The sequence below is a fragment of the Arachis hypogaea genome, chromosome 11, assembly GCF_003086295.3.
Source record: "Arachis hypogaea cultivar Tifrunner chromosome 11, arahy.Tifrunner.gnm2.J5K5, whole genome shotgun sequence".
NCBI lineage: Eukaryota > Viridiplantae > Streptophyta > Magnoliopsida > Fabales > Fabaceae > Arachis > Arachis hypogaea.
Window position 1 is genome coordinate 50,339,430 of NC_092046.1, and position 72,089 is coordinate 50,411,518.

Consider the following 72,089-nt stretch of genomic DNA (forward strand, 5'->3'; position numbering starts at 1 on the left):
AATTCGAAACTCATGTACTTCTTGTTCTTTTGAATTAAAACAGTTTTCATTTAAGAGAGGTGATGGATTCATAGGACATTTATAACTTTAAGACAAAGTTACTAAATACTAATGATCATGTAATAAGACACAAACATGGATAATCACTTAGCATAAAGAAAACAAAAAACAGAGAATGTAAGAACAAGGATTGAGTCCACCTTAGTGATGGTAGCGTTTCCTTCTTGAGGAACCAATGATGTCCTTGAGCTCTTCTATGTCTCTTCCTTGTCTTTGTTGCTCCTCCCTCATTGCTTTTTGATCTTCTCTAATTTCGTGAAGGATGATGGAGTGCTCTTGATGTTCCACCCTTAGTTGTCCCATGTTGGAACTTAATTCTCCTAGGGAGGTGTTGATTTACTCCCAAAAATTTTGTGGAGGAAAGTGCATCCCTTTAGGTATCTCAGGGGTTTCTTGATGATGAGCTTCTTCATGTGCCTGTTGAGATCCATGAATGTGCTCTCTTGTTTGCTCCATCCTTTTCTTAGTGATGGGCTTGTGAGATGAATCTTTCCATCTCCCATGGCTCAGAGGTGGAAGCAATTGTCTTCCCTTTTCTCTTTCTTGAGGTTTCTCTAGCCTTAGGTGCCATTGATGGTTATGAAAAAACAAAAAAGCTATGCTTTTACCACACCAAACTTAGAATGTTGCTCACCCTCGAGCAAAAGAAGAAAGAATAGAAGAAGAAAGAAATGTTGAATTTTGAAGGTGGGTGGGTGTATGGATGTGAGTGGTAAATGGAAAACAGAAGGGATGACCATGAATGGAGAGAGGGATGGTGAGGTAGGTGGGGATCCTGTGAGGTCCACAGATCCTGAGGTGTCAAGGATTTACATCCCTGCACCAATTAGGCATGTAAAATGCCTTTGCATGCAATTCTGGCGTTTAAACGCTGAATTGATGCTTATTCTGGGCGTTCAGCGCCCAGATGCAGCATATTTCTGGCGTTGAACGCCAGCCAGATGCTTGTTTCTGGCGTTCAGCGCCAGCTCTTCTTCATTGCACATTTCTGGCGTCTGGACGCCAGGATGCTGCTTGTTTCTGGCATTCAACGCCAGAAACATGCTCTGTTCTGGCATTGAACGCCAGACAGATGCTCCTTACTAGCGTTTAAACGCCAGTGAGATCCTCCTCCAGGGTGTGATTTTTCTTCTGCTGTTTTTGATTCCGTTTTTAATTTTTATATTTATTTTGTGAATCCACATGATCATGAACCTAATAAAACATGAAATAACAATAGAAATAAATTAAAATTAGATAAATAAAAATTGGGTTGCCTCCCAACAAGCGCTTCTTTAATGTCAATAGCTTGACAGTGGGCTCTCATGGAGCCTCACAGATGTTCTGAGCATTGTTGAGACTCCCCAACACCAAACTTAGAGTTTGGATATGGGAGTTCAACACCAAACTTAGAGTTTGACTATGGGGGCTCTGGTTGACTCTGTTTTGAGAGAAGCTTACTGTGCCTCTTTCCCATGTTTACAGAAGGATGTCCTTGAGTTTTAAACTCAAGGGAGTCCTCATTCAATTGAAGGACTAATTCACCTCTGTCAACATTAATCACAGCTCTTGCTGTGGCTAGGAAGGGTCTTCCAAGGATGATAGATTCATCCTCATCCTTCCCAGTATCTAGAACTATGAAATCAGCAGGGATGTAAAGGCCTTCAACCTTTACTAACATGTCCTCTACTTGTCCATAAGCCTGTTTTCTTGAATTGTCTGCCATCTCTAATGAGATTTTAGCAGCTTGCACCCCATAGATTCCCATTTTTTCTATTACAGAGAGGGGCATGAGGTTTATCCCTGACCCAAGGTCACATAGAGCCTTCTCAAAGGTCATGGTGCCTATGGTACAAGGTATTAAGAACTTTCCAGGATCTTGTTTTTTCTGAGGCAATGTCAGTTGATCCAGATCACTCAGTTCATTAGTGAACAAGGGAGGTTCATCTTCCCAAGTCTCAACACCAAATAATTTGACATTCAGCTTCATGATTGCACCAAGGTACTTGGTAACTTGCTCTTCAGTAACATCCTCATTCTCTTCAGAAGAAGAATACTCATCAGAGCTCATGAATGGCATAAGGAGGTTTAATGGAATCTCTATGGTCTCTAGATGAGCCTTAGATTCCTTTGGTTCCTCAGAGGGAAACTCCTTACTGATCACTGGACGTCCCAGGAGGTCTTCCTCCTTAGGATTCACGTCCTCCCCTTCCTTTTTGGATTCGGCCATGATGGTTATATCAATGGCCTTGCACTCTCCTTTTGGATTTTCTTCTGTATTGCTTGGGAGAGGACTAGGAGGGGTTTCAGTGATCCTTTTACTCAGCTGGCCCACTTGTGCTTCCAAATTTCTAATGGAGGACCTTGTTTCATTCATGAAACTCACAGTGGCCTTAGATAGATCAGAAACTAAGTTTGCTAAATTAGAAGTATTTTGTTCAGAGTTCTTTGTCTGTTGCTAAGTGGATGATGGAAAAGGCTTGCTATTGCTAAACCTGTTTCTTCCACCATTATTAAAGCCTTGTTGAGGCTTTTGATCCTTCCATGAGAGATTTGGGTGATTTCTCCATGAGGGGTTATAGGTGTTTCCATATGGTTCACCCATGTAGTTCACCTCTGCCATTGTAGGGTTCTCAGGATCATAAGCTTCTTCTTCAAAAGCTACCTCTTGAGTACTGTTGGATGCAGCTTGCATTCCATTCAGACTCTGAGAAATCATATTGACTTGCTGAGTCAATATTTTGTTCTGAGCTAATATGGCATTCAGAGTATCAATTTCAAGAACTCCCTTCTTCTGAGGCGTCCCATTACTCACAGGATTCCTCTTAGAAGTGTACATGAACTAGTTATTAGTAACCATGTCAATAAGTTCTTGAGCTTCTGCAGGCGTTTTCTTTAGGTGAATGGATCCACCTGCAGAAGTATCCAATGACTTTTTAGCTAATTCAGATAGACCATCATAGAATATATCCAGGATGGTCCATTCTGAAAGCATGTCAGAAGGACACTTTTTGGTCAGTTCCTTGTATCTCTCCCAAGCTTCATAGAGGGATTCACCTTCTTTCTGTCTGAAGGTTTGAACATCCACTCTAAGCTTGCTCAGCTTTTGAGGAGGAAAGAACTTGGCTAAGAAAGCCTTGACCAGCTTATCCCAAGAGTTCAGGCTATCCTTAGGTTGAAAGTCCAACGATATTCTAGCTCTGTCTCTCACAGCAAAAGGGAAAAGCATGAGACTGTAGACTTCAAGATCTACTCCATTAGTCTTAACAGTATCACAGATCTGCAAAAATTCAGTTAAGAACTGAAAAGGATCTTTAGATGGAAGTCCATGGAACTTGCAGTTCTGTTGCATCAGAGAAACTAATTGAGGTTTCAACTCAAAATTGTTTGCTCCAATTGTGGGGATGGAGATGCTTCTTCCACGTAAATTGGAATTAGGTGCAGTAAAGTCACCAAGCATTCTCCTTGCATTATTATTATTTTCGGCTGCCATCTCCTCTTCCTGTTCGAAAATTTCTGAAAGGTGCTTGCTGGATTGTTGTAATTTAGTTTCTCTTAGTTTCCAATTCAGAGTCCTTTCAGATTCTGGATCTGCTTCAACAAGAATGTTCTTGTCCTTGCTCCTGCTCATATGAAAAAGAGGGAACAGAAAAATAATAATAATAGGGATCCTTTTTGCCCAAGTATAGAGGTTCCCTTATGTGAGTAGAAGAAAAGAAGAAGAGAAAATCTGAACTCAGAGAGAGAGAGGGGGTTCAGAATTTTTGGTGAGTGAGGAAGAGATGTTAGTAAATAAATAAATAAATAGAAGAAGATGAGAGGGGGAAGTGGATTTTCGAAAATAATTTTTGAAAAAGAGTTAGTAATTTTCGAAAATTAGAAGAAGAAATAAATTAAAATTGAATTTTGAAACAATTAGTTAATTAAAAAGAATTTTTGAAAAAGAGGGAGATATTTTCGAAAATTAGAGAGAGAGTTAGTTAGGTAGTTTTGTAAAAGATAAGAAACAAACAAAAAGTTAGTTAGTTAGTTGAAACAAATTTGAAAATCAAATTTGAAAAGATAAGAAGATAAGAAGTTAGAAAAGATATTTTAAAATCAAATTTTTGAAAAAGATATAATTTTGAAAAAGATAAGATAATAAGATATTTTTGAAAAGATATGATTGAAATTAGTTTTGAAAAAGATTTGATTTTTAAGATCACAATTAATGACTTGATTCACAAGAAATCACAAGATATGATTCTAGAACTTAAAGTTTGAATCTTTCTTAGCAAGCAAGTAACAAACTTGAAATTTTTGAATCAAAACATTAATTGATGATGTTATTTTCGAAAATAAATAAGAAAAATGAAAAAGATTTGATTTTTGAAAAAGATTTTGAAAAAGATAAGATTTTTAAATTGAAAATTTGATTTGACTCATGAAAACAACTAAAATTTAAAATTTTTTTGAAAAAGTCAAATCTAATTTCGAAATTTTAAGAGAGAAAAAGGGGAAGATATTTTTTTGATTTTTAAATTTTTAAGATGAGAGAGAAAAACATGAAAAAGACTCAATGCATGAGAATTTTAGATCAAAACAATGAATGCATGCAAAAATGCTATGAATGTCAAGATGAATACCAAGAACACCTTGAATGTCAAGATGAACACCAAGAATATATTTTTGAAAATTTTTATATGCAAAGAAAATATGCAAGACACCAAACTTAGAAATCTTTCATGTTCAGACACTATGGATGCAAGAATGCATATGAAAAACCAGAAAAGACACAAAACAAGAAAACATCAAGATCAAACAAGAAGACTTACCAAGAACAACTTGAAGATCATGAAGAACACCATGAATGCATGAATTTTTCGAAAAATGCAAGATGAACATGCAATTGACACCAAACTTAAAATTTGACTCAAGACTCAAACAAGAAACACAAAATAATTTAATTTTTTTATTTTTATGATTTTATGATTTTTTTTGGATTTTTCAAAAATTATTTGAGAAATAAAAATAAGGATTCCAAAATTTTTAATATGAATTCCAGGAATCTTTGTATTCTTAGTCTAAAGCTCCAATCTGAGGGTTAGGCATGGCTTAATAGCCAGCCAAGCTTTAGCATGTAACATCAGAATATACTGCTCATTACTTATCAAATTAACTTGCCTCTATGCTGATGGTTGGAAGCCCCTGTCCAAAAGGATTAGACATGGCTTTACAGCCAGTCAGGCTTCAACATGCTTCATGAAACACTAGAATTCATTCTTAAAAATTCTGAAGAACATAATAAAATTTTTTTGAAAAGAATTTTTTTTTTTGAAAAATTTTTGAAAACTTTTTTGAAAACAAAATAGGAAGAAAATTACCCAATCTGAGCAACAGGATGAACCGTTAGTTGTCCAAACTCGAACAATCCCCGGCAACGGCGCCAAAAACTTGGTGCACGAAATTGTGATCTCAGGCAACGGCGCCAAAAATTTGGTACGCACGTCTTAATAAATCGTTTTTCATTCACAACTTCGATACAACTAACCAGCAAGTGCACTGGGTCGTCCAAGTAATAAAACCTTACGTGAGTAAGGGTCGATCCCACGGAGATTGTTGGTATGAAGCAAGCTATGATCACCTTGTAAATCTCAGTTAGGCGGATATCAAATGGTTATGGAGTTTTCAAAATTAATACTAATTAAGCAGAAAATAAAGATAGAAATACTTATGTATATCACTGGTGAGAATTTCAGATAAGCGTATAGAGATGCTTTCGTTCCTCTGAATCTCTGCTTTCCCGCTGTCTTCATCCAATCAATCCTACTCCTTTCCATGGCTGGCTTTATGTAAGGACATCACCATTGTCAATGGCTACTTTTAATCCTCTCTGGAAAATGGTCCGATGCGCTATCACTGCATGGCTAATCGTCTAGAGGCATCACCGTGGTCAATGGCTGCATCTTATCCTCTTGTGAAAATGGTCCAAATGCTCTGTCACAGCACGGCTAATCATCTGAGGTTCTCGATCATACTGGAATAGGATTCACCCTCCTTTTGCGTCTGTCACTACGCCCAGCACTCGCGAGTTTGAAGTTCGTCACAGTCATTCAATCCCAGAATCCTACTCGGAATACCACAGACAAGGTTTAGACTTTTCGGATTCTCATGAATGCCGCCATCAATCTAGCTTATACCACGAAGATTCTGATTAAGAGATCCAAGAGATACTCATTCAATCTAAGGTAGAACGGAGGTGGTTGTCAGGCACACATTCATAGGGAATGATGATTATTGTCACGTTCATCACATTCATGTTGAAGTGCGAATGAATATCTTAGAAGCGGAATAAGTTGAATTGAATAGAAAAACAGTAGTACTTTGCATTAATTCATGAGGAACAGCAGAGCTCCACACCTTAATCTATGGAGTGTAGAAACTCTACCGTTAAAAATACATAAGTGAAAGGTTCAGGCATGGCCGAATGGCCAGCCCCTCTGATTTAAGAACCAGACATCCCAAGATGATCAAAAGATCTAAAGATGTCAAATACAATAGTAAAAAGTCCTATTTATACTAAACTAGTTACTAGGGGTTACAGAAGTAAGTAATTGATGCATAAATCTACTTCCGGGGCCCACTTGGTGTGTGCTTGGGCTGAGCTTGAATGTTACACGTGCAGAGGCTCTTTCTGGAGTAGAACGCCAGGTTGTAACGTATTTCTGGCGTTCAACTCTGGTTTGTGACGTGTTTCTGGCGTTTAACTCTAGACAGCAGCATAGGACTGGCGTTCAACGCCCTTTTACGTCATCTAAAAGCGGTCAAAGTATGGACTATTATACATTGCTGGAAAGCCCTGGATGTCTACTTTCCAACGCAATTGGAAGCGCGCCATTTTGAGTTCTGTAGCTCCAGAAAAATCACTTTGAGTGCAGGGAGGTCAGAATCCAACAGCATCAGCAGTCCTTCTTCTACCTCTGAATCTGATTTTTGCTCAAGTCCCTCAATTTCAGCCAGAAAATACCTGAAATCACAGAAAAACACACAAACTCATAGTAAAGTCCAGAATGTGAATTTAACATAAAAACTAATGAAAACATCCCTAAAAGTAACTAGATTCTACTAAAAACATAATAAAAACAATGCCAAAAAGTGTATAAATTATCCGCTCATCAGAAAACAATTATGAAACAATAAAGAACTTACCAATTGCATTGAAGAAGAAATGTAGATCTATAAAAGAAGGTTCATAAACTAAAACTAACAATACAAAGGAATAACAAGAGAAGAAGAATTCTACAACTAAAAGAGAACAATTAAAGAAAGGAAAGGAAAATTAGAAGAGAGAAGAAGAACTAGATCTAGATCTAAAATCTAATCCTAATTCTAGAGAGAAGTGAGAGTTTTTCTCTCTAGAAACTAACTCTAACTACTCCTCCAAAAAACTAAACTAAACTAAACTAATGTGTGTAAGTATGTTAATTCCCCTTCAATCCTTGGCTTAAATAGCATCAGAAATGAGTTGGATTGGGCCCACAAGGCTTTAGAATTCACTGGCCACGTATTGCTTTAAGTGGATCATATGGCAGCAATGACGCGTGCGCGTACAGTGCGCGTACACATCACCATACGTATAGCAACTATAGCAAATCTTATATCGTTTTGAAGCCCCGGATGTTAGCTTTCCAACACAACTAGAACTGCATCATTTGGACCTCTGTAGCTCAAGTTATGGCTGATTAAGTGCGAATAGGTCGGCTTGACAGCTTTTGCGATTCCTTCATTTCTTCATGAGTTCTCCATTTATACATGTTTTTTTTCTTCATTCCCTTGATCCAATCTTTGCCTCCTAATTCTGAAATCACTTAACAAACATATCAAGGCATCTAATGGAATCAAGGTGAATTGAATTTAGCTATTTTAAGACATAAAAGCATGTTTTCACTCTTAAGTACAATTAAAGGAGAAGTTATAAAACCATGCTATTTCATTGAATAAATGTGAGGAAAGATTATCAAAATGCTCTAAATTCATCACAAGATAAACCCTACAAATGGGGTTTATCAACCTCCCCACACTTAAACCAAGCATGTCCTCATGCTTAAACCAAGAGAAAGCAAAGGGTATCAACATTTATTCAATGTGAACTAATCTAAATGCAACCTAAACCATATACATCTATCTATATGAATGCAACTAAATGTAAAATGATTCTACCTACTTGGTTAAAAATAAATCAATCTCCAAGACACACATGCACGAGTAGGGCTAAGGTCCCATGACGACTCATGAATCCTACCGATTTAAATATCAAAATGAAGTTCAAGTAGACTTGCAAGAAGAATGCTCATGAAAGCCAAGAATCAAGGAATTGAGCATTGAACCCTCACCAGAAGTGTTTGCACTTTAGTCGCTCAAGTGTGTAGGGTCGATTCTCTCAAATCTAACCTAATCATGCTTTCTAAGATTTGTTTTTCTTCTAACAATCAACATATATTTCATGCATGCATACAAGTATCATGAGGTCTTTTCTTTAGATTGTAATGGGGCTAGGGTCAAGGTAAGGATGCATATTTGGTCAAGTGAGCTTGAAATTTGAATCTTTGATAAGCTTAAACTTCCCACCTAACCTATGACATCCTATACAATTTCAAAGCTAACCTAACTACCCATTTTTCTCACTTTTTCACATACTCATGTATTCTTTTTCATTTCACAACACTTATGCATTGGCCCTTATTGAACTTTGCTTTGGGGCATTTTGTCCGCTTTTATTTCTTTCTTTTTCTTGTTTCTTTCTTCTTCTTTTTTCTTTTCTTCTCCATATTGTTTTTTTTTCTTTTCCTTTTTCTTTTTCTCATTTTTTTTCTATATACAAGATCATCAATGCATAAGGTTTTACATTCATTACACTTGAGCATGTACCCAATTCCCAATATTTGCAACAAAAATACAAAACTACCCTTTTATTCACCCAATGTTCCAAGATTTCTCACACTTAAATGACACACACACACACTAGCCTAAGCTAATCAAAGATCCAAATTAAGGACTTTTATTGTTTTCTGCTTTAAGGCTTGTAATGTGCTAAAATTATGAACAAAGTGGGTTAAGCATAGGCTCAAATTGGCAAACAATGGAAGATAAAAGGTAAGGCCATTTGGGTAAGTGAGCTAAATGAAATGATGGCCTCAATCATATAAATGCATGAATACACAAAATGATGGACATAAAGAATCAAACAAATCAAAGATCACAATCATAGAAAGAGAACAATTGCACACAAGAAGGAAAAATAAGTAGTTATAAGATGTAACCACACCATTAGGCTCAAATCTCACAAGCTTGTGTTCTTAGCTCAAAAACCATGTTCCAAAATAAATTCTTTCAAGCAAGTTCAATAAAAAGTTTTCAAATTGGTAGGTTGCCCTAAAAATAATTTCTTGGAAAAGAAATCATCACCCTAACCAAGTAGTCCTAATAGGAAAGAAGTGGTAAAAATATATACAAATTCTAACTAACATGCAACCTATCATGTAATGCAATAACTATCTAACGAAGAAAATAAAAAAATTGGTGTTGAAAAGGAAATTCATACCCATGGAGATCGGTCGAACGACCTCCCCACACTTGAAGATTGCACCGTCCTTGGTGCATGCAAAGAGGAGCTTGGTGGATGGGTTGCTACAATTGATGAGCTTCTTCGAAAGGTTGTGCGGATGACTTGTTCGTTGCCCCATCGTGAAGCTTTTCCTTTTCCTCCTTTCTTGGTGGCCAACCTAAAGGGAGAGAAAAAGAAAGAAAATTAAGCCGATAACAATCAAAGCAAAGAGAACATAGGCGGGGGCTAATGCCAAATAAGGGTGAGGTTCTCACTACATGGTAGCTACAATATATGAGTGAGAAAATAATATAGGCAAAGGGCATAAGAACTAACACTTGATGCAAGAGTAAAATCAAAGCATGAAGAACATATTGAGCATCAAGTTCAAATAAGAAAGAGTGGGTCATGAAAAACAATATTAGGTCATATCAATGCACAAAGACATAAGAGTAATACAAGATTAAGCATTGATTTAAAAGTTTCATCACCCAACAATATCAAACAAGTCAAGAGGCACCAAAATAAAGCAAAAAATTCTCAACGATTGAATAGGAAAATTCAACACCATTATTAACATAAGAAACCTAAAAAAAAAAGAAAATTACAACAAGCTATGAAATCAAAATTAAAATGTAATGAATGAAAGTAAGCAAATGCAATAAAAGAAAATGGAAGAAAAGAAAAAAAAATTAGTATTTATTTAGTTATTTATTTATTTATTTATTATTTTTTCAAGAGAGGAAGAAGAAAGGTAGAAAGAAAGAAGAAGAAAAGAAGAAACAAGAAGAAAGGAGAAAGGAGAAAGGAGAAAAACAAGGTGCAAATCCACGCGTACGCGCGCCTGGCACGCACACGTCGATGGCTTTTTTTTTTCTCTCGAGAGTGATGCGTACGCGTCATGTACGCGTACGCGCAAGTGGTTTTGTGCCAAACGTACAATGCGTGCGCAGCGTTCGCACAACTCTCGGGCTTTTGGCTTGGGGGTGGAATTTCTCAATCCACGCGTATGCGTACATGGCGCGTGCGCGTGGGTAGGCGAAAATGCTTGATGCACGCGTATGCGCACAGTGTGCGTATGCACGGATGGTGCTCTGTTTTTTTTTTTCAAAATTTTTCTATGTTTTTGCACCAATCCAAGCATTCCAAACCTCCAAACAACTACCAAAACACCGTAAAATCTTATTTAACATACTAAACTACGAAACAAACTCAACAAATCAATCAAAACATGAAATTAAATTATTTTAACCAATATGTGCAAAAAGAAAAAAGAGAAAGATTTTACCATGGTGGGGTGTCTCCCACCTAGCACTTTTGTTTATTATCCTTAAGTTGGATGTAACACCCTAACTACCAAAGCTCACGCTTCCGGCTGCGCAACTCTGATAGCTCGGGCATTACGACGACACTTATACTATTTAATACTAAAATATGAGCCTGTTTAAAACTTTAAACCGTGATACCGCTCCCAAAAATACTTTCGTTCGATAACGTACATCTATAAATACCATACAACTTACAATAACTCATAAAGAGTACATACATATATACACTTATATACATAGATAATATTATAAGCATTATCCAATACAATTCCTATCCCTCTTACAGAATATATCAAGATAAAGGCGAGGGTACAATAAACCATAACTAAAACAATACAGAGCATCACAACAACAATTAAATAAGCTCTTCGTAACTTCTGCGCCCATATCCTGAAAGGGGAAAAATGTAGGGGGTGAGAACATCATCCTCGAAAGGGTTCTCAGTAGAGGGTTTTTGGGAATTACTGTAATAGGATACGTGAAGATAAACCGTGCCAGTGATTAATAACCTTCTTATGCCTCTTTTCAAAAACACAATTTTCAATAAACGTAAAGTCAAAAATCTTTACTGAAAGAGGAACCATTCAATTCTCAAAACTCAAAAGCCCTTTCAAAAAGGTTTATTTATACTGAACCAAAATAGCCTTTCATATCCTTCCAAACCGAAAACACGAACAAAACCAACCATCGGTCTACCTCATTTCAACCACGGCCCTAGGCCCAAACAATCCAACCATCAACCAATCACCACAATTCAACAGAGTCCCAGTAGCAAACACAAATAGGAAGTTCAAGCACAAACAAACAGTTATTACAAGTAGAACAGTTAGCAATTAATCACATAGGCAAACCAAGTATAATATGCACACCCAACCAATGTCACACAAATGCATATGATGCATGCCTGTCCCTAGTGGCTGATGATATCATCTGTCGGTTATAGAGCCAACCCGACAAGTCCTGGTAGCTAACCATTGGACTGTCCCTCTGTCGTGCATCCCCAACTCGAGTTATACTCATCATAAACTTGATCATAATCATGATCCATATCCATCACCCTCACTGGTGAATATTTATCCATCACCATCACTGGTGAATATTGATGCCAAGGCATCATAGGCTAGTTTCACTGGCATTTTTCTGTTAGTTTTAGTTATTTTATGCATTTTCTTGAGCTTAAAGTAACCAAAAATGGTTAAATGAAGAACAAAGTAATGAACCATCCAAACAATATGATTTTGATGCAAATTCCATGAGTTTTAGTTATATTACTTAAATGCTATGAATGAAAGATTTCTCATGAAATTTTGCAAGACTTTGATGCAATTGTTTGGATGATTTCAGGGAAGAAGAGGCTAAGCAAGGAAGCAACAAATCAATAAAGGAAGCTTGAATATCACATGTGGAGTTTAAGTTCCAGTTTAAGCCTAAACTGGAGCTTAAACGCCAAAATCATGAAGGATAAGAAATGCTGGAATTGAAGTTTAACCTCCAGTTTGACCTCAAACTGGAGGTTAAACGCCAGAATGAAAAGCCTCACTTAAGGAGCATTCCACGTTTAACCTCCAGTTTGACCTCAAACTGGAGGTTAAACGCCAGAATGAGTATGCCACCCAGGGAGGAGTTCCACGTTTAACCTCCAGTTTGACCTCAAACTGGAGGTTAAACGCCAGAACCAGGAAGAGTACCAGGGGCCATTCCACGTTTAAGCTCCAGTTTGACTCAAACTGGAGCTTAAACGTGTTCGATAGTTTTTTCACTCCAGGGTTGCTCTCTCCATCTCCACGTTTAACCTCCAGTTTGACCCCAAACTGGAGGTTAAACGTGTTCGACACCTCCAGGGCCACCATTCCAAGCTTCCACGTTTAACCTCCAGTTTGACCTCAAACTGGAGGTTAAACGTGTTCGACCTCCAGTATGCCTCCACCCTTTTCCACGTTTAACCTCCAGTTTGACCTCAAACTGGAGGTTAAACGTGTTCGACCTCCAGGGCTGCCCTTCCTATCTCCACGTTTAAGCTTCAGTTTAACCTTAAACTGAAGCTTAAACGTGTTCGACTACATGACTCTCCAGGGCTACCTTCTTCCATTTCCACGTTTAAGCTTCAGTTTAACCTTAACTGAAGCTTAAACGTGCTTCTACAAATGGCATCACTGGAAGTGTCTGGCGTTTAAGTTGCAGTTTAAGCTTAAACTCAACTTAAACGCCACTCTTGAAAAAAGGTTTCTGGGCCAAAAATATTGTGATTTAAGTTAGTCTTTGAGCACAATTATTAACTTAAACTTACTTTGGTATGAAACCCAATTGAATATCATGGTTTATGGGATTGGGCCTGAGGGATTGATGAGTTTGAAATCTCATTTATTGAGTCATGTGCCATTATTTGATTATCACTAAGTTGGCTCAATAAATGTTACAGGATTTGGATCAACAATCTCATCAAGATTATGGATCATAAACCCAAGACAAAAGGAAAGCAAGGAGAGGCCTCAAAGCCCAAGAAGCACAACTGAAGCTCAATATAGAAAGTGTATAAATAGGATAGAAGTTAAGTTAGAAAGAGGACTTTTACTTTCACTTTTAGCTAGTTTCTTTTTTTTTGAAATTGAATTCAGAGCTATGATTCACTAAACCCCCTTTCATTGGGTTAGGGAGCTCTATTGTAATTCAATGAATCAATAATAGTTTATCTTCTTCTTCAATCTTTTCTCTTGAATTTTGTTAGAAAGCTTCTCGATCTAATTCCATTGAGTAGTTGTCTTGGGAAAGAGACTACTCATACTTGGAATCCTTCGGAGCCTTGGGAAAGGAATGGAGGATTCATGTTAGAGAAGCTTTCTCACAGTGGATTGGATTGGGGTTTGGATGGATATTGTGACATGTAATCCTACCAAATTGTGGTTCATGAAATTGTGTGGTATAATCAGTGATCAAGCATCATCTCTTCTTATGAACATTTAAACCAAGGGATTGGGAATTTGTTTGTTTTTAGAGAGCATTGGTGAGCCAAGGAATTGAGATCCAATCATATAAGATTGCCAAGCAAAATTCAATGAATGCATTGGTTGAGGAAGAGATTTACATGTTTTGATTCGGAGATTTCAATATCTCTTAAACCCAATGAATTCCCCATTTCTGATTTCCACTTTCTCTTTACATTCTGCAATTCAATTCTTGCAATCATCCCCATTCCCTTTTAATTTCAGCAATTTACATTCTGCTCTTTAATTCATGCAATTTAAGATTCAGCCATTTAATTTTCTTGTCATTTACTTTTCCCGCCAATTTTACATTCCGCAATTCTCATCTCAAATCTTGATTCCGCTCAACTAGAACACACTTCTAATCCGAATTGCTCACTCAACCAATCCTTGTGGGATTCGACCTCACTCTATTGTGAGTTTTTACTTGACGACGATAACCGGTGCACTTGCCGGAAGGAATTTTGCCGATCGTGCAATTTCCTAAATCGTAGCATAACACGTTTATGCGCATCAAGTTTATGGCGCCGTTGCCGGGGATTGGTTTTCGATTGACAATTCTCAAATTGGAAGCTAACTAGATTGAGCAATTTTCTCTTGCTTTGTTAATTCTGTTCTAAATACTTGTTGAATTTTAATTTCTGCACTTGGTTACATGCTTTCCTTCTTTATGCCTTTAAATTCATGCAACTAACTCACTGACTCACTAACTGTTTGAATTAATTCCTCAATTGAGCTGACCATACTCTTCCATTAACCAAGAGTATTTTACCTGTTTGTGTTTGAGCTGTGTTCTTGTATGACAGGTAGGAGAGGAGAGACATCAACTCCTCCATATACCGAACCGGAAAGGACCCTTCATAGACTTAGAAGGGAAGCAAGAGGGAAGAGAGTAGTGGGAGAAGAGGAATCTGAAGGAGAATCTGAGGACAATTTTGAGGAAGCTCTAGATCTCAACATGGATAGAGAAGTTCACAACCATGAGAGAGCTGATGGAAACAATGCCATTCCTGAGAGGAGGGTTCTTAGTTCATACATAAACCCAACCTCTGGGAATTGTGGTAGTAGCATCCAGAAACCACCCATTCAGGCCAACAATTTTGAGCTCAAGCCACAGCTAATATCATTGGTGGAAAATCATTGTTCCTTTGGAGGAAGTGCTAATGAAGACCCAAACCAACATCTCACAAAATTCCTGAGAATTTGTGACACTGTGAAGTCCAATGGAGTCCAGGAAGATGCCTATAAACTGCTCTTGTTCCCATTTTCACTTAGGGACAAGGCAGCTAAGTGGCTGGAATCATTCCCAAGGGGGAGTCTAACCACATGGGATGAGGTGGAAGGCAAGTTTCTGGCACGTTTTTACCCTCCACAAAAGGTCAATAGGCTTCGATCTGAGGTCCAGACTTTTAGACAACAAGATGGTGAAACTCTCTACGAGGCATGGGAGAGATTCAAGGACTTGACAAGGAAATGCCCACCAAACATGTTCCATGATTGGGTGCAATTGCACATCTTCTATGATGGGCTCTCTTATGAATCAAGGAAGGCTGTAGACCATTCATCAGGAGGTTCATTGAACAAGAAAAAGACCGTGGAAGAAGCCATTGAAGTGATCGAGACAGTGGCTGAGAATGAGTACTACTATGCATCAGAAAGGCACAACACTAAGGGAGTCATGGAGCTGAACCATGTTGATACAATTCTAGCCCAAAACAAGGTGTTTGCCAAGCAACTAGCAGAGCTTACCAGGCAATTAGAAACAAAGCAAGTGGCTGCAATACACACACAAGATCAAGAGGAAGTAGGCATTGAAGGAGGTGATTGGGATGAGGTTAACTATGTGGGAAACCAACAAAGGCAATCATATGATCCACACTCCAACACTTACAACCCAGGCTGGAGAAACCACCCAAACTTTGGGTGGGGAAACCAACAAACCCAACCACAAAACCACAAACCTTACAACCACAACCAACAAAACAATTCCACATACCAAAACTCCAACCAAAGATCATACCAAGCCACACAAAACACTTACCCCCAATCATCATATCATGGCCAAAATAATCAACATACCCAACCTAATCCGAACCAACAATTTCAAGATCAATTAAACCGGATGGAAGGAATGCTTGCAACCATGAGCCAAGACATAATTGAATTGAAGGCTTTTAAGGAAGAAGTAAATTCTAACTTGCAAAACCAAGGAGCTGCCATCCAGAAGCTAGAAAATCAAATTTTGTATTTGACTAAGCAAGCCCCTGGGACAAGCAGTTCTCATACTGTTAAGGCTATTGCAAGGGAGGAATGTAAGGCCATAACCCTCAGAAGTGGAAAGAATCTAAAGGAGATTTCAAGGGAAACCACAGAGGATGAAGTAAAGGAAAATGTGAAAGACAAAGAACAAGGACAATCTGTTACACCGTTTGCAACAAAAGAAAAAGAAAAAGAGGTCTTGAAGCCTTACACACCTAAAGCACCTTATCCTCAACGTTTGATGAAAAGTGAAAAGGATGGCCAATTCTCCAGGTTCTTGGAGATTTTCAAGAAGCTTCAAATCAACATTCCCTTTGCTGAAGCAATAGAGCAAATGCCACTCTATGCAAAATTCTTAAAAGAATTGATGACCAAGAAGAGAAGCTGGAGAAATGAGGAAACTGTGTTGTTAACTGAAGAATGCAGTGCCATCATTCAGCACAAATTGCCTCAGAAATTGAAGGACCCAGGCAGTTTCCAAATCCCCTGTATTATAGGAGAAGTCATGGTGGAGAAGGCCTTGTGTGATTTAGGGGCCAGCATCAATTTGATGTCGCTAACAATGATGAAAAGAATGAAGATTGAAGAGGCCAAACCAACAAGAATGGCCCTCCAATTGGCAGATCGAACTTTTAAATTCCCTCATGGGATAGTTGAGGATTTGTTGGTGAAGGTGGGAGAATTTATATTTCCTGCTGATTTTGTGGTGTTAGATATGGAGGAAGAAGCCAAAGCTTCAATAATTCTGGGAAGACCCTTCCTAGCTACTGCTGGAGCCATCATAGATGTACAAAAGGGTGAACTCACTCTTAGACTCCATGATGAGAAATTGGTGTTTAATGTATTCAAGGCAATGAGCTATCCATCAGAATCACTAAGGGAATGCATGAGGGTTGATGTAGTGGACATTGCAGTACAAGAAACTTTTGAGGAAACAATAAAGGAAGTGGCAGAGGAGGAGTTCACCAAGGATATTGAAGTTAGTGATATCAAGGATGATGACACAACTATGCTAAGCAGGCCAGAGAAAGTGAAAGAAGAAAAGGAAGCACCAAAACCTGAGCTCAAAGCATTGCCCCCTAATCTCAAGTATGCATACTTGGGTAGTGATGAGAGTCACCCTGTTATCATTAGCTCGGCCTTGAGCCAAGAACAAGAAGAAGAATTGATCAAGGTGCTGCAAACTCATCAAGATGCCATTGGATGGACCCTAGCTGATTTGAAGGGGATAAGTTCATCCATATGCATGCATAAAATCTTGTTAGAAGAAGATGCTAGACCCTCCATTCAAGCTCAAAGAAGATTGAATCCCGTCATGAAAGAAGTGGTACAAAAGGAAGTGAGGAAGTTATGGCAGGCAGGGGTAATCTACCCCATTTCTGATAGCCCATGGGTTAGTCCCATCCATGTAGTTCCCAAGAAAGGTGGCATAACGGTGGTGCCAAATGAGAAGAACGAACTCATACCCACAAGAACCGTTACTGGGTGGAGGATGTGCATAGACTACAGGAAGCTCAATGAAGCCACCAGAAAAGATCATTTCCCACTCCCATTCATGGATCAGATGCTTGAAAGGCTTGCCGGACATGCTTACTATTGTTTCTTGGATGGATATTCAGGCTACAACCAAATAGTAGTTGATCCTAGTGATCAAGAGAAAACATCATTTGTTTGTCCATATGGAGTTTTTGCTTATAGACGCATGCCCTTTGGATTGTGCAATGCACCTGCCACTTTCCAAAGATGCATGCTGTCCATCTTTTCGGACATGATTGAAAAATTTATTGAGGTCTTCATGGACGATTTTTCTGTGTTTGGGGATTCTTTTCCCAGCTACCTACACCACCTTGCCTTGGTGCTTAAGAGGTGCCAAGAGACTAATCTAGTATTAAACTGGGAAAAGTGTCATTTCATGGTCACAGAAGGAATAGTCCTTGGCCACAAAATCTCTAATAGAGGCATGGAGGTGGACAGAGCTAAGGTGGAAATCATTGAAAAACTACCTCCACCAAGTAATGTCAAGGCAGTTAGGAGCTTTTTGGGCCACGCTGGTTTTTACAGAAGGTTTATTAGAGACTTTTCTAAAATAGCCAAACCTTTGAGTAACTTGCTTGTCTCTGATACACCCTTTGTATTTGATGGAAATTGCATGCTAGCCTTTGAACTTTTGAAGCAAAAACTTTCCTCTGCACCTATCATTGCCCCACCTGATTGGAACTTACCGTTTGAACTGATGTGTGATGCATCAGACCTTGCTATTGGGGCAGTGTTAGGACAAAGGAAAGACAATTTGGTACATGTGATTTATTATGCCAGTAAAGTCTTGAATGCTAACCAAAGGAATTATACAACCACTGAAAAAGAACTCTTGGCAATAGTCTTTGCATTTGAAAAATTTAGATCTTATCTCATTGGATCTAAAGTCATTGTTTTCACTGATCATTCAGCGTTAAAATATTTACTTGCCAAACAAGAATCTAAACCGAGACTTATTAGATGGGTTCTTTTGTTGCAGGAATTTGACATTGAAATCAAAGACAAGAAGGGTGTAGAGAACAAGGTGGCAGATCATTTATCAAGGATACCATGTGAAGAAGGAAGCACACAAAGCACACATGTAAATGAGTGCTTTCCTGATGAACAACTCATGCTAATTCACAAAGCACCCTGGTTTGCAGACATAGCAAACTTCAAGGCCACTGGGAGTTTACCTTTGGAATTTAACAAACATCAAAAGAAGAAATTGGTAAATGATGCCAAATACTTCATCTGGGACGAACCATACTTGTTCAAAAAATGTTCCGATGGCATACTCAGAAGATGCATATCCGAGGAAGAAGGAAGGGAAGTTTTATGGGACTGCCATGGCTCCACTTATGGAGGGCACTTTGCAGGGGAAAGAACAGCAGCTAAGGTGTTGCAGTGTGGTTTTTATTGGCCTACTATTTTCAAAGATGCAAAAGAATTAGTGAAGCACTGCCCTGAATGCCAGAAAGCTGGGAACCTGCCAAGAAGAAATGAAATGCCACAACAATTCATTCTGGAACTTGAATTGTTTGATGTATGGGGGATAGATTTCATGGGACCATTTCCCTCCTCATACTCGAATAATTACATTCTTGTGGCAGTAGATTATGTCTCCAAATGGGTTGAAGCAATAGCAACTCCAACCAATGATAATAAGGTAGTCATGAACTTCCTCAGAAAACACATTTTTTGCCGTTTTGGGGTTCCAAGAGCAATCATCAGTGATGGAGGAAGCCACTTTTGCAACAAACCATTAGAGGCATTGCTCCTAAAATATGGAGTCAAACACAGGGTAGCCACACCATACCATCCACAGACAAGTGGGCAAGCCGAAATATCTAACAGAGAACTCAAAAGAATCCTGGAAAAAACTGTGGGAACTTCAAGAAAGGACTGGTCGATTAAGCTAGATGATGCTCTTTGGGCATATAGGACAGCTTTCAAAACACCAATTGGAATGTCTCCTTACCAACTAGTATATGGAAAAGCTTGCCATCTGCCACTGGAGTTGGAGCACAAGGCATACTGGGCCTTGAAACTTCTGAACTTGGACAACAAAGCCGCTGGAGAAAGAAGGATGTTGCAAATTCAAGAATTGGAAGAATTCAGAGCGGAAGCTTATGAGAATGCCAAAATTTACAAAGAAAGAGCAAAGAAGAAGCATGACAGCAACATAGCCCCAAGGAAATTTAAAGAAGGGCAAAAAGTATTGCTCTACAATTCTAGGCTAAAGCTATTTCCAGGGAAGTTAAAATCAAGGTGGTCTGGACCATTCCTTGTCACCAAGGTCTCCAACTATGGACAAGTAGAAATCATGGAAGAAAAGTCGCAACGAACCTTCATTGTTAACGGTCAAAGACTCAAACATTACTTGGGAGATGTGGAGGAGAAGGACAAAGTTAAATATCACCTCAACTGAGGAAGCTGACCGTCAAGCTAATGACGTTAAACAAGCGCTTGTTGGGAGGCAACCCAACCTGAGGTAATACCTTTTTGCTGTTTCTTTTATTTGTTTCAATAAAAGGGGTAAAGTAGTTTCTGTGCATTGCAAAGAATTAAGTTTGGTGTTTCACAACAAACAATGAATTCATGGATCCATAAGTCAAAGGGGAATGTGTGACTCTAAGTTTGGTGTTCCACCATAAAGATCAACTGAACACAACAACCTTTGAATTATGTGAAAGGAACAACTATTCTAAGCAGTCACAGAAATGCTTAAAACCCTTAGTAGCAACATCATTCCAAGATAACTCAAGGATTCAAAGAACACAGAGAAGTAAGTGGGAGACTAAGTTTGGTGTTCACACACCAACTTAAGAATCCGATACTTACCCACACATAGTTGAGCTAACCACTTAAGTGCTTGAGGAGCAAGCAACTTCATTACTCTTTGCAGGAAAGGAAACAAGAACCTTAAAGCATGAAGCAACATTTAGGAAGAAGAAGGATAAATCAAAGTGTTTCCTGACAACAAAGAGAAAACAAGGAATTTCACAAGGTGGTATTATTCCTTGATAATTCTTTAAAAAGGTTAAACAAAAGCATGCGTGTTCTGGTTTAAACTGTAAATGTTGAATCTTTCTGGAATGTGTAGTTTTTTTTGTTAATTGCTTTGAATAAAGTGAATGCTTAGATGTTTGGATATAACTTCACCTTCTTAAACAAGTGCCTGCCATGCTTGTTCTGTTTCCAAAAATAAAAGAAAAGCTTGAACAAAAGTAACTTGGCTAAATTAGTGACAAATCAAGTAGAATTAAGTGGTGGTATGCATGCTTGATTGTTTAGTCACATCACTAAAATTAGAGTGTAGAATTATCATTTTTTATGTAGAAGTAAAAATTGTCTATGGATCTTGATGAATAAATGTCTTTGGCCATGAAAAAGAAAGAAAAAGGAAAAGAAAAAGCCACGGAAAATGGCAACCAAAAAGCAAAAAAATTGAGAAAATAAGCTAGGCACCAATGGTTTGAACTTCTGAGACAAATGCCTGTGGTGTTTATGTATTAAGGATATGCTTGGATGAATAGGTTCTGAGGAGTGTTTCAACACTTGGTAACTTGGGTTAACTAACCCGGGATTATCAACCAAAAGTCCATTATCAAGAGCAACCTCAATACAAAACATTTAGTCACACAAAGAGGTGCTGGGCACCAATGTCTCAAGAAGAAATGTGAACTAAAATGCCTAAAGTGGATATGTGTAGTGCACTGATAAGAAAAAGAAAATGCCAAAGGCTTGTGCAACACATGACACTAAGCAAACAAGGAGCAAAAGAAGCTCTAAGAAAAAGAAAAGAAAAACAAAAGAGAAGTGCCAAAGACATAAGAATAACAGGAGGCCATAGCAATTTTTGACGGATGCAATGAAAAAGTGATAATCCTACCTGATAAGTATGAAAAAGTGATGCTGCAACTTTCTGCATAGAACCCTTCTGATGAACTTCAAATGCTTGCTAATATAGCCAATGTAATTACTTTCTGTTCATACTTTCTTCTCAAATAACTCAGGACTTGCTTAGGGACAAGCAAGTATTAAGTTTGGTGTTGTGATGCCAAGGCATCATAGGCTAGTTTCACTGGCATTTTTCTGTTAGTTTTAGTTATTTTATGCATTTTCTTGAGCTTAAAGTAACCAAAAATGGTTAAATGAAGAACAAAGTAATGAACCATCCAAACAATATGATTTTGATGCAAATTCCATGAGTTTTAGTTATATTACTTAAATGCTATGAATGAAAGATTTCTCATGAAATTTTGCAAGACTTTGATGCAATTGTTTGGATGATTTCAGGGAAGAAGAGGCTAAGCAAGGAAGCAACAAATCAATAAAGGAAGCTTGAATATCACATGTGGAGTTTAAGTTCCAGTTTAAGCCTAAACTGGAGCTTAAACGCCAAAATCATGAAGGATAAGAAATGCTGGGATTGAAGTTTAACCTCCAGTTTGACCTCAAACTGGAGGTTAAACGCCAGAATGAAAAGCCTCACTTAAGGAGCATTCCACGTTTAACCTCCAGTTTGACCTCAAACTGGAGGTTAAACGCCAGAATGAGTATGCCACCCAGGGAGGAGTTCCACGTTTAACCTCCAGTTTGACCTCAAACTGGAGGTTAAACGCCAGAACCAGGAAGAGTACCAGGGGCCATTCCACGTTTAAGCTCCAGTTTGACTCAAACTGGAGCTTAAACGTGTTCGATAGTTTTTTCACTCCAGGGTTGCTCTCTCCATCTCCACGTTTAACCTCCAGTTTGACCCCAAACTGGAGGTTAAACGTGTTCGACACCTCCAGGGCCACCATTCCAAGCTTCCACGTTTAACCTCCAGTTTGACCTCAAACTGGAGGTTAAACGTGTTCGACCTCCAGTATGCCTCCACCCTTTTCCACGTTTAACCTCCAGTTTGACCTCAAACTGAAGCTTAAACGTGTTCGACTACATGACTCTCCGGGCTACCTTCTTCCATTTCCACGTTTAAGCTTCAGTTTAACCTTAACTGAAGCTTAAACGTGCTTCTACAAATGGCATCACTGGAAGTGTCTGGCGTTTAAGTTGCAGTTTAAGCTTAAACTACAACTTAAACGCCACTCTTGAAAAAAGGTTTCTGGGCCAAAAATATTGTGATTTAAGTTAGTCTTTGAGCACAATTATTAACTTAAACTTACTTTGGTATGAAACCCAATTGAATATCATGGTTTATGGGATTGGGCCTGAGGGATTGATGAGTTTGAAATCTCATTTATTGAGTCATGTGCCATTATTTGATTATCACTAAGTTGGCTCAATAAATGTTACAGGATTTGGATCAACAACCTCATCAAGATTATGGATCATAAACCCAAGACAAAAGGAAAGCAAGGAGAGGCCTCAAAGCCCAAGAAGCACAACTGAAGCTCAATATAGAAAGTGTATAAATAGGATAGAAGTTAAGTTAGAAAGAGGACTTTTACTTTCACTTTTAGCTAGTTTCTTTTTCTTTGAAATTGAATTCAGAGCTATGATTCACTAAACCCCCTTTCATTGGGTTAGGGAGCTCTATTGTAATTCAATGAATCAATAATAGTTTATCTTCTTCTTCAATCTTTTCTCTTGAATTTTGTTAGAAAGCTTCTCGATCTAATTCCATTGAGTAGTTGTCTTGGGAAAGAGACTACTCATACTTGGAATCCTTCGGAGCCTTGGGAAAGGAATGGAGGATTCATGTTAGAGAAGCTTTCTCACAGTGGATTGGATTGGGGTTTGGATGGATATTGTGACATGTAATCCTACCAAATTGTGGTTCATGAAATTGTGTGGTATAATCAGTGATCAAGCATCATCTCTTCTTATGAACATTTAAACCAAGGGATTGGGAATTTGTTTGTTTTTAGAGAGCATTGGTGAGCCAAGGAATTGGGATCCAATCATATAAGATTGCCAAGCAAAATTCAATGAATGCATTGGTTGAGGAAGAGATTTACATGTTTTGATTCGGAGATTTCAATATCTCTTAAACCCAATGAATTCCCCATTTCTGATTTCCACTTTCTCTTTACATTCTGCAATTCAATTCTTGCAATCATCCCCATTCCCTTTTAATTTCAGCAATTTACATTCTGCTCTTTAATTCATGCAATTTAAGATTCAGCCATTTAATTTTCTTGTCATTTACTTTTCCCGCCAATTTTACATTCCGCAATTCTCATCTCAAATCTTGATTCCGCTCAACTAGAACACACTTCTAATCCGAATTGCTCACTCAACCAATCCTTGTGGGATTCGACCTCACTCTATTGTGAGTTTTTACTTGACGACGATAACCGGTGCACTTGCCGGAAGGAATTTTGCCGATCGTGCAATTTCCTAAATCGTAGCATAACACGTTTATGCGCATCAAATATTTATGGGGGCGAGCTCATCCGGGCCTTTCACAGTGCCTGGCCACACTTACGACATAGGGTCAACAGAGTATCAAGTCTCGACCTGGAGCACGTGGTGGCTAGCCACTGCTACTACCCAGGAAAACTCGTATCTCAGATAGTGGAAGTGCAACATTCACATTTATCAATGATTCAGCATAAACATGCATTGAATCTCATCCATGGATCAACATCCATCTCAGCCATCCGGCTCACGGTTCAGTCCAGAACCAGCCAATATTCATATCATACACAGCCATTCCGGCTCACGGTTCAATCCAAAACCAACCAATATGTATAATCATACACAGCCATTCCGGCTCACAACAAAACAGCACTTCCACCATTCAACATCATTAAATTCATAAAGTCGGCATTTAAGCCATAAATCATTTTCTCAATTCATTTCACTTTGAAATCGAGTTTCAACTCTTTTCAGCCTTGGCTTTAAAGATTTCATTTCTCAAATCATCTTAGGCTCATAAGCCACTTTTACTCAAGGTAAATTCCCCTTTGAAAACAATGCCACTCTCGGCATCCTCTTTTCAAACTTCCATAACCATGGCAAGTTAAAGATTTATTTTGAAACATTCAAAATCATCCATTCAACAATGGGATTTTATAACAAAGTTTCTCGGCAGAGTCCCAAGTCTTTAGGGGAGAATAACATATCTCATTTCGCCAAATTCATTTAAAATCATTAAAACATTGGCTTTCTGATTTGAGTAAGAAAATAGGATCTAAGCCAAACCGAGTCACGTAATCTTTACTTCTTTCAAAACCATTTCCTTTACTTAAACAAAATCGGCTTCAATTCCATAATTAAATCTGAAGCGTTTCAAACTGATAAGAGAATCATTTTTGTTGTGTTAAACTAGAGTTCAAAAGATACTTTGAATCTTATTTAAAACGTCAAAATAATGAGGCTCATCAATCGAAATCCAATTCCTTTTAAAATCACGAAAACTCTCCCAAGGGACAATCTTTGTGTTTAGTAGAGAAAAACATAAACCCGTTTTACCTTTTAAAACAGCCTCAAAGCAAAATTCTCTTTCAAATGACTTGTATCCAAAGACATACTGTTCTTCTTGGAAAATAAGGATAAATCATGATTCTCTTTTCAATAATTCTTTCAAAGCATAACTTCATTGCTTTCTTAATTGTTCTAAGTAAAGGTAATAAAGAAGCCATAATTTCACAATCTTCAAAATAGATAGGAAAGGCATTAAACTCAAAAATCCCCAATTAACATTTCAAATAAGGACTCGGATTCTATAGAAATTTCGGCAGCACCTCCCCTAAAACTTGGACTTTTGCCACCCGGTTCGGGTCCCAACTAAACCGTTTCTCATTCCTTTTCAACAGCTCAAAACCAGAAATCAATTCAAAAGCAAGCTAACTCCAACAGTCGCCTCAGTGGCATATCTCAAGGAAGCCATTTCAAAAATCAACTCAATATCAACCGATTTAACTCATTTCTAAAGCTTTAAAGAATCGGTTCAGCAATAAATCATTTATCAAAACCAAATCAATTAAAGCAACCCAGGCTGAATTTCAAGAGTATTCTATCTTTCACATCATCAAAATAATTAACTCAATTCAAACCAATCCTCAACGGATTAAACTCATTTCAAATCTTTAAAGAATCAACTTCAAACATTACATTTCACAAGCCACACAACAATTCGGCCAAACCAATATCCATAGTCATTCGAGTCAATCAAATAATACATAAGGCAGATACAATCACCAAATACACAATATCTCACATCAGTACCCATATGTAATAATTCCAATAATAAACTATAGTGTTTGGAAAGCGCCCCTACCTCAACGCAAATCCATAACCCAAAAGTCTCATAGAGTCCTTTCCGCCTCAACCCGAGATCAACAATCAAAATCCCAGCAGCCAAAACCTCGGTTCCAAGCCACTTCCGCAACAGTCTCAACAACTCTAATCGCAACATACAACAACCGAAACTCAATCGTATAGCGATTAATGCCACAAACCTCAGTGCATGATGACAGAACAGTAACAAAAGGCTTTTCGAATCGAAACGCTTACCAAACCAAAGGAGAAATGGCTGAACCGAAATGGCAGCGGTCTCCGAACCGGTTCAACGGCAGCCCGGCAGCCACCTCAAGCGGCAGCGACGACAATTTCCGATCGCGCCAACTGAAACCAACACGCAGTGACTATAATATTCCCGGAATTCAAAAAGGACAGAAACCACAATTAAAACCCTTACCGACAACCTTTTCCGGCGACGGCAGCAGTAGCCAGAAGCTCCGGCGGTGGTCCCGGGAGTCGCAGAACCACTCCTGGCGACCAGAACCCTTTTCTGATGGCGGCAGTTCCGACTGAGGCGGTGCCGGTGACGCGATCGGTGGCCAGGCACGGTGGTTGGGTTCCTAGCACACCTTCAGATCTCTCTGTCTCTCCTGCTCGGCGTGACTGAACGGCCTTCCTTTCAACGGCGCACCGGCGGCGAACCTTAGCAGTGGCGGAGGTAGGTGGCAGTCTCTGACGGCCATGGGAGCTCCGGCAGCGTCGCGGGTGGTCTTCCCCCTCTCTCCCATCGGGTCATCTCTCTCTCTCTCCTCAGGTTTCTCTGACAATAGCGGCACAATCATCGGCAAAAGCTCAACGGGACAGCAGCGGCGCGAGCTTGGCGACGGTGAGGCATGGGTCGATCTTCCTGGTTCGCGAGCTCTCTCTCTCTTTTGCGACGAGAAGGCAGCGACGGCCCAGCATCCTCACGCGCGGCGGCCTGGCGATGGCTCCACGGGACAGCGATGGCGCGATTGGGTAGCTCGCGGCGAGGCATGGCATGGTGGCGGCAGTGCCATGGCGCTGCGGACAGCTCCCCCTCCAGCTCGACGGCGACGAGACGCGCCTCCTTCTCTCCCCCTCCCGCTTGCTCACTGTTTCTTTCTTTCCAGAAAAAGGAAACTTTGTGTGAGTTGCTGATGGGAAAGAAATGGGGTAGCAGCTACAGGTTTTCAAATCTGAGTTTGCTGAGGGTGAAAGGGGGAACCGGGTCATGGGTTAGGGTTTCAGGGTTAGGGTTTCACTTTTGAAACTTAGGGTTAGGGGCATTTTAGTAATTTCAAATAAAGTTGGGAATAATATGGTAATTGAAACCCAAACTAAATCCAACACTAGAGATATATAGAAAATACTATTTGCTCATCAATTTCACAAATTATTTTCAATAAAATGTCCAAATCTAAAAATTAGAAATAATATACTTAATTTCTTCATTTTCCAAAATAGCAGTAATAATATTTAAAATATTACTTATCTAATCCAAATCATATAAAATCCTTATTATTTCATAACTATCAACTTTATAATCCAAATATAGAAAATAATCCAATAATTATAAAATTGGATAATAATCATAACTTATCTCAAATTCAATAAATCAAAACTTGCCTTAATTATCTTTAATAAAATAATTTCTGAAATTAAGGCTATAAATAACTATATGATTTGAGACTTACGCATAAAAAGACTTTTCAAAGGTTCTGGGTCTTACATTGGACTTATGGGGAGCTCCTCTCAAGGTGGCTTGTGCTTGAAACTATCCTTGAACATCCACCAATGCTTGAATCTCCAATAAGCTCCATTCTTCAATTTTAATATCTTCAAGCTTGGATGGAGTTCTTCACAAACCATGGGCTCCCAAATTTGATTTTCCTCGTGCGATCCGGGATCCCACACTTTGTTTTGACACCCGTCCCCAGATTGGTCATCATTATTCCATCCGGGTGGCATGACCTTAGAATTCTCAAAGAAGCTTCCAAACAACTTCCTAGACCCATGCAATTTAGTTCTACACCAACCATTGCTCTTGAATTTTGAGCTTGCAACCATCATGAACTTAGAATGACGTTTCCAACCACTACACAACTCTTTCCTACTCTTAACTCCACAAAGAGCTCTAAGTTGACCATCATTTTCAATCAAACCATATTCAACTGAGAAAGTAAATCATAGAACTCTTGAACCATTAATATCCCAACTTGTTGAATGGGGTTGGTGAGAATTTCCCAACCTCTTCTTTGAATCACATGTCGGATCTCCGGATATTCACTCTTTTTTAGCTTGAAAGAGACCTCAGGGATCACCTTCTTCTTGGCCACAACTTCATAGAAGTTGTCTTGATGGACCTTTGAGATGAATCTCTCCATCTCCCATGACTCAGAGGTTGAAGCTTTTGCCTTCCCTTTCCTCTTTCGAAAGGTTTCTCTGGTCTTAGGTGCCATAAATGGTTATGGAAAAACAAAAAGCAACACTTTTACCACACCAAATTTAGAAGGTTTGCTCGTCGTCGAGCAAAAGAAGAAATAAGAGAGTAGAAGAAGAAGAAATAGAGGAGATGGAGGGGGTTTAGCGGTTCGGCCAAGGGGGAGAAGTAGTGTTTGTGGTATGTGGAAATGAAGGAGTGAAGAGGGGTTTATATAGGAGTGGAAAGGGAGGTTAGGGTTCGTGTATTAGAGAAGGATAGAGTGATTACCCTATACACTAGAGAAATCAGAGCGTACATACATCATCAGTAAGGGTTCAATGTTTAAATTCTATGTTCCCTGCTTTCATGAGCTACCTTCTTGCATTTTTATCTGTTGTTACTGTATAAGAATTGAATTAGTGGAATTTGATTTGTGATTGTCTTGAAGAGCTTATTTACTTTTGACCAAGTGGACAAGAATCATATAGTTGCATTGACATATATAGGTTGCATTGCATTGCATGAGTTTTACATGTTCCTACTCATTTATTTTATCTTCTTCAACTAAGCATGAGGACATGCTAATGACTAAGTGTGGGGAGGTTGATAAACCACTATTTTATGGTTTATATTGTGCTTAATTGTGTAGTTTTATCAAATCTTTACCCACTTATACATATGATTAGCATGCATTTATGATTCCTTCCTAAAAATACTTCATTGTTGAAAACTTGCTTCATAGAGACTTTTAATTTTGTAATCTTAATCCTCCTTTATTCCATTCGATGCCGTGATCTGTGTGTTAAGTATTTTAGGCTTTATAGGGCATGAATGACTTGGAGATTAGAAAGGAAGCTTACAAAAATGGAAGGAACATAAGAAATTGAGGAGATGATCAGCGAGAAGTGACGCGGACGCATGGCTCACGCGACCGCGCGACGTAGAGGAAATTGCAGTGACGCAGACGCAGGGCTCACGCGACCGCGCAGATTGGAAACTGCACGAGTGACGCGAAGGCGTGGACGACGCGCACGCGTGGCAAGGCAAAACGCTGGATGACGCAAACGCCTGGATGACGCGATCGCGTGACACGCGCGATCTGCAGAATCTGCAGAATTTGCTGGAGGCGATTTTGGGCCCTGTTTTGACCCAGTTTTCAGCTTAGAAAAGCAGATTAGACCCGGGGAACATGCAGAGACCAAAGACAACATTCATTCTGTATAGCTTTAGTTTTTTTTAGATCTGAATTTACTCCTCCTCTAGGTTTTCTCTCTACACATTCATAGTTCTTAGGATTTTGATTTTATTGCTTTTTGGATTGGGATATTGAGAAGAGTTATTACCTCCGTCAAGACTTCGTCATTCTAGTTTGTTTCCTTACTTGTCACCTACTCTTTCATGTCCTTTATTTACTCAGAGTTACTCTTGGATTATTTCTAGAATTTATTTATACAAGAACTATTTTTATTTTTAATTGATCCTTTTGATTATTATTATTTATTATGTCTTTCAGTATTTCTCTTCCTTATTTTGTGAAATTTACATTCATAATGAGCGAGTAGTTCCATAACTTGATTGGGAGATGATTCAAAGGAAACCTTGAGTTGGATTACTCAAGAGAAAAATTGTAATTGGGTTTATTGTTGGATCTCCCTTTAGTCACTGACACTAGTCCTTCCCAAGGGAGAGGATTAGAACTTGTGAATAGAAATTGCCTTCCAACTTGCTTGACTTTCCTCTACCTAGTAAAGGATAACTAAGCAGAACAACCTTCAATTATCAATTTAATCTTGGGAGAACTCCATCAAGGATAGGGCTTCCAACTAATCTACTCCCAGTCAAGGTTTTTATTTAAATTACATAATTTCTCTGATTTAATTTCCTGTTTATCAACTCAAACCATTTTAGAAAATATCTGATTAATAAAATAGCACACCTTTCTGCAACTCGTTGGGAGACGACCTGGGATTCATACTCCCAGTATTTTAATTTTAATTTTGTGACAACCCCTTCTAAATTGATAAGTGGATTTTCGGCTGGTTAAGAACTGTACTTGCAACGTATCTCTTATAATAATTTCTTAACTCGCCAATTTTCGCCATGTCAATTTTTGGCGCCGTTGCCGGGGAGTTGCAATAGAGTGCTAAGTTATTGATTGGAATTTATTCATTTGCATTTTATTTTATTTTTTTTGCTACTATGAGCTACATGTTTCTTTGGTTTAATGACGCATTCACTCCCTGATCCAAGCTTGCCAGTATTTGATCCTGAGATTGAAAGAACTATCTCACGAATAAGGCAAGCTCGGCGTCGGTTAGTCCTCTCTGAGGGTGAATCTGAAACGTCACTTGAGGAAGAAACAAGCTCCATTTCTGCTGATTCGGTTGATTTACGTGTAGGTGACATGGCAGCACCTAGGAGAATTACTATCCAGGAGGCTGGAGCCCCTAATTTTACAATGCAATCGTTTTAAGCGCATCACCCAGCGGTGGCTACAGACTTTGAAATAAAGACTGCACTACTCAACTTGATGCCTAAGTTTCATGGCTTACCTGCTCAAGAGCCTATCAAGCACCTGAGGGATTTCCAAGCAGCCTGTTCTACTGTCAGACGCGATGGTGCAGATGAAACTTCTATTCTGTTAAAAGCTTTCCCATTCTCTCTTGAGGGAAAGGCGAGAGAGTGGTACTACACTCAACCCGTAGCAAGTGTTTCTGACTGGGATACGCTTAGAAGAGAATTTTTGGAAAAATTCTTCCCAGCTGAAGTTACTGATAAACTGAGGAAGGACATTTCCATGATTGTTCAGGAGGAATCTGAGACTCTCTAAGAATATTGGGAGCGCTTCAACAACCTTCTGGAAGCATGTCCCCACCATATGATTGACAAGATAGTGTTGCTCGGCTACGTCACACAGGGCATGAGGCCCCAAGATAAGACCACATTGGAAAGTGCTAGCAATGGGTCTATGAAAAAGTACAAGACCACTGATGAGGCATGGCAATTGATCAGCGGCTTGGCTGAGTCTACAAGGAATCATAGGCAGAAACAAGGCCGGTCAAAGGCTGTTGCAGAGGTATCTTCTAGCAAAGAAACTACTGCTCTAGCTCAGAGTATATGTGAAATGACCAACTTACTGAAGTAGATGCAGTTGAGTCAACAACAAGCACAGTAAAGCCAACAGCTATTTCCACAGAGAGTGTGTGGGATCTGTGCTGATTACAGCCGTTATACTGATGAATGTTCGCAGCTCCAGTAGGAAGATAACACTGTGGCAGCCACTCATAACTTCTATGACCGCCCCAACCAAGGGTACAATCAAGGTGGCAGTTACAACCATGGATGGCAGGACAGTTCTAACCAAGGTTGGAGAGATAATTCTAACCAGAATTGGAGGGACAACAATTACAGAGGAGGCAGAGACAATCAAGGATATCAGAGGTGGAATAATAACAACAACAGGCAGCAGAATCAGAACCAGCCTTACAGAGCACCTCACCTGAGGCAGTCCCAAGGACCATAGCACAACCAACAACAAGTTCCGCAGATCACTCAATCTAATTTCTCTTCGAGTGGCGAGGCTCTTCAATCCATTGAACATGGACAAAGGAACATGGAAAGTTCACTTAATGGCCTAGCATCCGCTATACAAGCTCTCATCTCTCAGCTGGCACCACCCAACACTTCAAACACTCAACATGCAAGCTCCAGTGGAATTCTTTCTCAACCCATACCCAATCCAAAGGGTGGCATCAATGCCATCACGCTAAGGTCCGGAACCACACTGCAAGAAAGGAATCAGGAGGAGCCAATCCCATCAGAACACACCTCAGCTAAAGAGGTGGTAGAAGTAGAGGATGCTAAAGAGGAAGAGGTGATACAAGACATGGGTGAAGAAGTAGAGGCTCAACCACAGAAAGAAGCACCCAAGGAGGCAGACCCTGCAGAAAATGACCTCCCTATTCCATTTCCACAAATTGCAAGGAAACCCAGGAAGCAGATGGAACTTGATCCCAAAATGGTAGAGATGTTCAAAAAGGTTAAGGTAACTGTTCCCCTTTTTGATGTTATTCAGCAGGTACCTAAATATGCAAAGTTTCTAAAAGATTTATGTATACATAAAGACAAAATTAATGAATTAGAAAGTATTCCTTTAGGTAGTTCTATAACTGCTTTAATGGGAGGTATACCTGAGAAGTGTAGTGATCCAGGTCCATGTATGGTTCATTGTACTATTGATGGTGTAATATTTTCTGACTGCATGTGTGATCTAGGAGCATGTGTTAGTATAATGCCTTTGTCTATATATGATACTTTGAGGCTCCCTCCCTTAAAAAGGTCGGCAGCTCATTTTGTGTTAGCAGATAAAAGCATTATTACAGTGGTTGGAGTTGCTAAAGATGTATTAATGAGCATTAAGGGGCTCACATTTTCCATTGACTTACATTCTGGAAATGCCCCCTAATGACTTAGGAAGGCCATCATCAATCCTGCTTGGAAGACCATTCCTAAAGACTTTAAAATTCAAGCTGGACGCATTTTTTGGAACTTATTCTTTTGAAATAGATGGCAGAATAGTGAAGTTCAGTTTAAATGGAGCTATGGAGCACCCTCCGGATGATTATTCTATCTCCTAGTGTGACATCATAGATGAAACCGTGGCTGAAGTTCACCAGGAAGAGTTAGAAGAGAAGTACACAGGAGAAGGTCCAAGTGTGAGGACACTCTTGGAGGACAATGAGGGCACTTTGCCATTATCACCAGCCCCAGATAATCCAGAGCCTGACCACGAGCAGAAATTAGAATTAAAGCCCCTCCCTCCACACCTCAAGTATGCTTACCTAGAGGACAAGCAAAAGTTTCCAGTTATTATTGTAAGGGAACTCACTTCCCAACAAGAAGAACAGCTACTCAGTGTGCTAAGAAAACACAAAAAAGCAATTGGATGGAGCTTGGCAGACATGGAAGGTATCAACCATCAAGTTTATAAGCACAGAATACTTTTAGAAGAGGGAGCTAGGCCTGTTCGTCAACCCCAGAGAAGACTGAATCCCACTATCTTGGAGGTTGTCAAAAAGGAAGTGACTAGACTACTTGAGGCGGATATCATCTACCCCATCTCAGACAATGAATGGGTAAGCCCAGTACAAGTGGTAACTAAGAAGTCTGGAGTCACTACAGTGAAGAATGAGCATGGAGAGCTCATAGCAACCAGAGTACAGAATGCCTGGAGAGTTTGCATTGATTACAGGCGCCTCAACCAGGCCACTCGTAAGGATCACTACCCCCTTCCATTTATTGATCAAATGCTGGATCGCCTGTCAGGTAAATCACATTATTGCTTTTTAGATGGTTACACAGGCTATTTCCAGATTCATATAGCTCCTGAAGACTAGGAAAAGACTACTTTTACATGTCCTTTTGGGACTTATGCTTATAAGAGAATGCCCTTTGACTTGTGCAATGCACCAGCTACTTTCCAAAGATGCATGATGAGTCATTTCTCTGACCTTATTAAGGACTGTATGGAGGTTTTTATGGATGATTTTTTAGCGTTTATGGTGATTCCTTTAGCCTTTGCTTAGATAGTTTATCTAGAGTATTAGATAGATGTGTTAGTACAAACCTTGTATTGAATTTTGAAAAATGTCATTTTATGGTTAAACAAGGGATTGTATTAGGACATGTTGTGTCTAATACTGGCATTTCTGTAGATCCAGCAAAGGTGGATGCTATTTCTAGTTTACCTTACCCCTCCTCTGTGAGGGAAGTCCATTCGTTCCTTGGCCATGCAAGTTTTTACCGGAGATTCATTAAGGACTTCAGTAAGGTAGCACTTTCCTTATCCAGATTACTGCAGAAAGATATTGAGTTCGAGTTCAGTGAGAATTGCAAACAAGAGTTTGATAAGCTAAAGACCGCCCTGACTCAAGCTCTAATTGTGAGAGGACCTGACTGGAGCCAGCCATTCAAAATCATGTGCGATGCTTCCAACCATGCAGTAGGAGCAGCGTTGGCTCAGCGTGAAGGTAAGGATCCTTTTGTCATTGCTTATGCGTCTAAGACTTTAGACACAGCTCAATCTAATTACACTACTACTGAGAAAGAGCTTCTTGCTATTGTTTTTGCTCTGGATAAATTCCGAGCCTATTTACTTGGTACTAAAGTAGTAGTGTACTCAGACCACGCAGCTCTAAAGTATTTATTAACTAAAAAGGAGTCCAAACCAAGGCTTATACGTTGGATATTGCTACTACAAGAATTTGATTTAGAAATTAAAGAAAGGAGTGGTAACCAAAATCTAGTGGCAGACCACTTGAGTCGCCTTGAGCACATTAAGGATACCTCCACTCCTATAAATGATAATTTCCCATTTGATAACCTGCAAGCAGTATCTGAAGTAGCCCCTTGGTATGCGCCTGTAGCTAATTATCTAGTTAGCCACACTTTTCCTCCAAACTTTACTAAGCATCAAAGAGACAAGCTGAAAAGAGAGTCTAAATATTATAAATGGGATGACCCATATTTATGGAGATGTGGCGCTGACCAGGTAATTAGAAGGTGTGTGCCTCAATCAGAATTCCAGTCCATTTTAGAGGCTTGTGACTCATCTAAGAGTGGAGGACATTTTGGCCCTCAAAGAATAGCTAGAAAAATCTTAGATTGTGGATTCTGGTGGCCTACCCTTTTTAAAGACGCTGCTGAATTTTGTAAATCTTGTTCCCCATGCCAAAGGTTTGGTAATATATCCAAGAGGGATGAGATGCCTCAACAGACTATGCTTTTCTGTGAAATTTTTTATGTTTGGGGCATCGACTTCATAGGTCCATATCCAAATTTTAATGGTTATTTTTATATATTGTTAGCTATAAATTACGTTTCTAAATGGGTGGAAGCAATTCCTACCCGCACTGATGATGCTAACGCTGTTGTTTCCTTTGTTAGAAATCACATTATTTGTCGCTTTGGATCACCACGAGCAATCGTGAGCGATCAAGGCACCCATTTCTGTAACAGAAGACTAACAGGATTACTGAAGAAGCATGGGATAATTCATAAAGTGGCAACAGCCTACCATCCCCAGACTAATGGGCAAGCTGAGGTGTCTAACAGAGAGATAAAGTGTATGTTGCAGAAGATAGTTAAACCTCATAGAAGAGACTGGAGCACCAGGCTACAAGATGCACTCTGGGCATACCGAACTGCATACAAGACGCCCATTGGGATGAGCCCCTTCCGCTTAGTTTATGGAAAGGCCTGTCACCTCCCAGTTGAGGTAGAGCACAAAGCCTTTTGGGCAGTAAAGGAGTGCAACATGGGATTTGAGGAAGCCAGAGCTGAAAGAAAGTTGCAACTGCAAGAATTAGAAAGCCTTCGCCTAGAAGCTTATGAAAACTCAAGGCTGTACAAGGAAAAGATGAAGGCTGTACATGATAAGCACATCAAGAGGAGAGAGTTCCAACCTGGGGACTTAGTCCTCCTTTACAACTCTAGACTGAGGCTCATGCCAGGCAAGTTGAGATCAAAATGGGAAGGTCCATATAGAGTAGGGAAGGCTGAGCCATACAGAGTTTTCCACCTGAGTCATCCTTCCAGATCTGAATTCATCAAAGTTAATGGACATCGTTTGAAGCTATATCATGGTGAGAAGGTGACGAAAAACAAGGAGTTAGAAATCTTCCTCTTGGAAGATCCACTCACAGCAGAAGACTGAGCTAGTGGAGCGTCCAACTTACGGACGTTAAAGCAAAGTGTTACGTGGGAGACAACCCACCATTGTATGATAGTTCCTTTTTTTATTCTTAGTTTTCTTTTTAAATACCTCTTCTCCTTATTAGCACATTTTGTTTGCATCTGTATTTGCATATTTTTATTTTAAAAAATAAAAAAATTAAAAATTAAAAAAAACAAAAAAAGAGAGAGAGGGAGAGCACGCAACGCGACAGCGTCGCCGACGCGTCCGCGTCGCAGGTGGCTCAGAAAGAATATGAAATCGAACAGAAAGTCACGCGGGAGCGTGGCTGGAGGCGTGCCTTTGGCACAAATTACCCCACGTGACTGCGTCGCTGACGCGTCCGCATCACATGGGAAACATGCCTCCCACGCGTCCGCGTCACTTACCACGCGGACGCACGGCTCACGCGTTCGTGTCATATCCCTATAATGGCCACTCACGCGATCGCACGAAGACAATGGGGTTACAACATGTCCTAATTCAATCCCTTGTTTAACCATAAATACCTTCTTATCCTCCCAAACCATATTGATGAATTTGTTGAGCCGCAAATTGCACGAAGACAATGGGGTTTTCTATAGAGACAGCCACGGCAGGTTAATCTTTCCTGGGTAGTCGAGTTCTACTCCAATTTCCACCTGCGAACCCTGCAGTCTGTCTATCTCCGTCAGAAGCAAATCCCCATTACAGAAGAGGCCATTCAACGAGCTTTAGATCTTTCCCCTACTCTAGAAGGACTGGACGCATTTCAACAGGCCGCACTCAAGCGCCAGATGTACCAATTTGACTGGGATGCTGTTCTCAAAGTTATCGCCCTACCTGGCAGCAGATGGATCTACGGATACCATCATTCCCGTCTTAAGGGAATATTGGCTTCTGCACTTACCTTGGAGGCTCGCGTATGGGCACAAATTATGTCCTATTACGTCTTTCCGAGCACTCACGAGTCCTCCTTCACTGCAGACATGACCGTTCTACTATGGTGCATCCTTACAAATCAACCTCTAAACCTACCAAGACACATCCAGAATGCTATGGGACACGTACAAATTGTTGGCAACTTACCTTTTCCCGCCTTGGTCTCAGATCTTGTCTCAGCAGCCAGAGTCTCCTACAGAGCTAGGGACACCAAAGCCATGCTGCCACGGGATGATCAGTATGTCCCTAATGGGAAATATATCAGACCTTCAGCAGCCATTACAAGCCAGCCTACTGAACCAGCTGAAGACATTCCTCCTTCAATACCACAAGCACCTGCAACCAATCAACTGCTCCATCAGATACTTCAAAGGTTGGATCGGCAGGAACACAAAGCAAAGCTAAGAGAGCACCGTAACAAGCGCCGATTCACATACCTCAAGGAGCTACTTAAGGGAAAATACAGAGACTCAGACACCCTGGACTCTACTTCGTTTACCAGCACAGGGAGTCATGACGGTCCCGACTGTGGAGATACTGCTACCAGCCCGCCTTTGTTCCTGACAGATGGCACCGAGGACGGTACAAAGCCTTAAGTGTGGGGAGGTCGATCAGTACCTGACTTCCGGAGGTAATTTCTCTTCCCTAACACCAATAAAATAGGATATTTAGTTAGTTTTTATTTTGTAGAATAGGATAGATTGCATAGTAATAGATTAGTTGCATGCATGTTCTACTTGATTGAAAAGACAATAAGTTTTTTCTAAGACCCTATTTTTAGAACAAAATTTCACTAATTTTAATTAAAACTTTTGTGTTAAATTTGCTTGAAGTTATATTTGGAACATGGTTTTTGAGCTAAAGAACACACAACCTGTGAGATTTGAGCCTTTATACATGGTTACATTATTTAACCATAATTATTTTATTCTTGTGTGTTTACTTCTCTATGATTGTAATCTATATTTTGTTTCATTCTATATATCCAATGTTTAATATATTTATATGCTTGCATATGATTGAGGCCATCATTTGTTTAGCTCACTTATCCCAAATAAGCCTACCCTTTCAATTATCTTTGTTAGCCACTTTGAGCCTTTAAATCCCATTTGTTCTTTATTTTACCACATTACTAGTCTTAAGCGGAAAAACAATTATATATCCCAATTGAATCTTTGGTTAGCTTAAGATAGAATTAGGTGTTAATTAAGTATGGGGAAATTGTGGGAACAAAAGATAATAAGGGAATGTGTCATGATGATATAATGGGAATTTGGGTACCAACTCATGTGAAACTATAGAAAATTAAAAATCTATGTGCATTAATAAACTACGAAAAAAAAATCCAAAAAAATTCAATAATTAAATAAGGGGACAAAATTACCCCAATATTAAGTTAAGAATTCAAAGATCAATACTTGTATGATAAAATTAAAATAAAAGTTGATACATGAGTAATGAATGTGAAAAGAAAATTTTGGGTAGCTAAGTGTCAACTTTAACCTATAAAGAATATATGTGTTAGGTGAAAGCTTGGGTTAATTAAAGATTCAATTTATAAGCTTACTTAGCCATATATGTACCCTTACCCATACCTTGGCCCCATTACAACCTTGAAAGACCTCATGATGTTTGCATTGGTATATTAATTATTGTTGATTGGTTAGGTGAAGAACAAAAATTAGAAAGCATGATTAGAGAAGGATAGAGTGATTACCCTATACACTAGAGAAATCAGAGCGTACATACATCATCAGTAAGGGTTCAATGCTTAAATTCTATGTTCTCTGCTTTCATGAGCTACCTTCTTGCATTTTTATCTGTTGTTACTGTATAAGAATTGAATTAGTGGAATTTGATTTGTGATTGTCTTGAAGAGCTTATTTACTTTTGACCAAGTGGACAAGAATCATATAGTTGCATTGACATATATAGGTTGCATTGCATTGCATGAGTTTTACATGTTCCTACTCATTTATTTTATCTCCTTCAATTAAGCATGAGGACATGCTAATGACTAAGTGTGGGGAGGTTGATAAACCACTATTTTATGGTTTATATTGTGCTTAATTGTGTAGTTTTATCAAATCTTTACCCACTTATTCATATGATTAGCATGCATTTATAATTCCTTCCTAAAAATACTTCATGGTTGAAAACTTGCTTCCTAGAGACTTTTAACTTTGTATTTTTAATCCTCCTTTATTCCATTCGATGCCGTGATCTGTGTGTTAAGTGTTTCAGGCTTTATAGGGCATGAATGACTTGGAGATTAGAACGGAAGCTTGCAAAAATGGAAGGAACACAAGAAATTGAGGAGATGATCAGGGAGAAGTGACGCGGACGCATGTCTCACGCAACCGCGCGACGTAGAGGAAATTGCAGTGACGCGGACGCATGGCTCACGCGACCGCGCGGATTGGAAACTGAACGAGTGACGCGTAGGCGTGAACGACGCGCACGCGTGGCAAGGCAAAATGCTGGATGACGCGAACGCCTGGATGACGCGATCGCGTGACACGTGCGATCTGTAGAATCTGCAGAATTTGCTGGGGGCGATTTTGGGCTCTGTTTTGACCCAGTTTTTGGCCCAGAAAAGCAGATTAGAGCCGGGGAACATGCAGAGACCAAAGACAACATTCATTCCGCATAGTTTTAGTTTTTTTTAGATCTGAATTTATTCCTCCTCTAGGTTTTCTCTCTACACATTCATAGTTCTTAGGATTTTGATTTTATTGCATTTTGGATTGGGATATTGAGAAGAGTTATTACCTCCATCAAGTCTTCGTCATTCTAGTTTGTTTCCTTACTTGTCACCTACTCTTTCATGTCCTTTATTTACTCAGAGTTACTCTTGGATTATTTCTAGAATTTATTTATACAAGAACTATTTTTATTTTTAATTGATACTTTTGATTTTTATTTATTATGTCTTTCAGTATTTCTCTTCCTTATTTTGTGAAATTTACATTCATAATGAGCGAGTAGTTCCATAACTTGATTGGGAGATGATTGAAAGGAAACCTTGAGTTGGATTACTCAAGAGAAAAATTGTAATTGGGTTTATTGTTGGATCGCCCTCTAGTCACTGACACTAGTCCTTCCCAAGGGAGAGGATTAGAACTTGTGAATAGAAATTGCCTTCCAACTTGCTTGACTTTCCTCTACCTAGTAAAGGATAACTAAGCAGAACAACCTTCAATTATCATTTTAATCTTGGGAGAACTCCATCAAGGATAGGGCTTCCAACTAATCTACTCCCAGTCAAGGTTTTTACTTAAATTACATAATTTCTCTGATTTAATTTCCTGTTTATCAACTCAAACCATTTTAGAAAACATCTGATTAATAAAATAGCACACCTTTCTGCAACTCGTTGGGTGACGACCTGGGATTCATACTCCCAGTATTTTAATTATAATTTTGTGACAACCCCTTCTAAATTGATAAGTGGAATTTTGGCTGGTTAAGAACTATACTTGCAACATATCTCTTATAATAATTTCTTAACTCGCCAATTTCTGCCATGTCATTGGGTTTGGGAGGGAAAGGATTTTGAATTTGAATTATGAGGGGCGTGTTATGGGGAAGAGAAATGGAGGTGATTGGTGAGGAGTATTTGGAAAAGGGTGTTATGAAAAGGTGTGAAGAAGAGAGAGAGAGAGTTGAGGTAGGTGGGGATCCTGTGGGGTCCACAGATCCTGAGGTGTCAAGGATTTCTCATTCCTGCACCATGTTGGCATGTAAACGCCCTTTGGAGTGCCAATCCTGGCGTTAAACGCCAGGTTGCTGCCCATTTCTGGCGTTTAACGCCAGCTTTTCTTCCCTTTCTGGCATTAAACACCAACTTTTCTTCCTTTTCTGGCATGTAAACGCCAGCTTTGTGCCCTTTTCTGGCGTTAAACGCCAGTCTGGTGCCCTTTTCTGGCGTTAAACGCCAGTCTGGTGCCCTTTTCTGGCATTAAATGCCCAGAATGGTGCCAGACTGGGCGTTTAACGCCCATTCTGCTACCTTACTGGCGTTTACTGGCGTTTAAACGCCAGTAAGATCGTCTTCCAGGGTGTGCCATTTTCAATGATGTTTTCATTCTGTTTTTGCTTTTTCAATTATTTTTGTGACTTCACATGATCATTAACCTAAAGAAAACATAAAATAACAATAGAAATAGAAATTTAACATAGATAAATAAAAATTGGGTTGCCTCCCAACAAGCGCTTCTTTAATGTCAATAGCTTGACAGTGGGCTCTCATGGAGCCTCACAGATATGCAGAGCATCATGATGGCCTCCCCACACCAAACTTAGATTTTGAATGTGGGGGCTCTATTTGACTCTGCATTGAGAGAAGCTTTTCATGCTTTCTCTCCATGGTTAAAGAGGGAGATCCTTGAGCCTTAAACACAAGGTGGTTGGTGGACGAAATTGTGATCACATTAATGTAGTACTCTTTGTTATTGTATGGAATCATTATTATGGCTCTCTACTATGTGTGGACACAACTCCGTTCAACTAACCAGCAAGTGTACTAGGTTGTCCAAGTAATAAACCTTACGTGAGTAAGGGTCGATCCCACAGAGATTGTTGGCTTGAAGCAAGCTATGGTCACCTTGCAAATCTCAGTCAGGCGGATTTAAACATGATATTTTATTAGATTAAAATAAACAATAAAAGGGATAGAGATACTTATGTAGATTCATTGGCAGAGATTTCAGATAAGCGAATGGAGATGCTTTTCGTTCCTCTGAACCTCTGCTTTCTTGCTATCTTCATCCAATCAGTCTTACTCCTTTCCATGGCTGGCTTTATGTGATACATCACCACTGTCAACGGCTACTTTCGGTCATCTCTCGGGAAAATGATCCAATGCCCTGTCACGGCACGGCTAATCGTCTGGAGGCATCACCGTTGTCAATGGCTTCATCTTATCCTCTCAGTGAATAATATGCTCACGCACCCTGTCACGGCACGGCTATTCATCTGTCGGTTCTCGATCATGCTGGAATAGGATTTACTATCCTTTTGCGTCTGTCACTAACGCCCTGCAATCGCGAGTTAGGAGCTCGTCACAGTCATTCAATCATTGAATCCTACTCGGAATACCACGGACAAGGTTTAGACTTTCCGGATTCTCTTGAATGCCGCCATCATTCTAGCTTACGCCACGAAGATTCTAGTTAGGAGATCTAAGAGATACTCATTCTAGCTTAATTCATGTAGAACGGAAGTGTTTGTCAGGCACGCGTTCATAAGGGAGAAGGATGATGAGCGTCACACATAATCATCACCTTCATCATGTTCTTGGGTGCGAATGGATATCTTAGAAGCGAAATAAGAAGAATTGAATAGAAAACAGTAGTACTTTGCATTAATCTTTGAGGAACAGCAAAGCTCCACACCTTAATCTATGGAGTGTAGAAACTCTACCGTTTGAAAATACAAAGATGCCTAATACAGTAGTAAAAGGTCCTATTTATAATAAACTAGTCACTAGGGTTTACATGAGTAAGTAATTGATGCATAAATCCACTTCCGGGGCCCACTTGATGTGTGTTTGGGCTGAGCTTAAGTGTTCCACGTGCAGAGGCCATTTGTGGAGTTGAACGCCAGTTTCTGTGCCAGTTTGGGCGTTCAACTCTGGTTTTGGATCCTTTTCTGGCGCTGGACGCCAGATTTGGGCAGAAGGCTGGCGTTGAACGCCAGTTTACGTCGTCAATTCTTGGCCAAAGTATGGACTATTATATATTGCTGGAAAGCCCTGGATGTCTACTTTCCAACTCAATTGGAAGCGCGCCATTTCGAGTTCTGTAGCTCCAGAAAATCCACTTTGAGTTCAGGGAGGTCAGAATCCAACAGCATCAGCAGTCCTTTTTCAACCTCTGAATCTGATTTCTGCTCAAGTCCCTCAATTTCAGCCAGAAAATACCTGAAATCACAGAAAAACACACAAACTCATAGTAAAGTCCAGAAATGTTAATTTAACATAAAAACTAATAAAAACATCCCTAAAAGTAACTAGATCCTACTAAAAACATACTAAAAACAACGTCAAAAAGCGTATAAATTATCCGCTCATCACAACACCAAACTTAAATTGTTGCTTGTCCCCAAGCAACTTAAAATCAAATAGGATAAAAAGAAGAGAATATACTACAAATTCCAAACTATCAATGAAACAGAGCTTCAATCATATGAGCGGGACTTATAGCTTTTTGCCTCTTGAATAGTTTTGGCATCTCACTTTATCCATTGAAGTTTAGAATGATTGGCATCTATAGGAACTTCAGATTTCGAATAGTGTTATTGTCTCTCCTAGTTCAGTATGATGATTCTTGAACACAGCTTCTTTATGAGTCTTGGCCGTGGCCCTAAGCACTTTGTTTTCCAGTATTACCACCGGATACATAAATGCCACAGACACATAATTGGGTGAACCTTTTCAGATTGTGACTCAGCTTTGCTAAAGTCCCCAATTAGAGGTGTCCAGGGTTCTTAAGCACACTCTTCTTTTGCTTTGGACCTTGACTTTAACCGCTCAGTCTCAAGTTTTCACTTGACACCTACACGCCACAAGCACATGGTTAGGGACAGCTTGGTTTAGCCGCTTAGACCAGGATTTTATTCCTTTAGGCCCTCCTATCCACTGATGCTCAAAGCCTTGGGATCCTTTTTATTTGCCCTTGCCTTTTGGTTTTAAGGGTTATTGGCTTTTTCTGCTTGCTTTTTCTTTTTCTTTCTATTTTTTATTTTTTTTTTCTTCTACATTTTTTTTTCGCCTATTTTTTTTTCTGCAAGCTTTGTTCTTTGCTGCTTTTTCTTGCTTCAAGAATCATTTTTATGATTTTTCAGATTATTAAATAACATGTCTCCTAGTCATCATTCTTTCAAGAGCCAACATATTTAACATTCTTAAACAACAACTTCAAAAGACATATGCACTGTTCAAGCATACATTCAGAAAACAAAAAGCATTGTCACCACATCAATATAATTAAACTGAGTTCAAAGATAAATTCGAAACTCATGTACCTCTTGTTCTTTTGAATTAAAACATTTTTCATTTAAGAGAGGTGATGGATTCATAGGACATTCATATCTTTAAGACAGAGTTACTAACTACTAATGATCATGTAATGAAGACACAAACACAGATAAGCACATAGAAAACGAAAAAAACAGAGAAAGTAAGAACAAGGAATGAGTCCACCTTGGTGATGTCCTTGAGCTCTTCTATGTCTCTTCCTTGTCTTTGCTGCTCCTCCTTCATTGCTTTTAGATCTTCTCTGATTTCATGAAGGATGATGGAGTGCTCTTGATGTTCCACCCTTAGTTGCTTCCAATAATTGTGTGGAAGAAGATGTATCCCCTGAGGTATCTCAGGGATCTCTTGATTTGCAGTCAAATGTTCTACCACTGAGCTATAGACCCTTGATGGAAGCTTTTGTCTTTCCTTTTCTTCTTTCTAGAGGCTTCTCTGGCCTTAGGTGCCATTAATGGTTATGGAAAAAAAACAAAAAAGCTATGCTTTTTACCACACCAAACTTAGAATGTTGCTCGCCCTCGAGCAAAAGAAGAAAGACTGAAGAATAAGAAGAAGATATGGAGGAGATGGATGGGAGTGTGTGTTCGGCCATATGGGTGGGGTTGGGTGGGAGAGAGATGTTGAATTGTAAGAGAGATGTTGAATTTTGAAGGTAGTGGGTGTATGGATGTGAGTGGTAATTGGAAAGTAGAAGGGATGATCATGAATGGGAAGAGAGATGATGAGGTAGGTGGGGATCCTGTGGGGTCCACAGATCCTGAGGTGATCCTGTGAGGTCCACATATCTTGAGGTGTCAAGGCATTTAAATCCCTGCACCAATTTAGGCATGCAAAATGCCCTTGCACACAACTCTGGGCGTTCAGCGCCAGGTTGGTGCCCATTTTGGGCGTTCAACGCCCATTTGCTGCCATTTCTGGCGTTGAACGCCAGAACCATGCTTGTTCTGGGCATTCAGCGCCAGGATGCTCCCATTCTGGGCGTTCAGCGCCAGAACTATGCTCTGTTCTGGCGCCAGACAGATGCTCCTCCAGGGTGTGATTTTTCTTCTGCTGTTTTTGATTCCGTTTTCAATTTTTATATTTATTTTGTGACTCCTCATGATCATGAACCTATAAAGACACATAACTAAGAAAAATATAGTTAGATAAATAAACATTGGGTTGCCTCACAACAAGCGCTTCTTTAATGTCAATAGCTTGACAGTGGGCTCTCATGGAGCCTCACAGATGTGCAGAGCTTTGTTGAGACTTTCCAACACCAAACTTAGAGTTTGGATATGGGAGTTCAACACCAAACTTAGAGTTTGGTTGTGGCCTCCTAACACCAAACTTAGAGTTTGACTGTGGGGGCTCTGGTTGACTCTGCTTTGAGAGAAGCTTTTCATGCTTCCTCTCCATGGTTGCAGAGGGAGATCCTTGAGTTTTGAATACAAGGGAGTTCTCATTCCATTGAAGGACTATTTCACCTCTGTCAACATCAATCACAGCTCTTGTTGTGGCCAGGAAATGTCTTCCTAGGATGATGGATTCATCCTCTTCCTTTCCAGTATCCAGGACTATGAAATCAGCAGGGATGTAAAGGCCCTCAACTTTTACCAATACATCTTCTACGTGTCCATAAGCCTGTCTTCTTGAGCTGTCTGCCATCTCTAGTGAGATTTTAGTAGCTTGCACCCCATAGATTCCTAGTTTCTCTATTACAGAGAGGGGCATGAGGTTTATTCCTGAACCAAGGTCACACAGAGCCTTAAAGATCATGGTGCCTATGGTACAGGGTATTATGAACTTTCCAGGATCCTGTCTCTTCTGAGGCAATGTCAGTTGATCCAGATCACTTAGTTCATTGATGAACAAGGGAGGTTCAACTTCCCAAGCATCAATGCCAAACAATTTGGCATTCAGCTTCATGATTGCACCAAGAAACTTGGCAGTTTGCTCTTCAGTGACATCCTCATTCTCTTCAGAAGAGGAATACTCATCAGAGCTCATGAAGGGCATAAGGAGGTTCAATGGAATCTCTATGGTCTCTAGATGAGCCTCAGAGTCCTTTGGTTCCTCAGAGGGAAGCTCCTTATTGACCATTGGACGTCCCAAGGGGTCTTCCTCCTTGGGATTCACGTCCTCTCCTCTCCTCACAGGTTCGGCCATGGCGCTTTTGTCAATGGCCTTGCACTCTCCTTTTGGGTTCTCTTCTGTATTTCTTGGGAGAGTACTAGGAGGGATTTCAGTGATCCTTTTACTCAGCTGGCCCACTTGTGCTTCCAGATTTCTAATGGAAGACCTTGTTTCATTCATGAAACTTACAGTGGCCTTAGATAGATCAGAGACTAGATTTGCTAAATTAGAAGCATTTTGTTCAGAGTTCTCTGTCTGTTGCTGAGTTGATGATGGAAAAGGCTTGCTATTGCTAAACCTGTTTCTTCCACCATTATTAAAGCCTTGTTGAGGCTTTTGATCCTTCCATGAGAAATTTGGATGATTTCTCCATGTTGAGTTATAGGTGTTTCCATAAGGTTCACCTAAGTAATTAACCTCTGCTATTGCAGGGTTCTCAGGATCATAGGCTTCTTCTTCAGAAGATGCCTCTTGAGTACTGTTGGATGCAGCTTGCATTCCATGCAGACTCTGAGAAATCATATTGACTTGCTGAGTCAATATTTTGTTCTGAGCCAATATGGCATTCAGAGTATCAACTTCAAGAACTCCCTTCTTCATAGGCGTCCCATTACTCACAGGATTCCTTTCAGAAGTGTACATGAACTGGTTATTAGCAACCATGTCAATGAGTTCTTGAGCTTCTGCAGGCGTTTTCTTTAGGTGAATGGATCCACCTGCAGAAGTGTCCAGTGACATCTTTGATAGCTCAGATAAACCATCATAGAATATATTCAGGATGGTCCATTCTGAAAGCATGTCAGAAGGATACTTTTTGGTCAATTGTTTGTATCTTTCCCAAGCTTCATAGAGGGATTCACCTTCTTTCTGTCTGAAGGTTTGAACATCAGCTCTAAGCTTGCTCAGCTTTTGAGGAGGAAAGTACTTGGCTAAGAAAGCCGTGACCAGCTTATCCCAAGAGTTCAGGCTGTCTTTAGGTTGAGAATCCAACCATACTCTGGCTCTGTCTCTTACAGCAAAAGGAAAAAGCATGAGCCTGTAGACTTCAGGATCTATTCCATTAGTCTTAACAGTATCACATATCTGCAAGAATTCAGTCAAGAACTGAAAAGGATCTTCAGATGGAAGTCCATGAAACTTGCAGTTCTGCTGCATCAGAGAAATTAATTGAGGTTTCAGCTCAAAGTTGTTTGCTCCAATGGCAGGAATGGAGATGCTTCTTCCATGTAAATTGGAATTAGGTGCAGTAAAGTCACCAAGCATCCTCCTTGCATTATTATTATTTTCGGCTGCCATCTCCTCTGCCTGTTCGAAAATTTCTGAAAGGTTATCTTTGGATTGTTGTATTTTAGCTTCTCTTAATTTTCTCTTCAGAGTTCTTTCAGGTTCTGGATCTGCTTCTACAAGAATGTTCTTATCCTTGCTCCTGCTCATATGACAAGGAAGAATGGCCAGAAAAATGATAATAATGATAGAGATCCTTTATACCACAGTATAGGGATCCCTTTGTAAGTAGAAGAAGAGGGGGAGATAAAGGATGTGATGTAAAGGAAGAAACACAACTGTAAGGATTGGAATGTGAGATGAGATGTTAGGACATGAATGAATAAATAGAATGAGATGGGGGAGGAATACTTTTCGAAAATTATTTTGAAAAAGAGTTAGTGATTTTTGAAAATTGGTTTTTGAAAATTAGTTAGTATTTTTCGAAAATTTTTGAATTCAAAAATAAAAAATAAAAATAATTAGTTAATTAAAAAGAAATTTTTGAAAAAGGGAGAGATATTTTCGAAAATTAGAGAGAGAGAGAGTTAGTTAGGTAGTTTTGAAAAAGTTAAGAAACAAACAAAAAGTTAGTTAGTTAGTTGAAACAAATTTTGAAAAGATAAGAAGTTATTTTTGAAAAGATATGATTGAAATTAGTTTTGAAAAAGATTTGATTTTTTTTTTAAAATCTCAATTAATGACTTGGTTCATAAGAAATCACAAGATATGATTCTAGAATTTAAAGTTTGAATCTTTCTTAACAAGCAAGTAACAAACTTCAAATTTTTGAATCAAAACATTAATTGATTAGTTATTTTCGAAAATTTTATATAAAAATAAGAAAAAGATTTTTTGAAAAATATTTTTGAAATTTTCGAAAATAGCTAAAAATTTTGAAAAAGATTTGATTTTTGAAAATTGTTTTGAAAAAGATAAGATTTTCAAATTGAAAATTTGATTTGACTCATTGGCAACAACTTTGATTTTTTAAAAATTTTTGAAAAAGTCAATCCAAATTTTCGAATTTAATGAGAGAAAAAGGGAAAGATATTTTTTTGATTTTTGAAATTTTTATGATGCAAGAGAAAAACACTAAAAAGATGCAATGCATGAAATTTTTAAATCAAAACATGTGATGCATGCAAGAATGCTATGAATGTCAAGATGAACACCAAGAACACTTTGAATGTCAAGATGAACATCATAGACACAATTTTGAAAAAATTTTCATGCAAAGAAAACATGCAAGACACCAAACTTAGAATTCTTTAATGCTTACGCACTAAGAATTCAAGAATGCATATGATAAACATGAAAAGACACAAAACAAAAAATCATCAAGATCAAACAAGAAGACTTACCAAGAACAACTTGAAGATCATGAAGACCACTATGAATGCATGATTTTTTTTCGAAAAAAATGCAAGATGCACATGCAAATGACACCAAACTTATAACATGACTCAAGACTCAAACAAGAAACAGAAAAATATTTTTGATTTTTATGATTTTCTAATTTTTTTTTTGGATTTTTTTTTTATTTTATATTTTTTGAAAATTATTTAGAAAAGAGAAAAATAAGGATTCAAAATTTTTAATATGAATTCCAGGAATCTTATGCTCTAAAGCTCCAATCAAAGGGTCAGGCATGGCTTAATAGCCAGCCAAGCTTTAGCATGTAAGTTTTTTCATGTATAGAACAACTAAGTGTGTGAGAATCTCTTGTGATGATAAGTTGAAATCCCAGTCCAAAAGATTGGACATGGCTTACAGCCAGCCAGGATTCAACAAATCATCATGAAACACTAGAATTCATTCTTAAAAATCTTGAATAAAATTTTTGAAAACATTTTTATTATTATTTTTTTTTTCGAAAACAGATGAGAGATTTTTGAAATAATTTTTGAAAAATTTTTGAAAAGAAAACAAAGAGAAAATTACCTAATCTGAGCAACAAGATGAACCGTCAGTTGTCCAAACTCGAACAATCCCCGGCAACGGCGCCAAAAACTTGGTGGACGAAATTGTGATCACATTAATGTAGTACTCTTTGTTATTGTATGGAATCATTATTATGGCTCTCTACTATGTGTGGACACAACTCCGTTCAACTAACCAGCAAGTGTACTGGGTCGTCCAAGTAATAAACCTTACGTGAGTAAGGGTCGATCCCACAGATATTGTTGGCTTGAAGCAAGCTATGGTCACCTTGCAAATCTCAGTCAGGCGGATTTAAACATGATATTTTATTAGATTAAAATAAACAATAAAAGGGATAGAGATACTTATGTAGATTCATTGGCAGGGATTTCAGATAAGCGAATGGAGATGCTTTTCGTTCCTCTGAACCTCTGCTTTCTTGCTATCTTCATCCAATCAGTCTTACTCCTTTCCATGGCTGGCTTTATGTGATACATCACCACTGTCAACGGCTACTTTCGGTCATCTCTCGGGAAAATGATCCAATGCCCTGTCACGGCACGGCTAATCGTCTGGAGGCATCACCGTTGTCAATGGCTTCATCTTATCCTCTCAGTGAATAATATGCTCACGCACCCTGTCACAGCACGGCTATTCATCTGTCGGTTCTCGATCATGCTGGAATAGGATTTACTATCCTTTTGCGTCTGTCACTAACGCCCTGCAATCGCGAGTTAGGAGCTCGTCACAGTCATTCAATCATTGAATCCTACTCGGAATACCACGGACAAGGTTTAGACTTTCCGGATTCCCTTGAATGCCGCCATCATTCTAGCTTACGCCACGAAGATTCTGGTTAGGAGATCTAAGAGATACTCATTCTAGCTTAATTCATGTAGAACGGAAGTGTTTGTCAGGCACGCGTTCATAAGGGAGAAGGATGATGAGCGTCACACATAATCATCACCTTCATCACGTTCTTGGGTGCGAATGGATATCTTAGAAGCGAAATAAGAAGAATTGAATAGAAAACAGTAGTACTTTGCATTAATCTTTGAGGAACAGCAGAGCTCCACACCTTAATCTATGGAGTGTAGAAACTCTACCGTTTGAAAATACATAAGTGAAGGTCCAGGCATGGCCGAGATGGCCAGCCCCTCTGATCTAAGAACCAGGCATCCAAAGATGCCTAATACAGTAGTAAAAGGTCCTATTTATAATAAACTAGTCACTAGGGTTTACATGAGTAAGTAATTGATGCATAAATCCACTTCCGGGGCCCACTTGGTGTGTGTTTGGGCTGAGCTTAAGTGTTCCACGTGCAGAGGCCATTTGTGGAGTTGAACGCCAGTTTCTGTGCCAGTTTGGGCGTTCAACTCTGGTTTTGGATCCTTTTCTGGCGCTGGACGCCAGATTTGGGCAGAAGGCTGGCGTTGAACACCAGTTTACGTCGTCAATTCTTGGCCAAAGTATGGACTATTATATATTGCTGGAAAGCCCTGGATGTCTACTTTCCAACTCAATTGGAAGCGCGCCATTTCGAGTTCTGTAGCTCCAGAAAATCCACTTTGAGTGCAGGGAGGTCAGAATCCAACAGCATCAGCAGTCCTTTTTCAACCTCTGAATCTGATTTCTGCTCAAGTCCCTCAATTTCAGCCAGAAAATACCTGAAATCACAGAAAAACACACAAACTCATAGTAAAGTCCAGAAATGTGAATTTAACATAAAAACTAATGAAAACATCCCTAAAAGTAACTAGATCCTACTAAAAACATACTAAAAACAACGTCAAAAAGCGTATAAATTATCCGCTCATCAGTGGTCTTCATTCACTTGAAGAACCAACTCTCCTCTGTCAACATCAATCACGGCTTTTGCTGTGGCGAGGAAGGGTCTGCCAAGGATGATGAATTCATCCATGTTCTTCCTAGTGTCCAAGATTATGAATTCAGCAGGGATGTAAAGGCCTTCAACTTTTACCAAGACATCCTCTACAAGTCTATAAGCCTGCTTCCTTGAATTGTCTGCCATCTCTAGTGAGATTCTTGCCGCTCGCACCTCAAGGATACCTAGTTTCTTCCATACAAAGAGGGGCATGAGGTTTATACTTGACCCTAGGTCACACAGAGCCTTCTCAAAAGTCATGGTGCCTATGGTACAGGATATTAAGAATTTTCTGGGGTCCGGTTTCTTCTGAGGTAATTTCTGCCTATCCAAGGTATTCAGTTCATTGAAGAGCAATGGAGGTTCATCCTCCCAAGTCTCATTACCAAATAACTTGGCATTTAGCTTCATGATTGCTCCAAGATACTTAGCAACTTGCTCTTCAGTAATATCTTCATCCTCTTCAGAGGGAAAATACTCATCAGAGCTCATGAATGGCAGAAGTAGGTTCAGTGGAATCTCTATGGTCTCTATCTGAGCCTTAGATTCCTCTGGTTCTCCATTAAGGAACTCCTTGGGGGCCAGTGGACGTCCATTGAAGTCTTCCTAAGTGGAAATCACTGCCTTTTCCTCCTCTTTCTTGGGATTCTCTTCTGTATTGCTTGGGAGAGCACTAGGAGGGAATTCAATAACTTTCTTACTCAGCTGACCCACCTGTGCCTCCAAATTTATAATGGAGGACCTTGTTTCAGTCATGAAACTTAGTGTGGTTTTAGATAGATCAAAGACTATGGCTACTAAGCTAGAGAGACTCTGCTCAGAATTCTCTGTCTGTTGCTGAGAAGATGATGGAAAAGGCTTGCTATTGCTAAACCTATTTCTTCCACCATTATTGTTGTTGAAGCCTTGTTGAGACTTCTGTTGGTCCTTCCATGAGAGATTTGGATGATTTCTCCATGAAGGATTATAGGTGTTTCCATGGGATTCTCCCATGTAATTCACCTCTTCCATTGCAGGGTTCTCAGGATCATAAGCTTCTTCTTCAGAAGATGCTTCTTTAGTACTGCCTGTTGCTGCTTGCATTCCAGACAGACTCTGAGAGATCATATTGATTTGCTGAGTCAATATTTTATTCTGAGCCAATATGGCATTCAGAGTATCAATCTCAAGAACTCCTTTCTTTTAAGTTGTCCCATTATTCACAGGATTCCTTTCAGAAGTGTATATGAATTGGTTATTTGCAACCATTTCAATGAGTTCCTGGGCTTCTTCAGGCGTCTTCTTCAGATGAAGAGATCCACCAGCAGAGTTGTCCAATGACATCTTGGACATTTCAAACAGACTATCATAGAATATGCATATGATGCTCCATTCTGAAAGCATGCCAGAAGGACACCTTCTGACCAATTGCTTGTATCTTTTCCAAGCTTCAGAGAGGGATTCGCCTTCCTTCTGTCTGAAGGTTTGGACTTCCACTCTAAGCTTACTTAATTTTTGAGGTGAAAAGAACTTTGCTAAGAAGGCATTGACCAGCTTTTTTCAAGAGTTCAAGATTTCTTTAGGTTGTGAGTCCAACCATGTCCTAGCTCTGTCTCTAACAGTAAAAGGGAAGAGCATAAGTCTGTAGACCTCAGGGTCTACCCCATGGGTCTTAACAGTGTCACAAATTTACAAGAATTCAGCTAAAAACTGATGAGGATCTTCCAATGGAAGTCCATGATACTTACAATTCTGCTGTATTAGAGAAACTAATTGAGGCTTAAGCTCAAAGTTGTTTGCTCCAATTGCAGGAATTGAGATGCTCCTTCCACATAAGTCAGAAGAAGGTGCAATGAAGTCACCAAGCATCTTCCTTGTATTGTTGGCATTGTTGTTATTTTCGGCTGCCATTTCTTCTTCTCTTTCAAAAATTTCTATTAGGTCCTCTCTAAAGAGTTGTGCTTTAGCTTCTCTTAGCTTCCTCTTCAAGGTCCTTTCAGGTTCAGGATCAGCTTCAATAAGAATTCCTTTGTCTTTGTTCCTGCTTAAATGAAAGAGAAGAGAACAAGAAAGTATGGAATCCTCTATGTCACAGTATAGAGATTTCTTGAGGTGTCAGAGAAAAAGAAGAATAGAAGGATGAGGTAGAGAGGAAAATTTGAACTTATAGAGAGGGAGAGAGTCCGAATTGCTAATAGAGGAGAAATGTTATTCCTTAAATAGAAAAAGGTGAGGAAGGAGAAGAATTTTCGAAAACAAATTTTTAAATAAAACTAAAATTTTAAAATAATTAAAAAGAATTTTGAAAAAGTGGTTGATGGTTTTTCAAAAATTAAAAGTAAGAAAGTGGTGAGGTGATTTGAAGAAGATTTTGAAATCAGTAATCAAAAAGATATGATTGAAAATTATTTTGAAAAAGATGTGGTTGAGAAAATATGATTAAGAAGATATGATTGAAAAACAATTTAAAAATATTTGATTTTAAAAATTAAAGTTGATTACTTGACTAATAAGAAACAAAAAGATATGATTTTAAAATTTAAAGATTGAACCTTTCTTAATAGGCAAGTAACAACTTGAGATTTTTGAATCAATCACATTAAATATTAGCATTAATTTTGAAAAATATGAAATAAAAATAAGAAAAAGATTTTGAAAATCAATTTGGAATTTTCGAAAATATTAAAAAAAATTGAAAAAGATTTGATTTTTGAAAAAGATATGATTTGAAAAAGATTTGAATTAAAAATTAACTTGCCTCCCTGGCTGGCGTTTAGACGCCAATTTTCCTTCCTCACTGGGCGTTTTGAACGCCCAGCTTTTTCTCATGTAATTCCTCTGCTGTATGTTCTGAATCTTCAATTCTCTGTATTATTGACTTGAAAAGACATAATTTTGAAAATTTTTTTGAATTTTTAATGATGAAAAATAACAAAATGAAACTAATAATGGAAAACTAAGATCAGATAAACAATGCATGCAAGACACCAAACCCAGAAATTTTCATATTAGAGACACTAACAAATTGAGAATGCACATGCGAAACAACAAAAGACACAAAACAAGAGAATTTAAAGATCAGACCCAAGAAAATCATCAAGAACAACTTGAAGATCGATGAAGAAAATAATGCATATATTCGAGAAATGCAAGAAAGTTAAAAATATGCGAGACACCAAACTTAAAAATAGACACTAGACTCAAACAAAACACAAAATTTTTTGTTTTTATGATTTTATAAATTTTTTTGTATTTTTTTTTCGAAAATTATTTGGAAAAAGAAAATAAGGAATTCAAAATTCTTAATGAGAATTCCAGGAATCATGCAATGTTAGTCTAAAACTCCGGTCCAGGATTTAGACATGGCTTACTAGCCAGCCAAGCTTTCAGTGAAAGCTTCGGTCCGAAAAACTAGACATGGCCAATGGCCAGCCAAGCTTTAGCAGATCATTACATTCAACAGCAAGATTGATAGAAATCAATAAGCTCTTGTGATGATAAGTTGAAACCTCGGTCCAAAAGATTAGACATGGCTTCACAGCCAGCCAGACTTCAACAGATCATCATGAAACTCTAGAATTCATTCTTAAAAATTCTGAAAAAAAATTTTCGAAAATAAAATAAAAAAATAAAAGCTTAAAATAAAATAAAATTACCTAATCTGAGCAACAAGATGAACCGTCAGTTGTCCAAACTCGAACAATACCCGACAACGATGCCAAAAACTTGGTACACAAAATCGTGATCGCACACTGACGTGGCGGAAATTGGCGAGTTAAGAAATTGTTATAAGAGATACGTTGCAAGTACAGTTCTTAACCAACCGAAAATCCACTTATCAATTTAGAAGGGTTGTCACAAAATTAAAATTAAAATACTGGGAGTATGAATCCCAGGTCGTCTCCCAATGAGTTGCAGAAAGATGTGCTATATTATTAATCAGATGTTTTCAAAAATGGTTTAAGTTGGTAAACAGGAAATTAAATTAGAGAATGTATGTAATTTAATAAAAACCTTGACTGGGAGTAGACTAGTTGGAAGCCCTATTCTTGTTGGAGTATTCTCGAGATTAATTGATAATTGAAGGTTGTTCTGCTTAGTTATCCCTTACTAGGTAGAGGAAAGTCAAGCAAGTTGGAAAGCTATTTCTATTCACAAGTTCCAATCCTCTCCCTTGGAAAGGATTAGTGTCGGTGACTAGAGGACAATCCAACAATAAATCCAATTACAATTTTTCTCTTGAGCATTCTAACTCAAGGTCCTCCTTTCAATCAACTCCCAATCAAGTTATGGAACTACTTGCTCATTATGAATGTAAACTTCATAACATAAGAAAGGGAAATAAAGAAATACATGATAAATAATAATCAAAAAGATCAATTGAAAATAAAAGTGGTTCTTGTATTAATCAATTCTAAAAATAATCCAATAGTAATTCTGAATAAATTGAAGACATGGAAGAATAAGAGACAAGTAAGGAAAACAAACTAGAATAATGAAGCCTTGACGGAGGTAATAACTCTTCTCAATATCCTAATCCAAAAAGCAATAAAAACGAAATCCTAAGAACTATCAATGTGTAGAGAGAAAACTTAGAGGAGAGGTAAAATCAGATCTAAAACTAAAATTATGCAGAATAATGTTGTGTTCTGTCTCTGCATGTTCCCTGGCTCTAATCTGCTTTTCTAGGCCGAAAACTGGGTCAAAACAGGGCACAAAATTGCCCCCAGCGAATTCTGTAGATTCTGCAGATCGCGCATGTCACGTGATCGCGTCATCCAGGCGTTCGCGTCATCCAGGGTTTTGCCTTGCCACGCGTGCGCGTCGTCCACGCCTTCGCATCACTTGTGCAGTTTCCAATCCGCGCGGTCGCGTGAGCCATGCGTCCACGTCACTTCTCGCTGGTTATCTCCTTAATTTCTTGTGTTCCTTCCATTTTTGCAAGCTTCCTTTCTAATCTCCAAGTCATTCATACCCTATAAAGCCTGAAACACTCAACACACAGATCACGTCATCGAATGGAATAAAGGAGAATTAAAATACAAAATTAAAAATCTCTAGGAAGCAAGTTTTCAACCATAAAGTATTTTTAGGAAGGAATTATAAATGCATGCTTATTTAATGAATAAGTGGGTAAAGATTTGATAAAACCACATAATTAAACACAATGTGAACCATAAAATAATGGTTTATCAACCTCCCCACACTTAGATATTAGCATGTCCTCATGCTTATTTGAAGGAGATAAAATAAATGAGTAGAAACATGTAAAACTCATGCAGTGCAATGCAACCTATATATGTGAATGCAACTATATGATTCTTGTCCACTTGGTCAAAAGTAAATAAGCTCTTCAAGACAATCACAAATCAAATTCCACTAATTCAATTCTTATTCAGTAAGAACAGATAAAAAATGCAAGAAGGTAGCTCATGAAAGCAGGGAACATAGAATTTAAGCATTGAACCCTCACTGATGATGTATGTATGCTCTAATCTCTCTAGTGTTTAGGGCAATCACTCTATCCTTCTCTAATCATGCTTTCTAATTTTTGTTTTTCACCTAACCAATCAACAAAATTTAATATACCAATGCAAACATCATGAGGTCTTTTCAAGGTTGTAATGGGGCCAAGGTAAGGGTACAGGTATATGTATGGACCCAAGCTTTCGCCTAACACACATATATAAATTCTATATAACTTAAATTTCATACCTAGCTACCCAAAATTTCTCTTTCACATTCCATACTCATGTATCAACTTTTCATTTTAATTTTATCATACATGCATTGATCCTTGAATTCTTAACTTGACATTGGGGTAATTTTGTCCCCTTATTTAATTATAGAATATTTTTGGATTTTTTTTTTTGAACATAAAAATAAACATAGCTTATCAATGCACATAGATTTTTAATTCTTATAGTTTCACATGAGTAGGTACCCAAATTCCTATTATATCATCATGACACATTCCCTTATTATCTTTTGTTCCCACAATTTTCCCATACTTAATTAACACACAATTCTATCTTAAGCTAACCAAAGATTCAATTGGGATATAAAATTGTTTTTTCGCTTAAGGCTAGTAATGTGGTAAAATAAAGAACAAATGGGATTTAAAGGCTCAAAGTGGCTAACAAAGGTAATTGCAAGGGTAGGCCTATTTGGGATAAGTGAGCTAAACAAATAATGGCCTCAATCATATGCAGACATATAAATATATTAACATTGGACATATAGGATGAAACAAAATATAAATTACAATCATAGAGAAGTAAACACACAAGAATAAAATAATTATGGTTAAATAATGTAACCATGTATAAAGGCTCAAAGTCTCACAGGTTGTGTGTTCTTTAGCTCAAAAACCATGTTCCAAATACAACTTCAAGCAAATTTAACATAAAAGTTTTGATTAAAATTAGTAAAATTCTGTTCTAAAAATGGGGTCTTAGAAGAAACTTATTGTCTTTTCAATCAAGTAGAACATGCATGCAACTAATCTATTACTATGCAATTTATCCTATTCTACAAAAGAAAAACTAACTAAATAACCTATTTTATTGGTGTTAGGGAAGAGAAATTACCTCCGGAAGTCAGGTACTGACCGACCTCCCCACACTTAAGGCTTTGCATCGTCCTCAGTGCCATCTGTCAAGAACAAAGGTGGGCTGGTAGCAGTATCTCCACAGTCGGGACCGTCGTGGCTCCCTGTGCTGGTGAAGGAAGTGGAGTCTAGGGTGTCTGAGTCTCTATATTTTCTCTTAAGTAGCTCCTTGAGGTATGTGAATTGGCGCTTGTTACGGCGCTCTCGTAGCTTCGCTTTGTGTTCCTGCCGATCCAACCTTTCAAGTATCTGATGGAGCAGTTGATTTGTTGTAGGTGCTTGTGGTGTTGAAGGAGGAATGTCTTCAGCCGGTTCAGAAGGCTGGCTTGTAGTTACTGCTGGAGGTCTGATATATTTCCCGTTAGGGACGTACTGATCATCCCGTGGAAGCATGGCTTTGGTGTCTCCAGCTCTGTAGGAGATTCCGGCGACTGAGACGAGATTTGAAACCAAAGTAGGAAAAGGTAAGTTGCCCACAATTTGTACGTGTCCCATGGCATTCCGGATGTGTCTTGATAGGTTCAGAGGCTGGTCTATAAGGATGCACCATAGTAGAATGGCCATGTCTGCAGTGAAGGAGGACTCGTGGGTGCTCAGAAAGACGTAATGGGACATAATCTGTGCTGATACTCGAGCCTCCAAGGTAAGTGCGGAAGCCAATATTCCCTTAGGATGGGAATGATGGTATCCGTAGATCCATCTGCTGCCAGGTAGTGCGATAACTCTGAGAACAGCATCCCAGTCAAATTGGTACATCTGGCGCTTGAGTGCGGCTTCTTGAAATGCGTCAAGTCCTTCTGGATTAGGAGGAAGATCTAAAGCTCGTTGAATGGCCTCTTCTGTGATGAGGATTCGCTTCTGACGGACATAGACAGACTGCAGGGTTGGCAGGTGGATGTTGGAGTAGAACTGAACAACCCAGGAAAGATTAACCTGTCGTGGCTGTCTCTGGAGGAAACCCCACCGTCTTCGTGCAATTTGCGGCTCAACAAAATCAGCAATGTGGTTTGGGAGGATAAGAAGGTATTCATTGTTGTAACTCCTTTCTGCCAGGATGGGGAACATCTGCTCACAGTAGCGATTGGGAAATCGCGCAGTGTCCTTTGCTGGGAAGGCTTTCTCTTTATCATCAACCTTTATAATCCTCTTAATTCTTTTTGTTGAGGGTTTAACTGCAGTTGAAGATGGCTCTGCCACTAATGCTCGTTTTGTTCCTCTCCTTGCTATTGATTTGGGAGCAGCTTTCTCCTTGCCTTTCTTGGTGGCCATCTTAAAAGAAAGAAAGGAAAAATTATGTTAAAATGTCAAGGGTTGGAGCAAGGAAGAGGGCGGAAAAAGTGGTAATCAATGCACAGTAAAAGATGAATGATGTTAATACATGGTCATGACAAATGTGAAAAATCATCAATGGAAATATAACGAGTGCATATGGAAACAATTAAATGCAAGGTGTTTATTGGCATGCATGCAAAGGCATGAGTAGCATAGATCAAGCATTTAATGTTCAAGTTAGATTACCAAGTCTTTCATACTAACAATCTATTTGTAATGACAATTATATTAAATTAATATGATATGAAAAAGGGTTTTGTGAAAAGCAAGCATTTAGAGTAGGAAAATAAAAGAATTCAAAAATAGTGCACAATGCCATACGGGCGTTTTCACAAACACATAGCATGCATGGTAAAGAAGCTATTGAAAGTATTAAATGGAACATGAAAGCAACCCTTTTAAAAAGTAAAATATAATTGTTAAACAGTTCCTGAATAATCTACAAGAAAACCATAAAGAATAATAATGACCATAAGAAACATCCAACACCAATTAAAAGAAAAAGAAAGAAAAAGAAAACATGAATAATGAAAATAAAAAGAAAAAGAAAAGAAGAAGAAAACATAAATTGAGAAGAAGAATAGAAAAGTAAAGAGGGAAGAAGAAAAGAAAAACCTTGTTAATGGTGGTGAGAGAGAGAAAGTAGAAAGTGAGAAAGAAGGAAGAAGAAGAAGGGGGAAGAAAATAATGAGGAGGGAAAAGAAAAAGTAGGATTTGGGGAAGAGAAAGATAAGATATTTGGCAAATTAGGATAAGCTGTGCGGCGCAAGCGACGCGGACGCGTGGGGACGCGTTCGCGTGACTTGCGCTTAAATTAATCGACGCGGTCGCGTCGGTCATGCGGACGCGTGACGCGTTTTGTGCTACTGGCGCGAGGGCAGCCTCGCGCTCACACAACTCTCTATTCAAAACTTATTATTGCCAAAATCCAGGGTGACGCAGTCGCGTGGTTGACGTGATCGCGTGAGTGGCCATCGTTGGGATATGACGCGGACGCATGAGCCATGCGTCCGCGTGGTAAGGCTTGTGCATTCAGCACCAGTCCAGCACCACTCTAGCACAACTTTCGGTCGTGCACCCTTCTCTACGTCGAATTTTAGGTCACACGTCCGCGTGAGCAACGCGGACGCGTGGGAGGCATGTTTCCCATGTGACGTGGACGCGTCAGCGACGCGGTCGCGTGGGGTGAATTGTGCCAAAGGCACGCCTCCAGCCACGCTTCCGTATGACTCTCTGTTCGATTTCTCTGCTTTCTTACTCTTCTGCGACGCGGACGCGTCGACGACGCTGTCGCGTTGCATGCCCCGTTTTTTTTTTTTAAATAAAAATATGAAAATGCAGATGCAAACTAAATATGCTAATAAAGAGAAGAGTTATTGGAAAAGAAAACTAAGAATATAGAAAGGAACGATCATACCATGGTGGGTTGTCTCCCACCTAGCACTTTGCTTTAACGTCCGTAAGTTGGAGGCTCCACTAGCTCAGTCTTCTGCTGTGAGTGGATCCTCCAAGAGGAAGATGTATAACTCCTTGTTTTTCGTTACCTTCTCACCATGATATAGCTTCAAACGATGGCCATTAACTTTGATGAGTTCAGAGCTTGAAGGGTGACTTAGGTGAAAAACTCCGTACGGCTCAGCCTTCTCTACTCTATATGGACCTTCCCATCTGGATCTCAACTTGCCTGGCATGAGCCTCAGTCTGGATTTGTAAAGGAGGACTAAGTCCCCAGGTTGGAACTCTTTCCTCTTGATGTGCTAATCATGTACAACCTTCATCTTTTCCTTGTACAGCCTTGAGTTCTCATAAGCTTCCAGGCGAAGGCTTTCCAATTCTTGTAGTTGCAACTTCCTTTCAGCTCCGGCTTTCTCAAATCTCATGTTGCACTCCTTTACTGCCCAAAATGCTTTGTGCTCTACTTCAACTGGGAGATGACAGGCTTTTCCATAAACTAAGCGGAAGGGACTCATCCCAATGGGTGTCTTGTATGCTGTTCTGTATGCCCAAAGTGCATCTTGTAGCCTGCTGCTCCAGTCTCTTCTGTGAGGTTTGACTATCTTCTGCAATATACGCTTTATCTCTTTATTTGACACCTCAGCTTGCCCATTAGTCTGAGGATGGTAGGTTGTTGCTACTTTATGAATTATCCCATGCTTCTTCAGTAATCCTGTTAGTCTCCTGTTACAAAAATGGGTCCTTTATCGCTCACGATTGCTCGCGGTGATCCAAAGCGACAAATAATGTGGTTTCTAACAAAGGAAAAAACAGTGTTAGCATCATCAGTGTGGGTAGGAATTGCTTCCACCCATTTAGAAACGTAATCTACAGCTAACAATATATAAAAATAACCATTAGAATTTGGAAATGGACCCATGAAGTCAATGCCCCAAACATAAAAAATTTCATAGAAAAGCATAATTTGTTGAGGCATCTCATCCCTCCTGGATATATTACCAAATTTTTGGCATGGGAAACAGGATTTACAAAATTCAGCAGCGTTTTTAAAAAGAGTAGGCCACTAGAATCCACAGTCTAAGATTTTTCTAGCTGTTCTTTGAGGGCCAAAATGTCCTCCACTCTCAGATGAGTGACAGGCCTCTAAAATGGACTGGAATTCTGATTGAGGCACACACTTTCTAATTACCTGGTCAGCGCCACATCTACATAAATATGGGTCATCCCATATATAATATTTAGACTCATTTTTCAGCTTGTCTCTTTGATGCTTAGTAAAGTTTGGAGGAAAAGTGCGGCTAACTAGATAATTAGCTACAGGTGCATACCAAGGGACTACCTCAGATACTGCTCGCAGGTTATCAAATGGGAAATTATCAGCTATAGGAGTGGAGTTATCCTTAATGTGCTCAAGGCGACTCAAGTGATCTGCCACTAAGTTCTGGTTACCACTCCTATCCTTTATGTCTAAGTCAAATTCTTATAGTAGCAGTATCCAACGTATAAGCCTTGGTTTGGATTCCTTTTTAGCTAATAAATACTTTAGAGCTGCGTGGTCTGAATACACTACTACTTTAGTACCAAGTAAATAGGCTCAAAATTTAACCAGAGCAAAAATAATAGCAAGAAGCTCTTTCTCAGTAGTAGTGTAATTAGATTGAGCGGCGTCTAAAGTTTTAGACGCATAAGCAAGTACAAAGGGGTCCTTACCTTCACGCTGAGCCAGCGCTGCTCCTACTGCATGGTTGGAAGCATCGCACATGATTTCAAATGGCTGGCTCCAGTCTGGTCCTCTCACAATTGGGGCTTGAGTCAGGGCAGTCTTCAGCTTATCAAACGCTTGTTTGCAATCCTCACTGAACTCGAACTCAATATCTTTCTGCAGTAATCTAGATAAGGGAAGTGCTACATTAATGAAGTCCTTAATGAATCTTCGGTAAAAACCTGCATGGCCAAGGAACGAACGGACTTCCCTCACAGAGGAAGGGTAAGGCAAACTAGAAATAACATCCACCTTTGCTGGATCTACAGAAATGCCTGTATTAGACACAACATGTCCGAGTACAATCCCTTGTTTAACCATAAAGTGACATTTTTCAAAATTCAATACAATGTTTGTAATGACACATCTATCTAATACTCGAGATAAACTATCTAAGCAAAGGCTAAAGGAATCACCATAAATGCTAAAATCATCCATAAAAACCTCCATACAGTTCTCAATAAGGTCAGAGAAAAGACTCATCATGCACCTTTGGAAAGTAGCTGGTGCATTGCACAAGCCAAAGGGTATTTTCTTATAAGCATAAGTCTCAAAAAGACGGGTAAAAGTAGTCTTTTCTTACTCTTCAGGAGCTATATGAATCTGGAAATAGCCTGTGTAACCATCTAAAAAGCAATAATGTGATTTACCTGACAGGCGATCCAGCATTTGATCAATGAATGGAAGAGGATAGTGATCCTTACGAGTGGCCTGGTTTAGGCGCCTGTAATCAATGCAGACCCTCCAGGCATTCTGTACTCTGGTTGCTATGAGCTCTCCATGCTCATTCTTCACTGTGGTGACTCCAGACTTCTTGGGCACTACTTGTACTGGGCTTACCCATTCACTGTCTGAGAAGGGGTAGATGATATCTGCCTCTAGTAGTCTGGTCACTTCCTTTTTGACAACCTCCAAGATAGTGAGATTCAGTCTTCTTTGGGGTTGACGAACAGGCATAGCTCCCTCTTCTAAAAATATTCTGTGCTCACAAACTTGAGGGTTGATGCCTACTATGTCTGCCAAACTCCATCCAATTGCCTTCTTGTGCCTCCTCAGCACACTAAGTAACTGCTCTTCTTGTTGAGAAGTGAGTTCCCGTGTAATGATAACTGGAAACTTTTGCTTGTCCTCAAGGTAAGCATATTTAAGGTGTGGAGGGAGGGGTTTTAATTCTCGCTTCTGCTCATGGCCAGGCTCCGGATTGTCTGGAGTTGGTGACAATGGTAAAGTACTTTCATTGTCCTCAGAATAACATCAAAAAGGGGAACAGTTACCTCAACCTTTTTGAATATTTCTACCATTTTGGGATAGGTTCCAACTGCTTCCTGGGCTTCCTTGCAAGTTGTGAAAATGGAATAAGAATGGCGTTTTCTACAGTGTCTGCGCCCTTTGGTGCTTCTTCCTGTGATTGAGCTTCTTCTTCTTCAGCCATGTCCTGTATGTCCTCTCCCTCTTCAACATCTTCTATTTCCACCTACTCTTCAGCTGAGGCGTGTTCTGGTGGGCTTGGCTCCTCCTGATTCCTCTCTTCCAATGTGGTTCCGGACCTTAGGGTGATGGCATTAATGCCACCCTTTGGATTGGGTAATAGTTGAGAGGAGATTCCACTAGAGCTCAAAGGTTGGTTATTGGACTTATTCAGTGATCCAATCTGTGAGACAAGAGCTTGCAAGGTAGAGTTCAGACCATTTAGAGTAGAAGTAAGGTTGTTTTCCATGGCCTGTTGTCTCCGATCAATAGATTGTAGTAACTCATCATTAAAAGATGAAGAAGGACAAGTGATCTGAGAGGTCTGCTTTTGGTTGTGCTGTGATCCTTGGAATTTCCTCAGGTGAGGTGCTCTGTAAAGTTGGTTCTGGTTCTGCTGCCTGTTGTTGTTATTATTCCACCTCTGATTTCCCTAATTGTCTCTGCCTCCTCTGTTATTGTTGTCCCTCCAGCTCTGATTAGAATTATCTCTCCAACCTTGGTTGGAATTGTCCTGCCATCCATGGTTGTAGTTACCACCTTGATTGGGACGGTCATAGAAGTTATGAGTGGCTGCCACAGTGTTGTCTTCCTGCTGGAGCTACGGACATTCATCAGTATAATGGCTATAATCAGCACAGATTCTGCACACTCTCTGTGGAACTAACTATTGGCTTTGCTGTGGTGGAGAAGGTTGAGCTTGCTGAACTTGTTGTTGATTCAATTGCATCTGCTTTAGTAAGTTGGTTATTTCACAGATACTCTGAGTTAGAGCAGCAGTCTCTCTGCTAGAGGATACTTCTGCAATAGCTTTTGAACGGCCTTGTTTCTGCCTGTGATTCTGAGTAGATTCAGCTAAGTCGCTGATCAATTGCCATGCCTAATCAGTGGTCTTGTACTTTTTCATAGACCCATTGCTAGCACTTTCCAATGTGGTCTTATATTGAGGCCTCATGCCTTGTGTGACGTAGCTGAGCAACACTATCTTGTCAATCATATGGTGGGGACATGCTTCCAGAAGATTGTTGAAGCATTCCCAATATTCATAGAGAGTCTTGGATTCGTCCTGAATAATCATGGAAATGTCTTTCCTCAGTTTATCAGTAACTTCAGCTGAAAAGAATTTTTCCAAAAATTCTCTTCTAAGCGTATCCCAGTCAGAAACAGTTGCTGCGAGTTGAGTGTAGTACCACTCTCTTGCTTTTCCCTCAAGAGAGAACGGGAAAGCTTTCAACAGAATAGAAGTTTTATCTGCACCATCACGCCTGACAATAGAACAGGCTGCTTGGAAATCCCTCAGGTTCTTGTTAGGCTCTTGAGCAGGTAAGCCATGAAACTTAGGCATCAAATTGAGCAGTGCAGTCTTTATTTCAAAGTCTGTAGCCACTGCTGGGTGATGCGCTTGAAACGGTTGCATTGTAAAATCAGGGGCTCCAGCCTCCTGGATAGTAATTCTCCTAGGTGCTGCCATGTCACCTACACGTAAATCAACTGAATCAGCAGAAAGGGAGCTTGTTTCTTCCTCAAGTGATGTTTCAGATTCGCCCTCAGAGAGGACTAACCGATGCCGAGCTTGCCTTATTCGTGAGATACTTCTTTCAATCTCAGGATCAAATACTGGCAAGCTTGGATCAGGAAGTGAACGCGTCATTTAACGAAAGAAACATGTAGCTCATAGTAGCAAAATAAAATAAAATGCAAATAAATAAATTCCAATCAATAACTTAGCACTCTATTGCAACTCCCCGGCAACTGCGCCAAAAATTGACGTGACAGAAATTGGCGAGTTAAGAAATTGTTATAAGAGATACATTGCAAGTACAGTTCTTAACCAACCAAAAATCCACTTATCAATTTAGAAGGGTTGTCACAAAATTAAAATTAAAATACTGGGAGTATGAATCCCAGGACGTCTCCCAACGAGTTGCAGAAAGATATGCTATTTTATTAATCAGATATTTTCAAAAATAGTTTGAGTTGGTGAACAGGAAATTAAATTAGAGAATGTATGTAATTTAATAAAAACCTTGACTGGGAGTAGATTAGTTGGAAGCCCTATTCTTGTTGGAGTACTCTCGAGATTAATTGATAATTGAAGGTTGTTCTGCTTAGTTATCCCTTACTAGGTAGAGGAAAGTCAAGCAAGTTGGAAAGCTATTTCTATTCACAAGTTCCAATCCTCTCCCTTGGAAAGGATTAGTGTCAGTGACTAGAGGACAATCCAACAAGAAACCCAATTACAATTTTTCTCTTGAGCATTCCAACTCAAGGTCCTCCTTTCAATCAACTCCCAATCAAGTTATGGAACTACTCGCTCATTATGAATGTAAACTTCATAACATAAGAAAGGAAAATAAAGAAAGACATGATAAATAATAATCAAAAAGATCAATTGAAAATAAAAGTGGTTCATGTATTAATAAATTCTAAAAATAATCCAATAGTAATTCTGAATAAATTGAAGACATGGAAGAGTAAGAGACAAGTAAGGAAAACAAACTAGAATAATGAAGTCTTGACGAAGGTAATAACTCTTCTTAATATCCCAATCCAAAAAGCAATAAAAATGAAATCCTAAGAACTATCAATGTGTAGAGAGAAAACTTAGAGGAGAGGTAAAATCAGATCTAAAACTAAAATTATGCAGAATGAATATTGTGTTCTGTCTCTGCATGTTCCCTGTCTCTAATCTGCTTTTCTGGGCCAAAAACTGGGTCAAAACAGGGCACAAAATTGCCCCCAGCGAATTCTGTAGATTCTGCAGATCGCGCATGTCACGCGATCGCATCATCCAGGCGTTCGCGTCATCCAGCGTTTTGCCTTACCACGCGTGCATGTCGTCCACGCCTTCGCGTCACTTGTGCAGTTTCCAATCCGTGCGGTCGTGTGAGCCATGTGTCTGCGTCACTGCAATTTCCTCTATGTCGCGCGGTCGCGTGAGCCATGTGTCCGCGTCACTTCTCGCTGGTTATCTCTTTACTTTCTTGTGTTCCTTCCATTTTTGCAAGCTTCCTTTCTAATCTCCAAGTCATTCATGCCCTATAAAGCCTGAAACACTCAACACACAGATCACGGCATCGAATGGAATAAAGGAGAATTAAAATACAAAATTAAAAGTCTCTAGGAAGCAAGTTTTAAACCATAAAGTATTTTTAGGAAGGAATTATAAATGCATGCTTATTTAATAAATAAGTGGGTAAAGATTTGATAAAACCACATAATTAAACACAATGTGAACCATAAAATAATGGTTTATCACACACTTTCCACACAACTCCGTGCAGTTGACTAGAAAGTGCACTGGGTCGTCCAAGAAATACCTTACGTGAGTAAGGGTCGATCCCACGGAGATTGTCGGCTTGAAGCAAGCTATGGTCATCCTTATGAATCTCAGTCAGGCGGATTCAAATGGTTATGGGATTTTGATAATTAAAATATAATAAAAACAGAAAATAAGATAGAATTACTTATGTAACTCATTGGTAGGATTTCAGATAAGTGTATGGAGATGCTTGTTGCTTCTGAACCTCTGCTTTCCTATTGCCTTCATCCAATCATGCGTTCTCCTTTCCATGGCAAGCTGTATGTTGGGGGATCACCGTTGTCAACGGCTACCGTCCGTTCTCTCAGTGAAAATGGTCCAAATGCGCTGTCACCACACGGCTAATCATCTGTCGATTCTCACTCATGTTGGAATAGGATCCATTGATCCTTTTGCATCTGTCACTATGCCCAACACTCACGAGTTTGAAGCTCGTCACAGTCATCCCATCTTAGATCCTACTCGGAATACCACAGACAAGGTTTAGACTTTCCAGATCTCAAGAATACTGCCAATTGATTCTAGCTTATACTACGAAGACTCTGATCTCGAGGCTAAGAGATATGCATTCAAGCTCGTTTTCATGTAGAACGGAAGTGGTTGTCAGGCACACGTTCATAGGTGAGAATGGTGATGAGTGTCACATAATCATCACATTCATCATGTTCTAGTGTGAAAATGAATATCTTAGAACAAGAATAAGTTTGAATTGAATAGAAAAACAGAAGTAATTGCATTAATTCATGAAGAACAGCAGAGCTCCACACCTTAATCTAAGGGGTGTAGAAACTCTACCATTGAAAATATATAAGAACAAGGTCCAGGCATGATCGAATGGCCAGCCCCCTAAACGTGATCAAGAGATCAAAAGTGATAAAAGATAGTCTAAAAAATGATCTAAAGATGAAAATACAATAGCAAGAGGTCCTATTTATAATGAACTAGTGACCAAGGGTTTACAGAAATAAGTAAATGATGCAGAAATCCACTTCCGGGCCCACTTGGTGTGTGCTTGGGCTGAGCATTGAAGCTTTCACATATAGAGACATTTCTTGGAGTTAAACGCCAGCTCTGGTGCCAGTTTGGGCGTTTAACTCCAGCTTTTATACCAGTTCTGGCATTTAATGCCAGAATAGGGTAGAAAACTGGCGTTTAAATGCCAGTTTGCATTATCAAAACTCGACAAAAAGTATGAACTATTATATATTGTTCGAAATTCCAGGATGTCTACTTTCCAACGCAATTGAGAGTGTGCCAATTGGGCTTCTGTAGCTCCAGAAAACCCATTTCGAGTGCAGGGAGGTCAGAATCCAACAGCATCTACAATCCTTTTTCAGCCTCTGAATCAGATTTTTGCTCAGGTCCCTCAATTTCAGCCAGAAAATACCTGAAATCACAAAAAATACACAAACTCATAGTGAAGTCCAGAAGTATGATTTTTATTGAAAAAGTAATAAAAATATAATAAAAAGTAACTAAAATATATTAAAAACTACCTAAAAACAATGCCAAAAAGCATATAAATTATCCACTCATCAGTGACCTATCCCCTCCTCCAACATGGTACACCTCTTTGAGGTGTCTTTTACGAGATTACTTAGAGATCCCTCCTCCTGCGAATTGGTGCACGAAATTACAATCACACTTTTGTAACTCCGCACAACTAACCAGCAAGTGCACTGGGTTGTCCAAGTAATACCTTACGTGAGTAAGGGTCGATCCCACGGAGATTGTCGGCTTGAAGCAAGCTATGGTTATCTTGTAACTCTTAGTAAGGATATCAATAATTCTCAGATTTAATTGTAAAAAGTAGAAGAACATGAAATAAATACTTGTTATGCAGTAATGGAGAATAGGTTGAGGTTTTAGAGATGCTCTGTCCTCTGAATCTCTGCTTTCCTACTATCTTCTTCTTCACACACGCTAGGCTCCTTCCATGGCAAGCTGTAGGTTGGTAGATCACCGTTGTCAATGGCTACCATCCATCCACTCAGTGAAAATGTTTCAAATGCGCTGTCACCACACGGCTAATCATCTGTCGATTCTCACTCATGTTGGAATAGGATCCATTGATCCTTTTGCGTCTGTCACTACGCCCAGCACTCGTGAGTTTGAAGCTCGTCACAGTCATCCCTTCCCCGATCCTACTCGAAATACCACAGACAAGGTTTAGACTTTCCGGATCTCAGGAATGGCCGTCAATAATTCTAGCCTATACCACGAAGGTTCCAATCTTAGATTAGAAACCCAAGAGATACACATTCAAGCTTGATTGCATATAGAACGGAGGTGGTTGTCAGGCACACGTTCATAGGTGAGAATGATGATGAGTGTCACGGATCAACACATTCATCAGGTTGAAGTGCGAATGAATATCTTAGAATAAAAGCAAGTGTGATTGAATGGAAAACAGTAGTAATTGCATTAATTCATCAAAACACAGCAGAGTTCCTCACCCCAAACCATGGGGTTTAAAGACTCATGCTATTAGAAAGACAATATGAAACGTGTAAAAGTGTCATGAGGTCCAAGATGAATCACTAAAAGTAGTTTTTATAATAAACTAGTGACCTAGGGCTACAAAAAATGAGTAAGCTAGAATAGTTAGTGTAAAAATCCATTTTCGGGGCCCACTTGGTGTGTGCTTGGGCTGACCATTGAAGCTTTCACGTGTAGAGACTTTTCTTGGAGTTAAAGCCAGCTTTTGTGCCAGTTTGGGCGTTTAACTCCAGCTTTTATGCCAGTTCTGGCGTTTTGACGCCAGAATTTTTATGCCGAATTGAAACACTGGTTTGGGCGATCAAATCTCGAGAAAAGTATAAACTATTATATATTGCTAGAAAGCCCAGGATGTCTTCTTTTCAACGCAATTAAGAGTGCGCCAATTGGGCTTCTGTAGCTCTAGAAAATCCATTTCGAGTGCAGGGAGGTCAGAATCCAACAGCATCTGCAGTCCTTTTTCAGCCTCTGAATCAGATTTTTGCTCAGGTCCCTCAATTTCAGCCAGAAAATACCTGAAATCATAGAAAAACACACAAACTCATAGTAAAGTCTAGAAATATGATTTTTGAATAAAAACTAATAAAAACATAATAAAAACTAACTAAAATATACTAAAAACATACTAAAAATAATGCCAAAAAGCATATAAATTATCCTCTCATCACAACACCAAACTTAAATTGTTGCTTGTCCCCAAGCAACTAAAAACAAAGTAGGATAAAAAGAAGAGAATATACAATGAATTCCAAAAACATCTATGAAGATCATTCTTAATTAGATGACCGGGGCTATTAGCTTTTCGCTTCTGAAGAGTTTTGGCATCTCACTTTATCCTTTGAAGTTCAGAATGATTAGCATCTATAGGAACTCAGAATTCAGATAGTGTTATTGATTCTCCTAGTTCAGTATGTTGATTCTTGAACACAGCTACTTTATGAGTCTTGGCCGTGACCCTAAGCATTTTGTTTTTCAGTATTACCACCGGATACATAAATGCCACAGACACATAACTGGGTGAACCTTTTCAGATTGTGACTCAGCTTTGCTAGAGTCCCCAATTAGAGGTGTCCAGAGCTCTTAAGCACACTCTTTTTGTAGGACCCGGTTAATTAACGGCTAATTAACCCATAAATGAGAATTTATTCTAGAAAGCCAAAAATGTTATTTTTATGGCTAAATGTGATAGAGGAGATTGAGACGAGAATTTCGGTACCAATTTTATAGAAATCGGACCAAGATTGGACCGAACGGGCCAAACCGGACCAACTGGACCCAAAGTGGGCCCTTGGCCCAACTAAACTAAACCAAAACCCTAGTTTTCAGCACTCTCTCTCCTCACAACACACTCAAACACGCTGAAATTGGTATGGAGGGGGGGAAGAACACTCTCTCAAGTTCTCTCCCTTGGTTGATCTTCAAACCACCATAACTTTTGATCTAGAGCTCCGATTGCCACTCCGTTTGCGGCCACGCGTTCACCGCGGAGAGCTCTAAAAAACCCATACAATTAATCTTGAGGTAAGCCATGTTCTACTGTTCGAAATTCTAGCCCTTGATTTCGAGTTTCATGAGCAAAAATGTTGAGATTTTGGGTTCTTTGATGTTATAGGACCCAACTCTCTTGAAGGAGAAGGTTAATCTTGTCTCCTTGGACCTTGGGTGTGGTAAGATTCTCAACCCTAGTGTAATTTGTTGATTCTATGATGTTTGGGTATTGAGATGTTGTGTATGGATATGATGATTGTGGCTTAGGTTGTGTATATGTGAATATTGGAGCTTGATTGGTGATTTTGGAAAGCTTGGGAGAGGGTTTTGTGTGACAAAATCTGTTCTTGGAGGTGTTGAGACCTTGAGAGCTTGAGGAAAAGTGGTTTGGAAGTGCTCCGATTGAGCTTGGGAAATCGGCTAAGGTATGGTTTCGGTTTCCAGTATCTAATATGTAATGTCGTAGGAAATACTTAGGCTAGAGGCCCTAAGATAGGCATTGAATTGATGTTGTTGTTGAATGGTTGAGATATATGATGTGTTTATATATGTGATTATGAATATTGATGCCTTGATTGTGTGATATATGAGAAGTGCATGTTGTGATATATGCTTGATGGATGATTGAGGTTGAATTGATGGGTGGTACCATGTTGATGGTGAGTATGATGTTGATCATGTATAATGATAGTTGATTGGAAATGGTATTATTGGAAATTGGGATGAGGAAGGATGTATGACATGATATTGTGTTTGTCCTTTAGCCATTTGGTGGAGAAGTATTAAAATGGTTGGATGTGATTTTGGGAATTTTGGTAAAATGTCAATTGTGAGTTGAGGATGGCTTGTTGTTAATTTTGGTACATTTTGATTGATTTCAAAGAGAAGGGTTGAAATTGGAATTTTTGATTGATTTTGAAAAGAGTTGAAAGTGGCTTATTTTGAAAATGGCG

At 39.2% G+C, this 72,089-nt stretch overlaps 1 long non-coding RNA gene and 3 other non-coding genes across 4 annotated transcripts; 2 read left to right on the forward strand and 2 right to left on the reverse strand.

The window, feature by feature from the left end:
• Window positions 1-3,028: 3,028 nt before the first annotated feature.
• LOC112725789 (small nucleolar RNA R71) lies at window positions 3,029-3,136 on the forward strand. Its single transcript, XR_003164872.1, has one exon. It is a non-coding gene; the product is annotated as a small nucleolar RNA R71 (small nucleolar RNA).
• Window positions 3,137-15,315: 12,179 nt separating this feature from the next.
• On the reverse strand, window positions 15,316-15,419 carry LOC112725817 (small nucleolar RNA R71). The gene has a single exon (XR_003164900.1). It is a non-coding gene; the product is annotated as a small nucleolar RNA R71 (small nucleolar RNA).
• A 10,276-nt stretch (window positions 15,420-25,695) lies between these two features.
• LOC140176529 (uncharacterized) lies at window positions 25,696-26,412 on the reverse strand. Its single transcript, XR_011868140.1, has 2 exons — window positions 26,359-26,412; window positions 25,696-26,285 (listed from the first exon to the last, which is right to left on the reverse strand). It is a non-coding gene; the product is annotated as an uncharacterized lncRNA (long non-coding RNA).
• A 20,531-nt stretch (window positions 26,413-46,943) lies between these two features.
• Window positions 46,944-47,051, forward strand: LOC112725345 (small nucleolar RNA R71). The gene has a single exon (XR_003164459.1). It is a non-coding gene; the product is annotated as a small nucleolar RNA R71 (small nucleolar RNA).
• Window positions 47,052-72,089: the final 25,038 nt, after the last annotated feature.